This window comes from Ochotona princeps, chromosome 6, assembly GCF_030435755.1.
Source record: "Ochotona princeps isolate mOchPri1 chromosome 6, mOchPri1.hap1, whole genome shotgun sequence".
In the NCBI taxonomy this organism is placed as follows: domain Eukaryota; kingdom Metazoa; phylum Chordata; class Mammalia; order Lagomorpha; family Ochotonidae; genus Ochotona; species Ochotona princeps.
In genome coordinates, this window is record NC_080837.1 from 10,677,950 (window position 1) to 10,730,982 (window position 53,033).

Genomic DNA, 53,033 nt, shown 5'->3' on the forward strand with positions numbered 1-53,033 from the left:
GCAACAGTTGAGCATGCATACCAGGTGAGCTCTGTGGTCGTCAGCCTTCCACTTTGGACTGACAGATGCGGAAATTGAGGTCCATAGAAGTCAGAAACCAGCCAGGTGAGACCAGAGTATGGACACAGGGTATATCTGGGAAGGGGACACACACACACACACACACACACACACTCTCTTCCACTCCCCTGCTGAGCTTGAGACCTGGCCCAAGCTTCACCTTCCACAGTATCGCAGAAGTGGGTGTTTGTTCTTAGTTTGGGGAACCCTCCAGCCCCCGCATGTGCTGATGGGTGAAGCCGGAACCAGAGAACCAAGGCCCAAGATTCCTGGTCAGCATCCTAGGCACCCAGGAGGCAAGGCATGGCAGAAGGGGGCAGACAGGTGCTGGCTGGTCTCCTGGGGAGTGCACAGCCAAGCATCAAGAACTGCTGTGCTGTTCACCTACCAAGTACTACTTAAAGACAAACTCTGAAGATGGGGGCAGGGAAGGCAGAGCAAAGGGAGGATGCCCAGCAGAGCCCCCTCTCTTCACCCCTGCTTCCTCGTGTCCAAGGCTCTGGCTGAATGAGGGGAAAGTGCCAGGTTCGTTCAGGCTCAGATGTCGGCTGTGTCCTGGCCTCCTAGTCCAGCAGGCAGAGGCGGGGAGAGAGGCCCCAGCACCCAGGGCTTACAGTCAAGGTTGCCCAGAGGGTATGGGGGCTGGGAGAGTTCTAGAACATGGCAGATGAGTGCCAAGAAGAGGAACTGGCACTTTGGGGTAATGGGATAAGCTTCTGCTTGCAGCACCAGCATCTCATATGGGTGCTGGTTCAAGTCCCATCTGATCCAGCTTTCTGCCACTGAACCTGGATAAGCAGCAGAGGATGGCCCCTAAACCCACATGGGAGACCCAGGAGAAATTCTTGGTCCCTAGTTTGACATGGTCTAGTCCCAACTGTAGTGAACATTTGGAAAGTGAACTAGTAGATGGAAGATCTCTCTCTCTCTCTCTCTCTGGAACTCTGTCTTTCAAATAAGTAAATAAATCTTTTGTTTTTTTATTCTATTGGAAAGGCGGAACTAGCGCCCATATGGGATCCCGGCGCGTTCAAGGCAAAGACCTTAACCATTACGCTATCGCGCCGGGCCCAATAAATCTTTTTTTAAAGATTTATTTATTTTTATTACAAAGTCAGATATACAGAGAGGAGAGACAGAAAGGAATATTTTCCGTTCGATGATTCACTCCCCAAGTGACCACAACGGCTGATGCTATGCTGATCCGAAGCCAGGAGCCAGGAGCCAGGAGCCAGGAGTTTCCTCCAGGTGTCCCATGCTGGTGCAGGTCCCAAGGCTTTGGGCCATCCTCTACTGCTTTCCCAGGCCACAAGCAGAGAGCTAGATGGGAAGTGGAGCTGCCAGGATTAGTACTAGCGCTCATATGGGATCCCAGTGCGTTCAAGGCAAGGACTTTAGCTGCTAGGCCATCTCACCGGGCCCATAAACAAATCTTAAAAAAAACCAAACCAAGGGCCTAGTGTGATAGCGTAGTGGTTAAGGTCCTTGCCTTGCATGCCCAGGATCCCATATGGGCGCCGGTTCTAATTCCGGCAGCCCTGCTTCCCATCCAGCTCCCTGCTTGTGGCCTGGAAAAGCAGTTGAGGATGGCCCAAAGCTTTGGGACCCTGCAGCCATATGGGAGACCCAGAAGAAGCTCCTGGCTCCTGGCTTTGGATTGGCTCAGCTGCAGTTGGGCTGAGTCAAGGATCTAGAGCTTGGCAGGGTGACCTGAGTTGTCCAGGTGGGCCCGTAGTCCTCATAAGCCTCCCAAAGAGCAGCAGGAGGATGAGCACTGTTGCTGCAGACACAGACTTCAAGAGGTTTGGAGCTGTAGCGCTGCTGGCTTTGAAGGCTTCTGGGGGCTAAAAAAGCCCAGGTGCTGGGACTAAACTCCAGGCTCTGGCCCCACATTGTGCCTCAGTGTCGTTCAGTATAAGCCGGGAAGTGTGTGCAAGTGTGAATGACATGCTTTCTACAGAAATGCAGAGGGCTGGAACTGTGGCTCATCCCAGTGGAAGGAAGGAAGGAAGGAAGGAAGGAAGGAAGGAAGGAAGGAAGGAAGGGAGGAAGGAAGGAAGGAAGGAAGGAAGGAAGGAAGGAAGGAAGGAAGGAAAAGAAAAGAAAGAAAAGAAAGAAAGAAAGAGAGAGAGAAAGGAAGGGCAGGAGGGAAAGAGGGAAGAAAGAACACAGCACAAGTCCCAGTTGGAACAGGTGTCTTCCTATTTCCTTGTCCCAATAGTCATGCACAATTTCACCCATCCTATGACCTTGGCCATGGAGACAGGTGTGTGTTGGATTAGAAGGACACTGTGGACTTCGGGTTGGAGTCCCAGCAGGGGTCCCCTCTTCACTGAGTGTGGACTGGGGAAAGTTCCCTAACCTCTCTGAGCCTGAGCCTCAGTCTCCCCATGGATGAAGTGGGGGTGGTGGGAAAAACACCTGCCCACCTCACTGTCAGGTCTGCGGAACTTCCCGCTGTTGTCCTGCAGCTTCCACCATTCCTGCCGCATCCCCCTACTGGGGCCAGGCCAGAGAACTCTTTGGAGCAAACTGATCATGGATTGATTCGCACTGAAACAAAGTAGGGGGAGCAGGGGAGCCCCCAGAAGATGCAGCTCCATCCTGTGCAGTCTCAAGCCTGGCTTAGGGGAACTGAGGGCTGATCTTGTTGTGGGTCCTGGGAGGTGAGGGTCCGGGAGGCATCCAGGGTAGAGGGACTGCCTGGGCACCTGGAAAGGCATGGACAGATATCCCCGTGTGTCCCTGTAGCACCTAGGGGAGGACCTGACGGTAGACTGCAGGAAAGTCTCCAGGAGCAGAAACAGTGCTCAGCTCTGGACCCCATGTTGTGAGGGTTTGGACGAAGAGATGGTGGCGTGGCTGGAGGGTAAAGTGAGACTCAGGGGAGACTCCAGTAGCCTGAGCGCTCTTTTTTTTTTCCAGCCCAGTGGGCTCCCTGGCCTTCCCTGGAGACCTGTGCTTGACTCTACCCCAGAGAATCCAAATTTGCTTCTTTTCAATCATTTCTTCTTCTATTTCTACAGTGGGCGAGGGGACATGAAAAATATTCATGCGAAGTGAATTTGCTAGGGACAGCATTGGGATGCAGTGGACTAGGCGGCTACTTGCAACACCAGCATCCTTGGCGGAGGGCTGAACGATCACAGCTGCTAAGCATTCCCGTTTGCATGGGGTGTAAGAGCAGGCAAACTCAATCTTTGGTGACAGAGCTCTGAGCAAGCAAGACAGCTCTGGGAGGGAGAGGGGTATCTTCTATCTTATCTGAACCAGGAGGTGGTCCTATGGGTGTGCAACTGTGTGAAGGTACTGAGCAGGGGGCCTGGCATCTAGTGCCTAAAGTCCTTGCCTTGCATGTGCTGGGATCCCATTTGGACACCAGTTCTAATACTGGCTGCCCCGTTTCCCACCCAGCATACTGTCTATGGCTTGGGTACTGGCTTGGGAAACCCAGAACAGGCTCTGGGCTCCTGGCATTGGATTGGCACAGCTCCGGCCATTGTGGTCATTTGGGGAGTGAATCAATGGATGAAAGATTTTCCTCTGTGTCTCTCCTCCTCTCTGTATATCTGAGTTTCCAATACAAAAAAAAAAAAAAGGTAGGAGGTGGCAGAACAATGCTTTAGCTCCAGATAGCTGACCGACGGCCTGAGTTTGGAATCATGTCCAACAGTGTAGCAGGGATGGCAGAGGCCTGTGGGATCCTGTTGAGAAGAGGCTCCAGGAAAGAGGAGGCAGAGGGCCTCTCACCCAAAGCGCATTCTTACCTGCAGTGAGTCCTTGGTGTACTTGCGTACTTCCCTGATACATGGTGAACATCTGTGCTATAGTTAGCCAATTATCTTAGATCAAAGTAGTGCTCCTTATCAATATCTCACAACAATGGCCCCCAAAGATATGTCCATGGCAACTCATTTATCTTCCGTGACTTTACACCAACTGCAAGCACAAGACATAATACTACTTTGAGAATTTTGCTATGCTTCCAAAGAACAAAATGTCTTCAAATCAAAATGCAGCAAGAGATGTTTTACAGTCCATGTCACCAAAAATAGAACACAAAGCACACAAAGATGCTATTTATAACAGAGAGATCTCGCTGAATTGAACTAAAGGAAAATTTATTAAATGAATGCACAAGTAGATTTCAAACAAGTTACACAAAATGGAACTAAAAGATGTTTATTTGAGTGCAAAAAACATTTTCAAATTCACACAGTTTTTTTTTTCCATAATATACTTTCTCATGAACTTATGAGAATTCATGAGGGCCCAGTGCAACAGCCTAGTGGCTAAATTCTTACCTTGCAACCACTGGGATCCTGTATGGGTACCAGTTCATGTCCCGGCTGGTCCACTTCCTTTCCACTTCTCTGCTTGTGACCTGGGAAAGCAGTGGAAAATGGCCCAAAGCCTTGGGACCCTGCGCCCATGTGGGAGACCCAGAAGAATCTCCTGACTCCTGACTTCAGATTGGCTAAGCTCTGGCCTTTGCAGCTATTTGGGGAGTGAACCAGCGGACACAAGATCTATCTCCTCTGTAAATCTAGCTTTCCAATAAAAATAAATAAAGCTTTTTAAACAATTGAAAAGCAGAGAGATAGAACACTCCCACCCACTGGTTTATTCCCCAAATGTCCATAACAGCACAACAGCAGAGCTGGGCCAGGGCCAAAGCTGGGAACTCGCAGCACGTGTCCAACGTTGGATGGCAGGAGGCCCCTCACTTGAATCATCACCTGCTCTCTCTCCAGGTCTGCATTAACAGGAAACTGGAGTCAGAGACCAGAATTAGGACCTATAGAGTGGGACATAGCTACATTAACCATGAGCTAGATTTATTTTTATTGGAGTGTCAGAGGTATAGAGAGGAGGAGAGATAGAAAGGAAGATCTTCCGTCCAATGATTCACTCCTCAAGTGAGTGCAACGGCCGGTGCTATGCCCATCTGCAGCCAGGAGCCAGGAACTTCTTCCAGGTCTCCCACATGGGTGCAGGGTGCCAAAGCTTTGGGCTGTCCTCGACTGCTTTTCCAGGCCACAAGCAGGGAGCTGGATGGGAAGTGGAGCCGCCAAGATTAGAACTGGTGCCCATATGGGAGCTGGATGGGAAGTGGAGCTTCCGGGGTTAGAACCGGCGTCCATATGGGATCCCAGTGGGTTCAAGGCAAGGACTTAAGCCACTAGGCCACGCCGCCAGGCCCGTTATGACTCTTTTGAAGATCTCTTGGTTAACTTAAATTAATTTAATTGATCTCACCCTTGCTTAAGAACCTCTCAAGGCTTCTCACCACCCCAGGACTCAAATGCATGTCTGCTGTAAGGCCCACATTTTATTTTATTTGAAAGGTATCTGTGACAGGGATCAATTTATCCATTACTCTTGTCTCCTCCCCCCATACCAGTCACCTCTCCCTCTTCTAAATAAAACGCTGCATTGTTTCCTGTGACTGAAAAACCAAAGGCACCTGCAGTAAAGGTTGCAAGAAAAAAAGGGTAGCACGGAAAATAAACATAATCTGACAGATACCCAGGTAAAGTTACAAATCCTCTCACGTAAAATTCTTGGAAATATTCCACGAGCTCATCAAGAAGTCTTAATCAGGGCCCGGCGGCCGTGGCCTAGCAGCTAAAGTCCTCGCCTTGAAAGCCCCGGGATCCCATATGGGCGCCGGTTCTAATCCCGGCAGCTCCACTTCCCATCCAGCTCCCTGCTTGTGGCCTGGGAAAGCAGTCGAGGACGGCCCAATGCATTGGGACCCTGCACCCGCGTGGGAGACCTGGAAGAGGTTCCTGGTTCCCGGCATCGGATCGGCGTGCACCGGCCCGTTGCGGCTCACTTGGGGAGTGAATCATCGGACGGAAGATCTTCCTCTCTGTCTCTCCTCCTCTGTGTATATCTGGCTGTAATAAAACGAATAAATCTTAAAAAAAAAAAAAAAAAAGTCTTAATCAAGGTTATACAAAACCAGGCACTAGTTAAGTCAGTGAGGGCATTTTGAAATCATCATGGCAACATGGGATGCAACTGCAGCCTGAACTGCACATCATTTTTTAAAAGGTTATTTTTTAATTGGAAAGTATAGAGAGGAGGAGAGACACAGAGAAAAGATCTTCCGTCCATCGACTCACTCCCCAAGCAGCTGCAATAGTTAGAGCAGAGCTGAGCAGCTGCAATAGTTGGAGCAGAGCTGATCCGAAGCCAGGAGCCTCTTCGGGTTTCCCCTGAGGGTGCAAGGTCCCAAGGCTTTGGGTCGTCCTCCACTGCTTTCCCAGGCCACAAGCAGGGAGCTGGATGGGAAGCAGGGCAGCCGGGATCAGAACCGGTACCCATATGGGATCCTGGTACTTTCAATACGAGAACTTTCACCCCTAGGCTACTGTGTCAGTCCCTGTACATCACTTTTGTTTGTATCAAAGTAACTGGGCAAGTTCAAAGAAGGCAGGTGGAGTGGGGAGGCAGCAGAGGGACTTAAGGTTACAAAGGGTAGGACAGCTCTTTCCTGAGACCAGCTGGATGTACCAGCTGGCCATGGTCAAACCTGGGGTTCCATGGAGACGGGGAGACTAAAGCACTGTTTTCAGGCCTTAGGTGTTGGCTGGAACAAACAGCAGACTGTTTTTGGCAGCCTTGTGGGTTCCCAGGCAAGTCGGGCGGAAGCCGTCCTAGGGAGGAGGGCTGGCCTTGCAACATCAGGAATAACATTAGCATCTGTTCACAGATCTCAGTTAAGACCTAGTCCAAGAATAGGGCTTAAGGGAGTCTGGTTAGAATGTGGTCAATACTGTGCAGGACCCTGTTCTGGCAACCACACACAAGAATCAGGTCTGGGATCACCTCAGATGAAGTTTCTTTGAGGATCCCTGCCGGAGTCCAGCTCCAGCCTGGGTTTCGGAACTCGGGAAGGGTGCGTGGATGAGGCGCAGAAAGAAAGAGACGGACCACTAGGATTCCATGATGATAGTGGACATGGCAATAAAGCCGTCCGCTTTATTTTTACAGAATCAGTTAAACTCTGGCTCAGACTTTCCACTTCATGGTCAAGTGGGTGTTTCTAAGAACAACCATGCCATCTGCTTTATCCAAAAACAATAGAAATTCCTGCTACAATTCTTATCCTACAACCTAATCTTGTATCACAAAGAAAAGGAGAACCTAAAGATTAAGGAAAGAATGAAACCCTAAATACAGGTCCCTTGATTAGCATAAGGTCAATGGGGACAGCCAAAACAGTAGGATAATAGAAGGCCCTTTTGTAAGACATTATTATTGACATTAATCTCCAAGCTCACATTGTGTAAAAAGCCAGTCTCACAGTAGCAAAAATGCCTGGACAGATTAGAATTCTTCCGCTGAGCTGGCATAGTAGGCACTGCGAATGTCCAAGTGAAAAGCACCGACACATGGAGACCATGGTGGTGGTAGAAGTGCTGGGAGCCCTCTGCTCCTAAGCCTCTTTCTTACATATTATCTCCTCTTCCCCCCAAGTCCATTAACAGGACAATAGGACGTCAATGAGTCTGCAAAGGCCAGGTGCTACTGCCTTAGGCCTGATTCCTGAGTGCTCAGCTAAAGCAATGTAAATCAGCTCCTCAGCCCACAACAGATCCCTCCAACTGAACTGCTGACCTCAGAACCCCAACCATGAAGAGACTATGTCAGCCAGTGGATTCCGAATAGATTTCATCGCACTTGGAATGGCGAGACTGGCAGCAATTCAGAACTGTTGAACTGTCAAAACTGCTTGAGCAGGACCCTCGGAGCGTGTCTCACATCGGGGACCTGGGATGGGAGGGAGGTTGGGTGGGTCTTTCCCTTTGTTTCTCCCCTGACCCCAGATACAGGGGAAGAAATGATATTAGTGTGGGAAAAAAAAATGTGGTCAATAAAAGGAATATTTTCAACAGAACCAAAGTAAAACAAATGTTAAGCGTTGGGCCTGGCACTGTGGCCTAGCAGCTAAAGTCCTCACCTTGAATGTGCTGGGATCCCATACGGATGCCGGTTCTACTCCCAGCAGCTCCACTTCCCATCCAGCTCCCTGCTTGTGGCCTGGGAAAGCAGTCAAGGACAGCCCAAAGCCTTGGGACCTGCACCCATGTGGTAGTCCTAGAAGAAGTTCCTGGCTCCTGCTTCGGATCAGCATAGCACCGGTCGTTGCGACTCACTTGGGGAGTGAATCATTGGATGGAAGATCTTCTTCTCTGTCTCCTCCTCTCTGTATATCTGACTTTGTAATGAAAATAAATCTTTAAAAAGAAAGAAAGAAAGAAAGAAAGAAAGAAAGAAAAGCAACATGTGTTCCCAAGGTTAGGAGGCAGGTCCTGCGCACAGCATCCTGGCTGTGATAGCACTCTGGGACCACACTGGCAGAGGAGGGTCTTCCAAAGTCTGTAGCCTGGAAGGGTTGTAGTGCATCAAGTTAAGCCACCACATGTGATTCCCATTCGGGATGAGGACTAGTTTCATTCCCAATTACTCTGATTCTGAGCTGGCTCCCTGCTAATGTGCCTGGGAAAACAACAGATGACCCAAATACTTGGGTCCCTCCACTCTTGTGGCAGATCCAGGTGAAGTTCCAGGCTCCAGGCTTTGACCATTGAGGTATTTGATGAAGCAACCTATGAGTCAGCTGTCCTGATCTCGCCCTCACTCCGTCACTCTGCCTTACAAATCAATCTTCACATTATGACATCATGACACTTTTGGCCTAGTGGCTAACAAGCTCACACCCCAGAGTGGAGTTCGATAGCTGGGGCTGGCTGCAGACTGTGGTTTCCTGCTGATACAAACCCTGGGAGGCAGCAGTGATGGCTCAAGTGGCTGGGTTCCTACCCTGCTATGGGGGAGACCCGGATGGAGTTCTGAGATCTGACACCAGTCCCTGGCCCAAAGCCTCACATTTGAGGAGATGAACTCTCTCTTTGCCTTTTACAGTTATCAATCTTTTCCTTTCCCTGTCCCTACCCCGAAGCTTGATCCCAACCCTGAGGCTCTGGAGTAGTGTAGGGTACTGCCTACACTACATAGGGACTTCTAGAAGCTTCCAGGTTTGAGGCCACTGTGCTAGCAGCCTTCACCAGAGCCTGAAAAAGGCAGGTAGTTGGCAATGACCACGTCTGGTTGAAGAAGAAACAAGCTCAGAGGAGCTAAGCACAACTATTTGGTTAGTGATTGTCTGGATAGAGTCTCCAAAATTCCTAACCTACAGCTCCAAGATCCCTAATCAGGGCACAATTCAGGTGGGGCAGGAGCCTAGCAGTGAGTAGCTTAACTTCTCTTCACTATCACAAATTATTTCTCAGGTCCACTGAAGACATGGAGAAGAGGTTAGGGGCAGAGGACCCCAAACAAGGTCAGGGCACCCCAGGCAGGTGGCCTGCTCACTGACAAAGTGAGGCAGGGGCAGAAGCCAAGGCTGGCTAGGGTGGAGGGGCCTGTGGTTCTCTGATAGCTTTCCCCACCCTGGCTTCTGGCGCAGGTCTGAGCATGCCTCCTGGGGCGCAGACCAGGAGCTGGGGGGAGGAGGGACAGTCAAGGACTATTACTGTGCTCTTCCCGACAGCTTCTAGGGTCACCCTAGCTTGTCAGGGTCCAGAATTGGAACCCTGAGATATCCACCTTCCACCTACCCCCTTGCCCCCATCCTAGCTCAGTCTGTAGTGCTAGGTGCATGGTTGGGGCCTGGAGGGGAGGGGTACCACAGCCTTTGGGAGGATCTGAGGGTTGTCCCTGCCAACATTTGGGGGAATTTAGAGCCTCCCAAGCGTAGGCAACAAGTAACCCTGGACCAGTGGAGAGCCACCGTCCACATACAGAAAGGCCTGAGGTTTTTCAGCCTTGAGAACAACCGGAGTAGGAAGGCTGCTGGCTGCTACAGAACTTAGGGAGACCTGGGAAGACTGGGGCTCCATCCCAGCACCGGACCACGGGGCCCCAAACTGCCACCAGCCCCCTCAAAAAACGCAACAATGTTGGGCGGTAACCCAACAGAGGGCGGGCACGCCCGCGGGAGAGGCAGGGTGGGGTCCGCGGGTCACAGCCCCGCGCTGCAGCAGGTTTCCCGCGCCTCTGTAGCCTCCGTGCAGCCGGCCCCACGGACCCGCGCAAGAGCAAGGGCAAGGGGGCTGCCTCGCGGCGGCGGGACGCTCCTCGGAGGGCTCTCTTCACGTCCAAGCCGCCTCTCAAGGCTCCCACCATGGCCCGGGGCGGCTCCAGTCACAACTGGAGCGCCGGCGAGGCGGAAGGGAGGCCGGAGGAAGAGAAGGCAGCCGAAGACCCGGGGTGAGCGAGCCGCGTCCCCGTCACCACAGCCACCGTTGCTGCCGCCGCCCGCCCGCTGAGTAACCCGGACGCCCGCGGCCGGAACCTCCGCGAAGGTTCTGGGCTTCTGTGGCGTCACCGGTTCCTTGCGGAACCTTCCGCCGGCGCCGAATAAAACCCGCCGCGGAGGAGCCGGCGGCTCGAGTGCGGCGGAGCCGGGCACTGAGGTCGGCCCGGCGCGGGCGGGAGGGCGGCCGAGGGAGCCCCGGGCGGCGGCCGTGAGGCGCAGGCGGGCGGCGGGGGGGCGCCAGGGCTCCGGCGGGAACCCCGGGACGCGCTGACCGGCCTCGCCCGCCCGGCCCGCAGAAACAAGATGGTGAAGGAGACCCAGTACTATGACATCCTGGGGGTGAAGCCCAGCGCCTCCCCGGAGGAGATCAAGAAGGCCTATCGCAAGCTGGCGCTCAAGTACCACCCGGACAAGAACCCGGATGAGGGCGAGAAGGTGCGGGCGGCTGCGCCCCCGGGGACTCCTTCGGGGCCGCGGGCGGCGGTGAATGACAGCCTGGGTCACCCGGGCCGCGACCCTGCGGCGGAGGCTGGAGTTTGTCGGGTGGGGTGGGGCAGGCAGAGTCCCTGTGAATCCCCATCCCTGCTGGGGATCGTTCCTCAGATGTGTTTGCCGGAGGCGGGAGAGGCACCAGGGCTGCCCCTCGGCTCCCAGGAGACGGTTTTGGACATTGCTGTGGGTAGGGCAGCCAGCAAAAGGGGAAAGCCAGGCATAGGGGGAGCAGAAGTGTCCTTGTCTGGGGACTGGTATCCCCTGTGGATGGGGAAACCCTAGGACTGAGTTTCTGAAGTCCCAGCGTGTGTACACCTGGGACCACCCCGAGGGTCCCTTGTGAGAGTGATGGGCTGAGTTGGTCCCTAGGCTGCCACCTTCTCACACATTCTCTGTTAAACGGGGATGCTTTAGGGCCACCTGACTAACCTATCCATGAATATATATTCTTGGTTACCTGTAATCCATGACCCTGCAGATGATGGATCGTAAAGACCCATTAAAGGCTTACATAGTAGACAGCTAAATTCATTTTTTTTTTCTCCCTGGTTTACAAAGTGTACATTTTTTCCCCAAGGAAATTCACACCCCCACTTGAACAGGTGACTTGAAGGTGCCTCTGTGTGCCTTTTTTCACCTGCCATTATCTTAGGGAACACTGGAGGTCCTGGATAGGCTTTGAGAGTCGGGGCACCTGCCTAGCCTGTAGGCCTGTTGGAAGTACCTTTTGGAGGTAACTACTCCCAGCTGGAGACGGCTTATCCAAGGAAGTGTGGCGAGGCGACAGCAGTGATGGAACTCTTTATATTTAGCCCCCTGTGTCGAATGTGGCTGTCACAGGTTTAAAATGCTTTCCTCTAAGCCTATGTGCCTGCTACCCACTTGTCCTTTCCCAGCTATATTTAGGTGGCTTACTGTAGCTTTTAAAAGTCCTTGGCTTTCTCCCTGGTGCTGGTGATTCATAGAGAGACTCTGCCCTCCTCCCCGGCTCCTGTAAGGAGAGCGTGGGGCGTCTCAGGGAGTGAGCAGCTGGTTCGCGGGAACATGTGGTCTGGCTTGTGACCCTGGGCTAGGGTCAGATCCTAGGATTGCCGGGAGTTAGCGCCCAGCTGTGTGCCCACGCATGGGACTGCTTTTGGTGTTCTGAAGCCCTTTTTTTTTTTTTTTTTTTTTGCCCCCTGGAATTGAACTTGGGCAAGTTGTTGGGTCTATTTAGAACTGAGAATTATTTATGGACAACCATCGCATTAGGGGTGCACAAACGGAGCTCTTAGGAGTGGAGTCTCCGTGTCCTTAGCAGCGTTTTGTTGTGGGGACAGAGAAAAGACACTGTCTTGTGCCACTCTGCCTGTCTTTAGGAAGGCGAGAAAACGTTGTAGCTTAGTAAGGGAGGCTGCCTCCTTGCATAGTGGACACTTATTTAATACCGACATTCCATGCTGAGATGAGGTCAGGGCCAGGGTGGGACTCCCAACCTGCTTCAGGGCCGGGGGTCCAGCTGCGCAGTATTGGCTAGCCAAGAGACTGGAACTGCAATGCCACCAGAGGAAGTGAAGACTATAGGTTGGGACCAGAGGGGAGAGAGCCTGGGACAGGTACAGACAAGCAGGGCAGTTATGGGAAAGGGGACTTGGGAGGAAGACCCACAGAGATGCAGATACATGGGTTGGAAATGAAAGGGACTGAGGAGACTGGGACCCTGTCTGCTCACTCACTCATACTCGCAGTTGTGCGCTGGGCAGGCCTCTGCTTTTTCATCTGGGCTTGTGTGAGTCAGTATGTGTCCTGTACTCTGTGTGTTCCAAGTGGAACCTTCAGGTGTTTTTTTCCCTCCTAAGTTTGTCACTGTATTATTCATGTCTCTTCAAAAATAGATTGCGCCAGTCCTTGTTGTGGGACAGCTGAGAAGGCCGTTGGGGTGCTGGTCTTTGTTTTCTGCCCTGTTGTTCTGGGTTGCTAAGCACTGGGCAGCCTGCACTTGTTGTCAGACGCCGTGCTAAGCCTTGAATCGCTGCTGGTCAGGTCTGCGTGCAGCTAGTTTTCCGCAAGACACATGGGTGGCCGATGACTGGTCAGCAAAATGGTCCCTGTTGAGGGGCAGCAATGGGGAGCGGGTGGGTACGTGTTTTTGGCTATGGCCCTGCTGAGATGAGTTGGTCTTTTGGTTGATTTCACTGTACCTTTAAGCCCCCATAATACACTGAAGTTCAAAGCTCTCAAAAGACAACACACAGTGCAGGCAATTTCAGAATCCCACTGCATGCACACTCCCCTACACATGTTCCATCTGTCTCAGGCTTTTTCTGAGGTGACCACGCATGGTCATCCTGTACATAAGCATCTATTGTTTTCTCTTGGCTGAATATTTAATCACAAGCCGAGACACAGTCTCTAAGTCATTTCCCCCAGCTGGAGTCTAGTTCCAGTGCTGTTCGCAGCGACTGTCACCAGCTGGGAGAAGGGGACCTGGCAGGGGATTGGGTTAGGTTTTGGAAGGCTGGGGTCCCTACTCCCAGTAAAAGGTGCCTGCCCCACTGTGGGATCTCGCCCCTGATTGAGCCCATCCGAACAGGTCCTTTCCCAGCATTGCCCACATGACTGTGTATTTGATGAACACGCCTAATGGACCCTTAGATGAAATGTTGTCAGCGTAGGCCCTCACCTACAGCAGAGACCCAAGAACATTCCAAGGACCTCCTGGTCTAGTTGCTTATAGATCTTGGAGTCCAGAGACTGCCTGAACTCCAAGTTTGATGCTGGGGAAAGGGAGCTTAGTGACTGAGACCCATATGGCCCAAGTGCTATGAGAGTGAAGAGATCCACAAAGATGGGAGCTACCTTGTGCAGGGTGCTTTCTAAGACCTGTTTGTTGAGGTGTCTCCTCTTTGCCAGCTCTGCTTATCAAATGCTTATTGGATCCCAGGCAGGGGCTGTGGGTCAGGCATGATCTGGTGTCTGTGTCAGTGTCCATGTTTTTGTCCTAGTGCCCCCTCCACCAGTGTGTTCTGTGGCTCTGGCCACTTTGTACACACATCTGGCTGACTGAGCCATAGCCCACTCCTTCATCTCAGGTCTCAGAATTGAACTAGTCATTTAGTAAATAGGTGTGATGGCCTGCCACAGGCTGTTCATAGTTCTAGGCTCAGGGCTACAGCAGCAGCAGGGCTGGCGGAGCTTGGTATAACGGGGGTGTCAGGAGACAGTGGATGCTGTGGGGAGTTAGCGGAGGGGTCTGGGAGAGGAGTGACCCAATGAACAGGGTGCAGCAGAGAGCACACTTAAAAGATGGGAGATGCAGGGTGAAGAGCAGATGCAGCAGTCCTGGCCTGGGGTGCTGGCAGCAGGGAGGGAAGAAGGTGTGTTGGCATGGTTTAGTGTGCTGGTTTTATGGTGGAAACTCCTAGACTGCTGAGAAGATGGGCATGGTACCGTGAGTACCTGCAGGCCCTCCACTCAGCTGAAGGACAAATAGCTGTATTTGCTTTGTCTCTAGAGCAGGTTGTGTACCTCAGCCCTAGATTCTGGATTTCCAGATTAGTGATGCTCTGATATTCCAAAGGGTGAAAAAGTGCCCAGTGCGGAAACACTCATGGTTCCGAGTGTTTCAGGTGGGTGATGCTCAGCTTTGGCATTGTTCTTGTCCATGGAAGCTTCTGGAAGCAGGCCGTTCATAGTAGAACTTCACAGCCCCAAACACATGTGCATGGTTTTCCTGGAAACAGCCGCCTTGTATATCACCTTTGTATGGTTGTCACATCTGAGAAGTTCAACACTGAGAAAGAAAGTCACATTTCTCCCCTTGTCGCAGTGGTGTCCTTAAGCAGCCATTGCAGATCCAGTCCGGGATCATTCCACATGGATGTAGCTTCCTTGTGCCGGTTGTCCCTCAGTTTGGACTTCCTGGCTCTTGCCTTGCAGTTGAATGGCAGACATAGAAGAGGGAGCATTACCAAGTTCATGGCAGGGGCTGGACAGGGGGTTGTGGCTTGTGTTTGGTCTAGTGGCTGGAATTCCCTTTGGGAACCCACATCCCATAGTGGAGGGCCTGGGTTCAGGTCTTGGCTCTGCTCCTGGCTCTGGCTGCCTGCAGGTACACCTCCAGGGAGGCAGCAGGGGAGGGCTCAGTTGGGTTAGTCTGGGCTATTCACGAGGAAGGCCTGCATCAGGTTGTCAGCCTCTGGCCTCTGCCTGGCACAACCCTGTCCGTTGTGGGTATTCAGGAAGTGAACTAGCCGATGAGGGATCTCTGTCTACCTTTCAAAGAAGTTAATAAATGTTTCAAGTCTATGGAAAGTTGAGTTAAAAGTTTATTTTGGTGCAAATTTTTTAATCCATGCAGTTTTTTCATAAAAGGATATTTATCTTTCCTTACATACTTTTTTGAATTTTCCCTCATACATTTGGGCAGGAACACTCTACACAGGATGTTGTATCTGTCTCAGGCACTTTAGACAGTGAGAGCCCCACAAGGCCATGCTGAGAGTGAGACTGGCCTGCCTGTCGCTGAGCTGGGAAGACACAGGACTTGGGTGGGGGCAGTGCCCGAGGCTGGGCCTGCATGCAGAATGTGGCCCACCTACAGTTAGACACTGAGGGATGCCTACAGGATAAGCCCACGCAGCAGACTAACAGAGGGATTTGCAAGGCTGCAGAGCCAAGTGCAACCCCCCCACCCCCGGCCGCCACGGCTCTGTTTGGTCTCAAACTTGGATCCTAGCAACCATCTCCCTGGGTCCTAAGTGAACTCTGTTGCCTCTTGCCAACTGCAGCTGGAGTGGGGCGGTAGCATCCCTCCAGCTGCTTTCTCACCCTGGGTCTCTCTGTGCCCCCATCCCAGGGAGGGCGTGGGAACTTCCAGTCAAGCACAGCTTGGCTGGTGGGAGGGGGTGGGTCTGTCACTGTTTGGTGTGGATGTGATGGGCTTGCTGAATGATACAGCTCACATTCCTCTGTTTGATCATCTCCCTTGTCACTCTCTTCTCTTGTGAAGTTTAAACTCATATCCCAGGCGTATGAGGTGCTTTCAGACCCAAAGAAGAGGGACATTTATGACCAGGGTGGAGAGCAAGCCATTAAAGAAGGTGGCTCCGGCAGCCCTAGCTTCTCATCACCCATGGACATCTTTGACATGTTCTTCGGCGGTGGCGGACGGATGGCCAGGGAGAGAAGAGGTAAACACACATACGTTCCGATGCATGAGCAGGTCCCGTGTGGTGGCCTCTCTGGGCATGGTCATGTCTGAGAGCCTTGTGTGGCATTCAGACACACTCCTAATGCGGTACCAGCCACTGTCCCACAGCCTCCAAACACCATGAAGTGGGGAGCGGGTGGATGAAAGAAAGGTCAGGCTCATCTCTTGATTGTGTTCATGTCCCTGACGTGGGGGCAGCCCCAAAGTGTCCCTCATGGATATCAACAGCACCCAGGGTTGTGGGTCATGCCTCCGCCAAAAGTGCTTTTCTGCCCACTTCTGCCTCCTCCCTGCAGCTTTGGGCTGCCCCTAACTGGGGCTGGGGCATGTGACCTCTTTGGTTCCAGCTGGGACTTGGCTTCCTAAATGTTACAGCTCAAATCCCCCTGTTTAATCATCTCTTTCTCCTCTTTCCTCATTTTCATAGCCTTCCACGGCAGCTTCGTGCTGCTGGTTTGCTCTTCCTGACTACACAGTAGGCTGGACGGCCCCTGATCCCAGCCAGCAGCCTCTTGCAGTCTCTGCCCTGTCTGGCTTACCCTTCGGGGCTGCGGGGGGATCCTGAAGCCAGATGGGCATCCAGCTTGTTAATTATTCTAGATCAGATTGGGGAGAGCAGCCCTGCCCAGGGCTTCAGGAAGCTGGTGTTGGCCTATGAGGGGCCTGGGTGTTCTCGCATGATGACTGCTTTCAAGCTTGAAGCAGCCGGGGTGCCAGTGCTGTGAATGTACCACGTAGCAGGAAACAGGCCTTTCCTGGCCCCCTGGGTCTGTGGCCCGTGCCTGTTGTAGACTGTGCGGACATGAGAAAACAGGGAGTGTCCTTGTATGCTGCTCGCTTGCTGATTTGAGCAGAAAACCTTCTCTCCCTTGATGGAGTCACCTCTCAAAGCTTAGACCCCATAATGGAGGACACCTTGTCTCAGTGGCCCATGAGGCTGTGAGGAAGGCTTGGATGCCATTGGCCTGGCAGGTGGGCCAGGCCTGGAGCAGACAAATGCCCACCCGAGGACAGACACCTACTATCCTGAGCACAGAAACTGGAGCTTGGCAGTGGAAAGCATTTCTACTTGGCCACGAGTGACAAAAGGGCTCAGGGGCAGAGCCTGTAACAACCAAGGAAGAGGTTCCATGCAAGCTCAGGGGTGCTGGCATGTCACCCTTGTCATCTTGGTGGGACAGGACCCTTCCTTAGGAACTCTTGGGTAGCTGACCCAACCCCTCTGTCCTCAGATTTGCTCCCAGAATATAAATGGGATCATCTTTGTGGCCCCCATAAATAATTTGAGTCATTGGCCCATAGTACAAGAAGGTGTGTGCTCTGGCTGCTGGTGCAGGGCCCAGGAACAGGTGGCTTCCTACAGGGAGGTCATGGGATACCCAGCCCCCCATTGCAGGGCTCTGATGGCTCCAGCAACAGGGCCATGCAGGTGGTAATTAATACAGTATTTGTTACAGAAATACTAACCGGTTCTTCTTTCCCTTGGGAAGGCAAGAATGTTGTGCACCAGTTGTCTGTAACTCTTGAAGATTTATATAATGGAGTCACGAAGAAGCTGGCCCTTCAGAAAAATGTAATCTGTGAGAAGTGTGAAGGTAAAAAATAATTTTTAAGCAGCTCTCAATGGACCCAGAAACATGCTTTCATAGAAAAAAATATTTCTCTTTTCACACGTGAGCAACAGGCCAAGCCTACAAAGGCCCAGGGCCAGAGCTGTCCATCCAGATACGCGCTCCACTTGGGCTGAACACACCTAGTCAATATGCTGATGGTTATTAGGCAAATGTAAAACTCAAACAGTCCTTCTGGCTCTGGTACCCCACGTTCCACTCACTTTTGCTCTCACAAGGTGTGAAAGAAGCATCAGACCTGTGTCCCAGGCAGTCTGGCCACGGTGGATTGTGCCGCCCGGGAGTTATCAGGAAAACTTGAATCAGACCCCAGGGTCCCAGAGAAATGGCTGAGCCCTGGTACATCCCCGGGAGATAGGGTGTGAGTGTTTTCACCCGTGGGAGCAGAATAAAGCAGTGGGATGTAGCTGACATGTGCGATGGGCACAGCCCAAGCTACCCATGTTTGAGAGCACAAAGCAACCCCTGGATATGAGCCGCCAGGCTGGGCTTTTCCAGATGCTTCATGATCGTGCCCAGTGTCCAGGGTCAGGTGCTACCCTGTGCTCAGTGCTGTCTGGAAGCGTGGCAGAGAAGCCACAACTTCCATTCCTGTCACCCCATGCAGGCATTGGGGGCAAGAAGGGGTCGGTGGAGAAGTGCCCGCTGTGCAAGGGCCGGGGCATGCAGGTGCACATCCAGCAGATCGGGCCAGGCATGGTGCAGCAGATCCAGACTGTGTGCATCGAGTGCAAAGGCCAGGGCGAGCGCATCAACCCCAAGGATCGCTGCGAGAGCTGCAGTGGTGCCAAGGTGGTCCGCGAGAAGAAGATTATCGAAGTCCACGTGGAGAAAGGTAAGGCCATGTGGACTCCCTCACCAGCCAACCTGCTGCAGAGGCCCTCCTGGGCACATCGCTTGGAGCACCGGGAGCTGTATCCCGGTGTGGACAGTGTGGACAGTGTGCCCCTATCACAAGGCAGCTTCCTGCCCCTGCACCCCCACTTTTCTGTTCTGTCACCTACCAGGGTTCCCTTGCCATCTTACGGCACAGCCCTAGTTAAGTTCTTCCAGGGCCCTGCAAGTCTCGCTGCCCATCTCCTTAGAATCCGCTGGAGGACTCTGCCCAAAGGCTGTCATTGGCCCTTGGCCGCCCTGTGTGAGAGCTTGGTCTCTGCCAGCCTGTGTAGCCATTGCAGCCCCGGCCCTCCTGCATGGGCCCTGCCCCTCCACAGGGCCTTTCCTGGTCTCAGCTCTCCCCCAGGTCTGCCCTGGGTGATCTGAGCTGGCAAACAGATCCTGAGTAAGATGGCCAAAGTGGGCTATCCCACAGCAGTCCCCAGAGGGCCCCTGAAGGTGGGTGGTGACATAAGGCCACGTCAGGTCTGGGGCAGGGCATGCGTGTGGGGCTGTGCTGTGGACCTTCACATCCCCCATCCTCAGCATGGTGGCCTGGGACCCAATATTCTGGGGCAGATGGGGACTCTGACGTCTCTTAGTGGTGGCTATCATGGCTGCCTCATCCTCCCCAGCTCCAGTGAGCTTGGGGGAGGAGGAACTTTCAGAACTGGAGGCCTTGGTGTGCCTCGTGAGCAGCATGGGCAGTGGGGTTCCCTGCAAGGTGCTAACCAGAGGGGCTGATGTTCCGTAGGTATGAAGGATGGGCAAAAGATTCTGTTTCATGGAGAAGGCGACCAGGAGCCTGAGCTGGAGCCTGGCGATGTCATAATTGTGCTTGATCAGAAGGATCATAGTGTCTTTCAGAGGCGAGGCCATGACTTGATCATGAAAATGAAAATTCAGCTCTCTGAAGCTCTCTGTGGCTTCAAGAAGACGATAAAGACATTGGACGATCGGGTCCTGGTCATTACATCCAAGTCAGGTAGGCTTCGGGGCGTGCTGGGTGGTGACCCTGGTCACTGACGTGCAGCACATATTTCTTTTCTCCCAGAACAGCACAGTCAGGGTTTGGGACAGGGGCCTCAGGGGAGCTGGGGGCAATCTCTAATTCTCCCTGGAATCTGCCAGTTAAAGGTTTTAAACATTCAATTTTGTAGCAAACTTAGCTGACCACAGGTGGGATCTGCCAAGTGGTGTGGTGTGCTCATACATCCCTGTGTGCGCCTAGCTTTCCTGTTGCCATTTCCACTGCAGGTGTTTTAAAATGGAATCTTCCCAAGTGAAAGCATTGCCTGGCAGCTCTTCTTGTAGCCCACTGGCAATGACCCAGGGCTCTTACCCCTGAGAGGGCTCGAGTGGGAGCTCAAAAGGCAAAGAGGGCAGGCTGGGGACCTTGCTTGCACCTGCTTGAGGGACAGCACTAAAGGTCAGCTGTGACGTGGGGGTGGCCAGCCCCCAGGCATCCTGGCCCTGAGCAGTGCACTGCTGAGCTCTTCTCACTGGCCACAGGGACTGGGAGTGGTCATCTGTGGATACAAGTTCAGGGGCAGGTTCAGGAGGGGCCTGCAGCATGGTGACTGGTGATAAGGCTCTGCAGGCCGGGTGCTGGCACCCTGAGCCAACCTGCCTCCCTGGCCAGCCACCAGAGCTGCCCCCTCTCCTTATCGCCCAGGGCCCTCTCTCTTCTGTCATCTTCCTCTTTAGTTCTTCCTTTTCCCTCCAGAGGATAATATGAAATGACACTTCAGATCCAGGCCTTGTACCTTTGAGTTGGGGGAGTCGGGGGATTGGAAAAATTATTTGGAAACAATGATTTTACAGCACTTGCTGAGTGCAGGCACGTACAAATATGTGCATACACGGACTGAAAGAGTAGGGTAAGGCAGGGTGGAGTGTGCAGTTTGCATGAGCATTCGAAACTAACACCCATGGGCTCCACTACCTGGCCTCCCACCGCATCCATTTTCTTCCTTGTTTGAGGATGACTGAGGGCCCAGGGTTCCTGCAGAGCCCAGCCATAGGCCGCCTGCCCACACCAGGTGCTGGGTCAGGTCCCCTTTGTGTTGCAGCAGGGCTGTAGCCTGGTGGTCGGCCCTATTGATGCAGCACCTTTGGGAAGGCCCATCTTGGACGAGCTGAAATCTTAGGTCCACCTCGCAGATGTCCCTACTGCCTTGGCCAGAAGTGTGGGTGCTGGAGGAAGGAGCAAGAGGGAAGGAAGTGGGTGCCCTGGGGACGGGGCAGAAAGGAGGACAGAGTCTGGGGGACCCTACCTACCGCAGTACCCCTCCTGGGGTGGTCTTTTGCAGGTTCATGCCTGGCCATTCCTTCTGCACCCCGCCCCCAGCCTTCCACTTGTTTGTACTCCTTCCTTTCCGTGTTCTGCTAGGGCCACCTTCAAGGCTGAGCCCCTGCAGGCACAGGCGTCATCCGTTCCTCTGGTTTTCCCTGCCCCAGGCTTCTCCCTCAGCAGTAGCAGGTGGCATCTCCCAGCCGGGACAAACACAGCCCTGCAGCCCAGGGCTTGCCCCTGTGTGGATCCCAGTTCTCTGGGAGCAGAGCAGCTGCTCCCCACTCCTCCCCAGCCCCTAGGACCGTTTCTTTAGGGGGCAGCAGGCTTAGACCTGGGAGAGGCCCAGGGAGTCTGCAGGTGCCGCTGCCTCCCAGGAAGCTGTCAGCAGCAGGGGTGGGCTCTGAGGAGGGTTCCCTTGCACCGGGATCTGGGTCCCACATGTTAGCATCATGTCTCACAGACTTAGGTCTTTATCTGTTATGGGATGGAGGCTGCGCCCTCACACCCTGACAGGGTGGCAGGTGGCACCCCTGCTGTCTGACACCTTGCCCTTCTCCGTGTCAGGGGAGGTGGTGAAGCACGGGGACCTGAAGTGCGTGCGCAACGAGGGCATGCCCATCTACAAGGCGCCCCTGGAGAAGGGCATGCTCATCATCCAGTTCCTCGTAAGTCTGCCTCCATCCCCCAGCCCGCTGCCGTGCGCCTCCATGGGCACGGACAGCAGCATGCTCTCCCCTGCAGGTGGTCTTTCCCGAGAAACAGTGGCTTCCTCTGGAGAAGCTGCCCCAGCTGGAGGCTCTGCTTCCCCCACGGCAGGAGGTCAGGGTCACGGATGACATGGACCAGGTGGAGCTGAAGGAGTTCAATCCCAGTGAGCAGAACTGGCGCCAGCACCGGGAGGCCTATGATGAGGACGACGACGGGCCACGGGCCGGAGTGCAGTGCCAGACGGCGTGATGGCACCAGGGGTGTGGCGTAGCCGGCCCGTGACGAATGTAACATTGGCACAATGAAAATGGCCTCGTGTTTGGGGTGTCCTGTGTATGTGTTCAGCATCCTCAACTGCTGAGTGTCCTTTCAGGGTTTCTTTTTTGGTTGTAACTTAAGTTATAGCTTAATTTATATTTAAATGTTTCAAGTGTCAATCACCTGTAGTCTGCATATGGAATCTGTTCATTTACATCTTCAGGGTCTGCTGTACTGAGAAGCCAGCAACCGCACTGGGAAGCACACACAGACAGCAGTGGACAGCCCCAGCAAGCCTGTCTCCGGGTCGGCAGGTTCTCCCTCCTCCCACCTCGGCAGGGATGCCAAGGGTGTGGGACACTGGGAACCTCCTCCTAGGGGACCCTCTTGAGAACCAAAGCACACGTGGGGCTGGATCTGGCTTCGCTTGGACCTGGTTCCCACTGCCAGGGCCCTGCACCCAGAGTTGCAGGCAACTTAGTCCCTGCTGTCCGGGGCCCTGGGTGGAACTGGCTGTGTGTGTGACCGTCTAAGCAGCATGGGAACCTGCAGGGTCCTGCAGTGAAGACAGTGTGTGGGGTGGCAGCCCATAGAGCCATCTGCCTTGTTCCTCATGGCTTTATGGCTTTGTTGATGCTCCCCCACCCAAGTGCTTCTTGTAAGGAACACAACACCTGCCCCTGTGCCCAGCAACTTGAGCGCAGCAGCAGATGCCACGAGAGCTGGTTAGGGTAGGGCCCATGGTGGCACAGGCATGGGACTTTTGGGGTTTGCCACCTCCTCCCCACCTGCTCCAATTCTCCCTTTCCATGGATCATTGCTTATGGTACAGCCTGTTCACAAGGTGCTGTGCACTGTGGCCGTCACTGTCACTTAGAGCTTGTTGGGGGAAAGGGATTCATCCCAGGCAGACAGGTGAGTTTGCATTAGGGCCACTTAGCCTGTGGTCCTCACTGCTCATTTCAAACCACCTGCTGGGCAGAGGTAGAGGCCATCTGTCAGGTCGGCCTGGTGCCTGGGCTGGACTCAGACCCAGGGAGAGTCAAAAGGGCAGCTGACTTGGGGTGGCCAAAGCGAGTTGGCTGCATGGACCACTGCTAGCTGGTGGGTGATGTTTGCTCCAAGCATGGCAAGAGCTCCTTGTGCCCACTTGGCCCCGGGTCAGCACAGACAGAACCAACTCTGCCGAGCCTGGGTGAAGAGGAGCGCTCCATGGCCCACTGCTCTGGGTGGTGTCTGTGCTAGGACTTCCAGCACGTTGCACTGCAGAACACTGACTGGCAGTGAAGCAAAGCCACCCTTGGTTCCTTCCTGTCCCAGGATGGGACCTGGAGGGTGCTGCTTGCTACCTTACCCCCTGTCCATCTGTCAGTCAGAAATTAAAATGGAGCTGGATGAGACAGGCGGCTTTGCCTTTTCTCCCCCTGGCGTTCAGCACCAGCTATCTCACCCAGACTAAGGGAGTAAGGCTTCCAGCTTCAGGGTGCTCACATACAGGGGTGGGATGACTGCAAAGAGCAGGCAGTAACTCCTGAAAGAGTGAGAGAAGCTGTGGCGGTGGGAGGGTTTGGAAGGGAAAAAGGAGCCAGGCCACAGACCTGAGGGACACCTGTGAAAAGCAACCCACTGCAGCGTGCCAGCCTCCCAGCTCCCTGTCCATGCGAGGCTAACAGTGGCCTCCTGGCTGGTCACGGAGAGGAGGGGAGGGCATGGCAGGGGATCTACAGGTTACACGGCTGCCTAGAGGCAGAGGACAGTGGACTGTTCCCACAAGTCACACCCCACTTTCCTTCCTGACCCTGTTCTACAGCACAGCAGCTGCTGTCACACACCCCGCCAAACAGGCCTCCCTGAGAGGAGGGCACTGTGTTTCCCAGCCGGTAGGTTCTGCCAGGGGTTGGATCTCTTCATCTCTGGGACAGACACTTGCTGACCCATGACACTGCCAGCTCCCCTTGCTGCTCCAGCAGCAGCAGGCAAGATGAAAAAGAGCATTTTCTGCAACCCGATGTTTGCATCAAGAATGCTTTATTTATGCTCAAGTGTGAGCAAGCAAGCATTCCCAACACAATGGAGAGATTTATACGGTTATCTACAAAATTTCTGTATCTGCTATAAACGTTGCATGTCTGTAAGCCTGAAGAGGAAAGGAATGTCACGATGCAGCCGTGCCTCCTGGGTAGAGCCTGGGCGTGGGGACCAGGGTTCACACTGGGCAGTCATACACATGGATTTCCTGGTCATCGCCAACAGACACAACCTTGGAGCCATTTCCGTTGTACTTGACTCCCCAGACCTAAAGATGAAAACACAGCCCTGAAGCCTGTGTCCTCTGTGAGCAGTGCTGGGGAAGTGAACACACTTGCTCTAGTCCTTCTGGATCTCAGATGTTCTCTCATTGCTGGTGAGCATGTGGCCTGCTCTTCAACCCAGGTCACCTCGCCCCTCCCTCCCTGACACTGCCCACGAGCAAAGGCTGTGGCAAGGAAGGGAGCCACCAAGGACTGCTGCCCCTGCCCCCAGGGACCTGTGCTCTGTCATTAAAGCCTGTGGAGCCTGCTTGGGTGCTACATGCATTGTGGGCCATGCTATGTAAATAATATCATAGCTCCTTCCCAGAAAAAACTGATGGGGCTGAGGGAATTCTGGGTGGCCAGTCCTGTTAGCACTGCAATGAAAAAACATCATGGCCTCACTTCCACTCTGAAACAACCTGTTCTACTGAAACAACCACACTGGCCACAGTGCACAGCCAGGACTGTTCCAGGCAGGACTGCACCATTAAGATTCACCCCTCGGGCCCGGCAGCTAAAGTCCTCGCCTTGAACGCCCCGGGATCCCATATGGGCACTGGTTCTAATCCCGGCAGCTCCACTTCCCATCCAGCTCCCTGCTTGTGGCCTGGGAAAGCAGTTGAGGACGGCCCAAAGCTTTGGGACCCTGCACCCGCGTGGGAGACCCGGAAGAGGTTCCTGGTTCCAGGCATCGGATTGGCGCGTACTGGCCCGTTGTGGCTCACTTGGGGAGTGAAACATCGGATGGAAGATCTTCCTCTCTGTCTCTCCTCCTCTCTGTATATCCGGCTTTCTAATAACAATAAAAAAATCTAAAAAAAAAAAAGATTCACCCCTCAGTTCTACTGCTAACTTTAGGATTACACAGAAAGGCCTGGTGTTGTGGTGTGGTGGGTAACACTGCTTCCCGTAACACTCAATCCCAAATGCATGCTGATTTGAGTCCTGGCTGCTCCACTTCTGATCCAGCTTCCTGCTTGTGGTCTGGGAAAGCTGGAGGATGGCTCAAGGCCTTGGACTCCTGCACCCATGTGTGAGATCTGGAGGAGGCTCCTGGCTCCAGACCAGCCCAGCTCTAGCCATTATGGCCATTTGGGGAGTGAACCAATGGATGGAAAACTTCTATTTCCCTCTCTACCTTTCAAATAAATCTTAAATATATATAATAAATGGGAGAGAGTATGAAGTATGAAGAAGATTGCATTCTAAAGAGAAATCAAGAAGGATCATCTAAAGACATTTAGAAATACAAGGCCACTCCCTCTGAAGGTAGACAAAGGTCAGCAGGGCCAAGGCTGCCAACCTAACCAAGATCCAGCACCTGCGAGGGTGGCCGGCCACAGCAGAGCACCCCGAGGCCCCCAAGGGCTGGCACCTGCAGCAGCAGCGTCCCTGGAAGACACTTAAAGGCTGTGGCCCTGAGGGACACCATGTCACTAGGGGCACATCCCAGCCACCATGTGAGCACACAGCAGCAGACAGAACAGTCCTTGGGGTCTGCTGGGTGGGACAAACGGAAGCTGCTGGCACCAAGGCTGAATGTGCCAGCTGTCCAAAGAGAAAGGAATTCAGTAGTGCTGGTGTCATACCTGGTCCTGGTGATCAAAGAAGGTGTGGACACAAGTCCTCGTCCCCACGTCCCACACCTTCACACTCTTGTCGGATGAGCTGGGGAATGAAGGGAATGAGAGTGTTAGGAAGCCGTTGCACACAGCTGTGAGGGGGAATTGTGACGCCAAGTCCCACAGGCTCACCCCGACCTGTACTCCTCTGCTTTCACAAGGGCCCTGCTGGGGCAGACAGCCCTGCCAGGAATGGCTGGGGGTTCTCCCTGCTTCCAGGACAGCCACTTGCCTGACCTGACACTGCCTACCAAGCCCTGCCCATGCAGACTCCCCAGACTCACTCACCTGGTGGAAGCCCCAGCGCAGTGGGAAACCACTGCCTAACACTTTTTTTTTTTTTTTTAATTATTTATTTGAAAGGCAGAGCAAGAGAGAAGGAAACAGAGAAAAGATTTTTGATCCACTGGTTCACTGCCCCAGTGACCACAAAAGCCAGGCCTGAACCAGATTGACACCAAGAGCCTGGAACTCCACCCAGGTCTCCCACATGGGCTGCAGGAATCCAGGCACTTGGGCAATCTTCCATTGCCTTCCCAGGCATAACAGCAGGGGCTGGATCCAAAGCGAAGCAGTCAGGACTTGAACTGATGCTGATATAAGATGCTGGGGTTACACACAGCAGCTTAATCTGGTTCCTGAGCAATACCGTAAGTGGTATTCTTCCTGTTTTCTAAATGTCATGACCTCCCTAGGCCTGAGCAACAATGAACACCAGGGCTACTGGCGTGAGCGATGTGGTGAAGTGGGTTAAACTGCCATTACAATACCCACATTGCATATCAGAGGACCTGGCGTCAGGACCCACATCTCCTTCTGATGCACCTGCCTGCTAATGTGCCTGGGAGGCACAAATGGTGGCTCATGTGTTTCAGCTCCTGCACGCACATAGGAGACCCTTATGGAGTTTCTGGCTCCTGGTTTCAGCCTGACCCTGCCCTGCTGCTGTGGGCATTTGGGCAGTGAACCGGTGGATGGAGATCTCAACCCTGTCTCTCCTGCCCTCTCTGTTGCTTTGCCTTTCAAATAAATACAATTTTTAAAACAGTGGGGTCATCCACATGCAGAGTATTTTACAAAGAGATGTGTGTACTGTTGTTGGGACCTGGGTACATCTTAGCATGTTTGTAGGTAAGAGAAACAGAGTTTGTTCAAAAGACCTGGCCTGTTCCAATCATGGTAACCAACCAGAGTGCTGTGGCTGTGGCGACAAAGGCTGCCTGGGTTTTAAGAGGAGCCACAGCTCTGGGAGTGCAGGGCAATTGAAGAATAGTTGAGCCCCTCACATACCTGGAAACAAAGTGTGTGTCGTCAGGACAGAAGGCGACGTTCAGCACCCACGAGGCGTGGCCGCTCAGTGTGCCGGCCAGGCTGGCGTGCTGTCTGAAATGGGAGAGATGCCCAGAAAGGGGACATGAGCGTGCGCAACCCAGTCCCCACATGCACTGCTAACCACCTGCACAACCAGACCTGCCTGCCATCCTCCTGACACATCACCAAAAAGTGCCCTCCCAGTGCAGGGGTGTGTGCCTGACAGGGACCAAGCTTCCTGCAGTGCCACCCTGGGTCTTGCTGATGTTGCCCAGGGGTAGGCCCAGGCAAAGTTGGGCTCACATGCCCCAGAGCCCCTGAGGTGGGGATAGAGGCAGCAGCGGGAATGTGGGGGATACATCCTATGAGGTCAGCACCACGAGCCCTGGGGCCACTGCCTGGCATCAAGATATCCTCCTGACAGCACACCTGGCCTGGCAGGTCCCACAGCCATAGTGAGCGGGAGTACAGCCCTGGGGCCTAGCTGAGGCCAGCAGTTCTGCCTGTGAAGAGCCTCAATGAGAGGCCAAGAGAAGGCGCGAGGGAGGGCAGCAGTGCACATCTTTCACTGGGCCCTCCTCACATATGGAGTCAGCTCACTGGCTGCTGGGAGAAGCAAGAGCACAGTGGCAGTAAATGTGTAGGAACTGGCTCCCCTACAAGCATGCAGGCACAACCCAGAGACGCTGTCCCTCGGGCCCAGCACCCTCCTCAGCTCCCGCTGCAAAAGCCCTGGATCTAACATCCTGCCAACTGGACAGTGTCCTGCCTGTGGTGGTCAGGGTGGAGACATGCAAGGGGGAAATGAAGGCTGGAGAAGTGGGAGCCCCCCCCACAGGGCACTACAGTGCCGTCATCAGGGGCACAGAGCCAAAGAGACAGATGCTGGCAGGGGCAGCTGACTACTGCATAGGCATCGCTGTATCTGGGATTCATCCTAGATATTCCTCAGCGCCAAATGCAGTGTGTACGGACAGTAAGAATAGGAAGGGGCTGCACGGAGTTTAGGGAGACACTGTGACCCCACCCAACGCCACTTACACGTCATAGATCTTGATGTAGCCATCATCTGAGGCAGTGACGAGCAGTTGCGAGTCCGGGGAAAAGGTTAAGGACCGGATGGGCATGGCATGGCCTGGAAGGGAGAGGCCCCCGTTAGTCATCATCTCTTTGAACAACTCCCAGCCAGACTGCTTCCCGGGGTCCCAAGTCGCTGAGCTGGGCCTGCTAGGTCTTCAGAAAGAAAAGGAGGTGCATGGATTGGGCCCTTCTTTCTAAAGCTCTTTCTAGAAACTGCAGCTCTCTCAGTCCCCTTCCAGGGGCTGACAGGCTCCACAGAGACCACCTTCAAAGAGACTGCTGCACCTGCAGCCACTGTGGGAAGCTGCATGGTTTTGGACGGAGGAGGCCAAGCAGGACGTGCTGTTCCCACCAAATACTCTGGTGGTCACGGGGTAACAGCCACCTGGCTGAAATTCAGAACAGCGGCACCCAAGACAGCCCCTTCTCCCTAGGCCTGAGGTTCCCCGGAATGGTAAGGGGAACAACACAGCTGCTTTCAAGTTCTTGGCAAAGAGGATGGTTTTCCGGCCACGAGTTCTTCCGAAGCAAAAATGACAATCAGACACACCCTGGCGGCTGAGAAATGGTAGCATATCACTTAAGAACGAGCAATTCATGAAGTCATTTGACAATGTTAGAACAACTCATGTACCACGCAGTGCAGACAAAACCACCACGTGGGGGGCCTCGTAGGTTTCTGGCCAAGACTGCCGAAAAGCCATGGAATCTCAGGCCACGTGACAGTACCGAGCCAGAGCACACGCTCCCGTCCCCGGGCGGTCCAGGCTGCAATACCTTCCAGCGTGTGCAGCAGTTTCCCGGTTGCGATATCAAAAATATTGATGATGCCGTCTATGGCCCCGCTGGCCAGGTACTTCCCATCAGGACTCTATGAGAGAACATGGGGAAACGCTGAAATGCCCCGTGTGGCTAAGTTTTCCCCAGCAGACCCGTGGAGTATCCTGTGGGTAGCAGGCCCAGGTGGCTGGCAGGGGGACAGCTGCTGCCCAACGAGCCCCCTGTGGGACTCTGTCTGGGCCGGCGGCTGACCAGGCAGCAGGATTTTCTTACATATGCAATACTGAGAATGAACTTTCCTCTTGTGTCCAGAGAATACTCCTTTTTCCCACTTTCTACACCAAAAATGTTCACTTTCCCCACGTGCGTTCCTGTAGCCAGATACTGGGAATCAGGAGAGAAGGCCAAAGTCCAGGCATCCACTACACAGAAAAAAGACGGGAGAAAACATGGTTAAGATCTCACCTGACACGAAAACAAAAGTTTTACTAAAACATGCGTTGTTTTTAAACTGCGGGAATGATGTCTTGATATAGAAAATGGTGTGGTGAAGATGTTAGTTTCTCAGTAGCTTTAGATTTAGCATAACTGTAGTTTCAATTCTGTTAAATTTATAACAGAAACAGGAAAATGACTGGCAACAAGAATACAGACACGGGCGTCAGCATGTAGTTCAGCAGGTAAAGTCAATCCCTGCACACATCATCATTACATGAGGTCTACTTCAGCTGTGACCAATTAACCAACAGGACCTGCAGATAACTTACCCACATGTCAGGGAGCTGCTTTACATAAATATTTATTTATATTTACATATTTATTTATTTAAAAATTCATTTATTCTGGGCCTGGTGCAGTAACTTAGTGGTTAAAGTCCTTGCCTTGCACACACCTGGATCCCATATGGGTATCAGTTAATGTCCCAGCTGCTCCACTTCCCATCCAGCTCCTTGCTTGTGACCTGGGAAAGCAGTGGAGGTTGGCCCAAAGCCTTGGGACCCTGCACCCGTGTGGGAGACCCATAAGAAGCTTCTGGCTCCTGGCTTTAGATTGGCTCAGCCCCAGCCATTGCGGCCACTTGAGGAGCAAACCAGATGGAAGATCTTATTCTCTGTCTCTCCTTCTCTCTGTAAATCTGACTTTCCAATAAAAAAAAATCTTTAAACACTTTTATGTATCTAATTGACAGAATTACAGAGAAGGAATGACAGAAAGAGAGATGACTTGCATCTACTGGTTTACTCCCCAGAGCCAAACCAGTCCCAAGCCAGGATCTCTCTGCTAGTCTCCCATGTGGGTGCAGCGTCCCAAGGCCTTGGACCATCCTTGACTGTTTTCCCAGGCCACAAGCAGGGAGCTGGATGGAAAGTGGAACAGCTGGGACATGAACCAGCACCCATATGGGATCCAGTGCATGAAGGTGGAGGATCAGCTTGCTGAGCCACAGAAGCAGTCCCAAGAGCTGCTTTTTAGTATTTATACTTATCCCCAAATGTCAGGAGCATTTATGCTAACAGGAATATCTTTTGTTAATTATTCATTTACAGAATCAGTTTTTGTTCCTTAAAGTTAAAAAAAAAAACACAAATTATTTTTACATTTCTTTACTGTTTGACAAAACAGAACTTTTAATACCAAATGTTCATATGCTGAAAATAGGAGGAACAAACTTTATCAATCAATCAAGTTGCACTCTATGATTTTATTTAAAATGTGCATGATAAATGCATTTTTTTTATTTGAGAGGCAGAGAGAGAAAGACAGAGACAGGGCTTCAATCTACTGGTTCATTCCACAAATGTCCACAACAGCTTCAAGTGGGCTGGGCTGAGGCCAGGAACTAGAACTCAACTCAGGTCCCCCATGACCTGCCGCCTTCCAAGGTCTGCATTAGCAGGAAGCTGAAACTGGGAGCTGGAGCGAGGACCTGAACCCAAGCACTCTGCTCAAGTATGCAGGCATCTCTGCCAGCTGCACCACGCAGCGGGTGGTCTGAGCCCCCAGTTCCAGTTTACAAAGAAGCGCTGCCTGGCTTTGCCCTGGCTCACAGGCTCTCTCGCCCCACCACTGCTCCTCAGGTTCAGTTGTTGAGAGGCGCCAACCTGACCAGGAGCCAGGGCACAGTCTCCCTCAGCCTTAGGCTCAAGGACATCAGTCTTCTGTTCGTCTAGCTCTCACCCTCCCTGTGTGTTTCCAGGCCTGCTGTAAGCTAAGGGTCGTTTCACCACTTTGACTGGACCCGGAATCCTCCAAAGGACCTGTGTGTCAAGGGAATGCAGGGGGCTGCAGTATCCACACAAGGACACACGTCACTGGGTCTGGAGTGGGCACAGGGCTGCTGTCTCCTCTTGTCTTGTGAAGACACCCCTTAGTACACAGAGCCTGCGCAGGGTAGCATGGGGCCAGGGCCCCCAGGAGGCATCAGCAGGACAGGACACAGGAAACAACCATGAGTCTCCAGCAAGGCAGTGCTGGCATGCTTTTGCAAACACCCAATCAGGCTAACACTCGGAAAAGTAGGGCTCAGCGCACCCAAAACAGGGCCTGGGAGGATGTATTCTTGAAAGGAAAGGAAAGGAAAGGAACAGAAAGGAACAGAACGGAAAGGAAAGGAAAAGGAGCCTCCAGGGAGGAAGTCACAGATGAGGCCCTGAGACAGAGCCGCATGCTCCGCCCTGACACAGCCCATGGACGCTGTTCACACCCAAGCAGCCCAGGTGACATTTCCCAAGGCTGATGGACAGTATTAGGTCACCTCACAGCACCTAACAGTGCATTTGTTTCTGACAAAGTGCCCTGTACCACTGATATGGAAAGTCTGGAACAGCCAGGAAAAAGACCAACTAGCCGATAATCGCTCAGCCTGTACTTATTGGTCAGGCTCCCTATTTGCTTCTCCTGGACTTTATTAGGTAGGATGTAGAGTTAACTTCTTCCTCACTTACTAGGTTTTTGGGGATTTCCCTGCTCACTTGCCTAAAACTTTTCTATTCCTCAATTGTTAAAATGCAAAGTTCTGTAAAATGGTGCTTAATCACTATATACTGCAAAGCTTTTTAAGATTCTCCCCAGAGGCCAAGCACCGTGGCCTAGCAGAAAAAGTCCTTGCCTTGAATGTGCCCAGGATCCCATAAGGGCGCTGGTACTAATCCCAGCAGCTCCATTTCCCATCCAGCTCCCTGCTTGTGGCCTGGGAAAGCACTCGAGGATGGCCCAATGCCTTGGGACGCTGCACCCGCGAGGGAGACCCGGAAGAGCTCCTGGTTCCTGGATTCGGATCAGTGCTGCACCGGCCACTGCAATCACTTGGGGAGTGAATCATCGGATGGAAAATATTTCTGTCTCTCCTCCTCCTCTCTCTATATATATCTGACTTTGTAATAAAAATAAATAAATCTAAAATAAAAAAGATTCTCCCCAAAACACTTTATCAATTTATGACTGCTAATGCTAAACAAGATGTAACTGCATAGAAACTTTGATGTTAAGTTTGTACTCAGCTGTTATATATGATGGATGTTAATGTTGATCCTTCCACTCTTCCTGTGCCACTCTGATTTAGGTTAAACTCAAAAACGTTAGCTTGGGAGGGAAAAAAGAGTTTATAGCAGCCAGTTGTGTGTATACTAAAATTGAGATGCCAAAGAAGTAGTTACAGGATGTGGTTAAGAATTTGCATTTTCGGGCCTGGCAGCGTGGCCTAGCGGCTAAAGTCCTCGCCTTGAACGCGCCAGGATCCCATATGGGCGCTGGTTCTAATCCCGGCAGCTCCACTTCCCATCCAGCTCCCTGCTTGTGGCCTGGGAAAACAGTCGAGGACGGCCCAAAGCTTTGGGACCCTGCACCCGTGTGGGAGACGTGGAAGGGGTTCCTGGTTCCCGGTATCGGATCGGCACGCACCGGCCCATTGTGGCTCACTTGGGGAGTGAATCATCGGACGGAAGATCTTCCTCTCTGTCTCTCCTCCTCTCTCTGTATATCTGACTTTGTAATAAAAATAAATAAATCTTTAAAAAAAAAAAAGAATTTGCATTTTCGGGCCCAGTGGCATGGCCTAGCAGCTAAAGTCCTCGCCGTGAATGCCCCAGGATCCCATATGGGCGCCGGATCTAATCCCGGCAGCTCCACTTCCCATCCAGCTCCCTGCTTGTGGCCTGGGAAAGCAGTCGAGGACGGCCCAAAGCTTTGGGACTCTGCACCCATGTGGGAGACCCGTAAGAGGTTCCTGGTTCCCGGCTTTGGATTGGCGCAGCACCGGCCGTTGTGGCTCACTTGAGGAGTGAGTCATCGGACGGATCTTCCTCTCTGTCTCTCCTCCTCTCTGTATATCTGACTTTGTAATAAAAAAATAATAATAAATAAATCTTTAAAAAAAAATTTGCATTTTCTGGGCCCGTTGGTGTGGCCTAGCGGCTAAAGTCCTCACCTTGAATGTGCCGGGATCCCATATGGGTGCCGGTTCTAATCCCGGCAGCTCCGCTTCCCATCCAGCTCCCTGCTTGTGGTCTGGGAAAGCAGTCGAGGACGGCCCAAAGCCTTGGGACCCTGCACCCGCGTGGGAGACCTAGAAGAAGTTCCTGGATCCTGACTCAGGATTCGTGCAGCACCGGCCGTTGAGGCTCACTTGGGGAGTGAATCATCGGATGGAAGATCTTCCTCTGTGTCTCTCCTCCTCTCTGTATATCTGACTTTGTAATAAAAATAAATCTTAAAAAAAAAAAAAAGAATTTGCATTTTCTAACATATTGGTCACTCAATACCATGTTAATTAACGTCATGATGTTGCTAATTTTGATGTTTCTTCCTGTTGTTGAAGTTGTGTAGTGACATCTCATTGGAGGGGATGATATTCTGCCAGCTCTACTTTCAGACCAAGGATGGTCTCCCAATGAAACTGTTAAATTTATCTGGACAATAGGATGCTGGACTCTCCACATGGTCCATGCCCGCAATGAAGGAATCATGACTGGTTATGAACTGTACTACTGTAATTATATGGAGGAATTCAATATGGGGGAAGGGTCTGGAGAGGGTCTGGGAGAAGCCCAGAGCCTATGAAACTGTGTTATAAAATGATATAAAAAGGGCCTGGCGCGAGAGCGTAGTGGTTAAAGTCCTTGCCATGAACACATCGGGATCCCATATGGGCGCCGGTTCTAATCCTGGTGGCCCTGCTTCCCATCCAGCTCCCTGCTTGTGGCCTGAGAAAGCAGTCAAGGACAGCCTAAAGCCTTGGGACCCTACACCTGCATGGGAGACCCAGAAGAAGTTTCTGGCTCCTGGTGGATAAGCTCAGCTCCAGCCATTGCAGCCACTTGGGGAGTGAACCATAAGATGGAAGAACTTCCTTTCTGTCTTTCCTCCTCTCTCTGTATATCTGGCTTTCCAATAAAAATAAATAAGCTTTTTAAAAATGTAAAAGTTGGGCCCGGCGGCGTAGCCTAGTGGCTAAAGTCCTCGCCTTGAACGCGCCAGGATCCCATATGGGCGCTGGTTCTAATCCCAGCAGCTCCACTTCCCATCCAGCTCCCTGCTTGTGGCCTGGGAAAGCAGTCGAGGACGGCCCAAGGCATTGGGACCCTGCACCCGCGTGGGAGACGTGGAAGGGGTTCCTGGTTCCCGGTATCGGATCGGCGCGCACCAGCTGTTGTGGCTCACTTGGGGAGTGAATCATCGGAAGGAAGATCTCTCTCTGTCTCTCCTCCTCTCTGTATATCTGACTTTCCAATAAAAATAAAATAAATCTTTATTTAAAAAAATGTAAAAGTGTTAACCTTAAAAATTCTTTTAAAATATTTTAATTAATTAATCAATTTTTTTTAAAGTGCCTTGTCCCTCACACCCCAGAAATCGGGAATCTGAACTTGCGCTTGGCAGTGAGGAGCAGGGCAACATCTTAGAGGAGGCAGTGTTCCTATTCCAGCTCCTGTGAGCGGTGACCACACAATCAGAGCCGCAAGCGGGGCAGGCTCTTAGCGCATGCTTACAGTGCCACTTGGGGTGCTCATACCAGAGTGCCCCTGGCTTTAGTTTTGGCTCCAGCTAATGCGTACACCTGGGAGGCAGCATTCAACGGCTCAGCTGATTGGGTCCCAACCACCCCTGTGAGGGACCTGGATGGACGACCCAGCTTCTGGTGTTGCCCTGGCCCACCCCCACTACTGTGGCCATTTGGGGAGAATCTCTAATAACAAAAAACAAAAACAAAAAGGAATATGACCAGTGTTGTGGTACATAGTGGATAAAAGGTGCCGTCGGTGATGCTGGCATCCTGTACGGGAGCTACTTCATGTCCTGGCTGATCCACTCCTTATCCATCTCCCTGCTCATGTGCCTGGGAAGACAGCAAAGGACGGTCCCAACACCCTCAGGGGAGACCCAGATGGAGTTCCAGGCTCCTGGCTTTGGCGTGGCCCAGAGCCATCTTGTGGCCACCTGGAGAATCAGAAGATGCAAGATTCTCTCCCTTTCTCCCTCTTGCTCCCTCTCTGAATTTCTGACTTTCAAATAAATAAATAAATCTTAAACAGAAAAAGACCTTGACAACTGGAGACCTGTATCATCCAAATACAGGTTTACAATCCCAAACCGACAGTTCTGAAATGCTAAAACCCTTTAGGGCTTGGCGTAGTGGCTCAATTAACTAATCCTCCCCCTTCACCCACCAGGATCCCATATAAGCACCAATTTGCATCCCAGCTGCTCCACTTCTCTTCCAGCTCCCTTCCAATGGCCTAGAAAAGCAGTCGAGTTGGGACCCTGCACCCACATGGGAGACCCAGAAGAAGCTTCTAGCACCTGGCTGCAGACTGGCTCAGTTCCGGCCATTGCAACCACTTAGGGAGTGAACCAGTGCACAGAAAATCTTTCTCTCTATATCTCTTTCTCTGTAAATTTCCCTTTCCAACAAGAATAAACAATAAACTACAATGCCTAAGGTTAATACCAATTTCCTTTTTGCAGCAGAACTGGATCTGAAGTGCCAGAAGGCAATCTATAGCCTGCGCTTATCTCAGTGCTGTAAAGGAGCATGTCCCTGTGCCAGCGCAGATACCAGTATGTGAGCCCAGCACTGTGTCCAGCCCTGAAGGTGGGGACGCCCACATCATACACCTGCAGCATCCCACTCCAACTCCTCAGGCTTTTGGAAAAGGGACCAAGAATCTCTTTTATGGCCCCTAAAAGCAAAATTCTTACCAGGTCCCGCGTCTATAGATTTGATCTGTTTGCCATTTTCTAGGTCCCAGAGCCGTATATGAGCATCAAGGGAACTGGACGCAGCGATGGGCAGCGTATGGCTGATGTCCACGGACACCACGCCCAGCTGATGTCCCTCCAGGCTCCACTGCAGATCCAGTCGTTCGTCATTCCTTCAACAGGACAGGTGAACACACATCACAAATGTCACTGACCCCGGCACTTGCCACTATAGGTCCTTGTAAAACTGCTTTTCCACAGCAGTCTATGAAACAGGGAACTGGAGAACTGAAGAGCCACGGAACGCTGGCCGCAGCCAAGTTTCTACTTGCGACTTTCATTTCACTCTTGGACCACAAAGCCGACAGACAGGGAGACAACTGAGAAGAAACCACACCGCTGCTGTGCACACACCCCTCCCTCCACTGCTTCTAAGCCAAGCAAAGGCGATGCTTCCCTGGCTGCAACCTGAGAGCACGGACCAGGGTCATCTTCCAAGGCCATGGGGCTGGGGAGGGCGGGAAAGCTGGCAGGGGTGGAGGGGTCCTGCCCACGCGGAGTCATCTTCCAAGGCCGCCTGTAGTGAGGGAGCTGATAGTGGCAGGTGGGTACTTACCACTTCCAGACCTTGACCAGGTCATCCAGAGAACCTGTCACCACCGTCTCCGTATTTTCCTTCTTGTTTGTCCCCCAGGCAACCGACCAAATGGCATCATCGTGGGCTAGGATGGAAAGTGCTTTGCTGATCCAGTCACTAGCATCAACCATGAAGGTCACTGGGACAAAACACTGCCTCTGCGATATTCCAAGGCCCCCGTGTCTGCTTCCCTGCCCTGTCCACAGGACTCACATTGGGTTGTAGGGCACACAGGAAAGCCGCAGGTTCCCACATGGTCCCTGGCTCTGAGTCACACGGTCACCAGCTGGGCAGGCAGACACAGAGCAAGCCTGTGAACTGCAAACCCCACATCCCTGCCCTTCTCGTGCTGTCTGACCTGTAGCAGATAGTGATGGAAATTGCTTGGCTAAAGTAGGGAAGACCAGCAAGGAACACCCATGCCCACTCCCTCCCCCAAACCCTAAACTTGATAAGAAATATATCCTGAGGATCCTCAGAAACCAATAGGCATTCAAATGGGAAAAGTACCGTGTCTGAAAATAAACATCCCAACGCGGCCTCCACACACGGGCTGCCTTTTACACTTTCTTGTGGTCAATGCATCAGTGAGGGCATTAATCATCCTTGCACAAATGTTACCACAACTAATCACAACAATGTGGAATGGTGCCATCCATATCACCAGGCTACAAACAACAATGTGTAGGCCCAAGGAAGCCCAGAAGCCCACCCAACATCACAAACTCCAGCCCCTACTAACGAAGTCCACCTTCAGCGCCCATCAACAGGCCATGTGGTGGAGGTCAGTCCGCTGGGAACTGGTGTGAACACATACTCGCGTGTGCACGCGAATAATACAACAAGCACACAGCAGGGGGGGGGCTCTCCCCACGCCAGACAGCCATCCTCTAGGGCCGCCTTCCGAAGAAAGGAGAACAAAGGCACAGAAACAGACAGCTACATATCAGACAGTAGCCAGCATGTGGACTTGTCACTGCAGCTAGCTGGGAAGAGTGCTTTGGCTTAAATGTCACACCATCTAGATGCCACCTCACCTAGTAGAAAGGTGTTACCAGATACTCCCCAAGTGGTGGGTTCTCCCTAACTCCAGGATTAGAAACAACATGTAGGAGGGCATCCCCCACACAACGCTGCCCTCCTTGGAGTGAGCGGCAGACCACACTGACCTGCTTCCTGCTCCCTTTCCTGCCCCTGCCCTCCCAGGCACCTGGCCCTGACAGAAGCCCACCTCACTCTCATGAACTCTGTTTTCACTACAGTGTGGAGCTCTTGGGCACTGGGGGGAGCTGCTCCATACCATGGGGTCCTGAGGTCAAGCCCACCCCAATCTCCACCCCACCCCGGTGCAGCAGGCTCAGTGTTTTCCTCTTCTGCCTGGGCAGATGCTACATCTTCCTCACTTGGGGAAGCCCCCTGAGCCCAAAGCTCCCCAGTCCACCCGCTGACGCCTGCCTTTCCTGCTTAGTTCCGGTCATGTGTGTGTGTGTGCATGCATGTGTGTGAGTCTCTTTGTTTCTGGCTGCCTCTGCCACCTGGGAAGCACCTGGGAACTGCCCCGTGTGGTCAACAGGATAAAACCTTCCAGAAAGCAGGGATGAAGGCACAGTTGCTCAGGGTGAATTTGCTCGAGCCGATGGGCTACTCACCTTGCTCCTGTTTGAAGAGAATACTGTACTGGAAAAGAACAGAAGCCATGTCAGCCGCTGGTCAGGTCACAGCTCAACGCCCCCTCCCCTGCAGGTACAGTCCCCACAGTGTTAGCCACTTCCTCTGCTATCAGCCCGTCTGCCCTCAGGCTTCTGGACTGTGCCCAGTCGGACCAGAGAAAAAAAACTGGGAAACAAAGGGAGACTCTCCCTTCTGCTCCCATCATCCCTGAGGCCACAGGGTGCTGACAGACTGTGCTTCCCTTCTCTGCTCTGGTCACTGGGAAGCTCATGGCCCAGCACGAGGGAAGTGGAACCCTGCAGCTGTGCCAGCCAGCACAGCCCACTAGCTTTGCCCTTAATCCCATCTTGAAGAAACATTGCTCCAGCATTATCTCCCATCCCGATCGCCGCCTGGGTTTTCTGTACCTGTTCTCTTAAGCTTTCTCAGTCCTTCTCTAAACTGTGGCTTACATAACCAGCACTCCCTAACCCATCACCAGCACTCCCTAGTCCTGGCTGAGTGACTAGCAGCCCAAGGCGCCGGGCTCTTCAGGAGCAGAGCAGACTTAGGTGCTAGCTTTGTGACTACACTAACCTGGCCCGCATCCAGCCGTCAGGCGGCCACATCATTGGATGTACTTGTCTGCAACGCAGGCCTTACCTGGTTGGTCATCTCCTTTACAAGGACGCAGGGCGAGAGACCGACAGCTCTGTGGAAACAATACCGGACCTTCAGTCAGGGGTGTTATCGTAACAGACGAGTGACGGGGACACCCCTTGGCCAAGAACGAAAAGCAGCCCTGTGTTGATCACTAAGGATCACTTGCTGGGACTCCCTTCACCAACCCTGCCAAGTGGCATGATCTCTCCACCCCGAAATTCAGGATTCAAACAAGTCTTGTAGAATAGATTAAGAGGGTCTGGCAACAGTAGCCTAGTGGCTAAAGTCATCGCCTAGCACGTGCTCGGATCCCATATAGGTGCCGATCCTCGTTACTCCGCTTCCCTTCCAGCTCCCTGCTTGTGGCCTGGAAAAGTAGTGAAGGACAGCCCAAAGCCTTGGGATCCTGTACCAACATTGGAGACCCAGAAGAAGCTCCTGGCTCCTGGCTTTGGATCAGCTTAGTTGAGGTCACTTGGATGCAAGATGTTTCTTTCTGTCTCTCCTTCTCTCTATAACTCCGACTTTCCAATTAAAAAACACAAAGAAATCTTGAAAAAAAACAAAAAAAAAGATTTAAAGGGCCACTGCTCCGAGAAGGAGGAAGGCTAAGCTCTTGATAGCTGTGAGTCAGGTGACCAAATATCTGATAGAAGGTCAATAATCCCAAACTTGTCTGGAGCAAATGGAATGTGCATCCTCTCCAGAGGACACACTGAGCCCTCCTGTGCTTAGGGGCATCTGACCTGGCTTCTACACCGCATTAGGGGGGCTGATTAACAAGCGCAATCACTGACAGATGGACAGACAGCTTCAATGTGCCAAAACCACACTCCACAGAGACGATGCCTGCCCACAGCATGGGAGCTCAAACAGGAAGATGGGATGTCACCTGCTCAGGTGACGCCAGTTTCCCACCACCCTACACTTGTCACCAAGGACTGGACTTTAGGGCTACACATAAACTTTAGCAACTAGGGAAATTCACAGATACAGACCTCGCAAATGGCAAGAATAAACAGGCTGTGGAAAAACCGATTTTACCAAAATACACACCATTCCTCTATTTTTATTAACTCATTACACAGCAAGATCAAGCAGCAAGGGCCTGGTGTGGTGGCTTAGAGGCTAAAGTCCTTGTCTTGAACGTGCTGGGATCCCACATGGGTATTGGTTCTAATGCCGGCAGCCAAGCTTCCCTTATATCTCTCTGCTTGTGGCCTGGGAAAGCAGCTGAGGACAGCCCAAAGCCTTGGGATCCTGCACCACATGGGAGACCCAGAAGAGCTCCTGGCTTTGGATCGGCGTAGCACCTGCCGTTGCAGTCACTTGCTGTGACTCATCAGATAGAAGATCTTCCTGTCTCTCCTCCTCTCTGTATATCTGACTTTGCAATAAAAATAAATAAATCTTAAAAAAAAAAAGATCAAGTAGCAAGTGCAAAAAGTAGCATCACTTGCAAACTGTGATGAACAGAACCAATATCCCGAGAAAATGCTATCACAAACTCTGTGATCACACGACTATGAAAATTAGCTGCTCAAGCTGGGGTTTCTTCAAGCTGTGGTCTACCACTCATGAAAACACTGGATTTCGGTTACATGTTGAGAAAATCCAAGGATGCTGTTTTTCTCCTCCTCCTAGAAAACTGGTGTCCCTACTTCTACCTCAGGAATAGCTGAAGAGGGCATCCTGAGTCTGATTACTTTTTTTGTTGTTTTTTAAGATTTGTTTATATTGAAAAGGCAGATTTTACAGACAGGAGAAAGAGAGAAAGATTTTCCTTTCATTGGTTCACTCCCCAAATGGCCCCACCAGCTAGAGCTGAGCCAATCTGAAGCCAGGAGCCAGGAACCTCCAGGTCTCCCATACAGGTGCGGGATCCCAAGGCCTTGGGTCCCCCTTGACTGCTTTCCCAGGCCACAAGCAGGGAGCTGGATGGGAAACAGGGTTACCAGGATACAAACTAGCATGTGTTTGAGGTCCCAGTGTGTGCAAAGCAAGGATTTAACCACTGAGCCATCATGCTGGGACCCTGTTTACCTGTTTTTAACATGCAAACCAAAAAAGGTGCAATGCTTTCCAGAAACAACAGGAAATCCAAATGACTTCTAATTCTCTTTCCCTCTGCCGATCTCAGTCCCTCTGGTAGTATTGCATCAATGTTCTGCCCAGGATAGTTAGGAGCCCAGGCCCAGGTGCTGACCCCTCCTCCACCAAGTAAAGCACAGGCTTCCCATCCAGCTCCCTGCCTGTGGCCTGGGAAAGCAGTGGAGGACCCACATGGGAGACCTGGAAAGAATTTCTTGCCTCCTGGCTTCGGATCTTGGGGAGTGAATCATCAGATGGAAGATCTTCTTTTCTGTTTCTCCTCCTCTCTGTACATCTGCCTTTCCAATAAAATAAATCTTTTTTTTAAAAAATGTTTTTTTTAAAAAGAGTGAGGCTGGCGAAGCCTTGCTGGTCTGACACCGGGAGGTGCACACAGCTGCAGTGTCAAGCTATGTCACTCTTCAGCTCTCACCCCCTAACAGGGGACTGCAGAGCTGAGACCCTCCCGCCACTGGACTCTTGCCACTCCATCTCTTTAGGAACCATCTCCCTAAATTTTCTCAGGCAGAACTCATTGTTCACGCGCTCCCCCCAACTCCAAAACAGTCCACGTGCTGTAAACTAACAGCACAAAGCATCAGGCCAAGCGAAGCGAGCGTGGCCCCCACTCGTGTACAAGCTGGGCTAAGACAAGCTCTCCATCAGGGAGCCCCATCTCGGGGCTGCGAGCGGAGGCGACAGACGCTCCGCCAGCCCCGTACGCCCAGTGCCCCGAGGCAGCCAGCCCCTCCAGCCTCGCGGCCTGCTCGGAGGCAGCCCCGAGTCCACCCTGCCTCACCCACCCTGCGGCCCGGGCCCTCAGCGACCCCACAACCGTCCCTGAGAACCGCCAAGCAGACCAGCCACTCACCGCCGCGCTGACGCCAGAGAGACGCGACCGCGACGCGCAGCGGTGTGCTCACGAGGGGGCGGGGCGCCGGCGAGGCGGAGGGAGGGCGGGGAGATGCTGGAAGCCCCGCCCCGTGACGTCGGCCGAGCAGGGCGGGGCCTGGGAGTGCAGTTGTCAGCGTCTGGCCAGGGCGGGTGGGACCTGGACCTTCCCACACAGAAACTGACCCTGCCAGAGCCGCGACCATGGTTCCTGAAGAGCAGAAACCCTTTCACGTCAACTCCTCAAGTTGTCTGACGTGGGATGTCAGTGTCCCAGCCGATGGCCCGCTTTCTGTTAGCTGTGGAATACAAAGAAACTTCTTGGAAAGACGCCCGCTTAAAAACAACGAAAACTTGGCTGTCCAAAGTGCTCCCAACTACGTGATTGAGTTTTCGTGTGTGAGATTTGGGTGTATGCAGGTTTTTTTTTCTTTCCTCTATGTTACCTGTAGAATGCCATCTCCACATTATTTTAAAAGCACACTGGTCATTTTTATTCTTTTGCATTTGCTCTGTGATTCCCAGACTAAGGCACTGGCATGTCTATTTACTCACTCTCAAGAATTATTTATACTGCAACAATGTGGAGGAATCCAACATGGGGGAAGGGTGGGGAAATCCAAGTGCCGATGAAACTGTGTCATAAATTTTTTTTAAAGATTTATTTTATTTTTATTACAAAGTCAGATATACTGAGAGGAGGAGAGATAGAGAGGAAGTGGAGCTGCTGGGATTAGAACCAGCGGCCATATGGGATCAAGGCAAAGACCTTAGCCACTAGGCCACGCTGCCGAGCCCCTGTGTCATAAATTTTTAAAAATTATTGAAGAATTACAATAAACCCAGCAGTAGGCAACTGCTTCCTGCCCGAGTCCAGCTCCAGCTGAGTTCAAAACTCACGAAGGGTGCGTGGAATAGGCATAGAGAAAATAGACGGACCACTACAATTTCAGGATCATAATGGACAATGCGAGAAAGCTGTCCGCTTTAATTATACAGAAACAGTCACAAGCTCTGACACAGAGATTTTTCATCACAGTCAAGTGGGTGTTTCTAAGGATAATTCTGCCGTTTGTTTTGCCTTGAGGCAGGATGTTATTCATCCTGACCCTGTGGTCAGGAAGTTCTCAATAGACGGAGCATATCAATCAGTAACACATTCCTATGACAATCCTCATTCTACAACTTAGTCTTGAATCAGTTAAGGGAGGAAGTGCATCACAGAGGGCGGATCCGAAAGATCAAGGAAAGAGGGAAAGAATAGATTCCCACTACATGTGGAGACTTAACACCCTTGGTTAGCATATGGTCAATGGGGGAGGAAAACCCTAAACACAAGTTCCTGCTACATTTAGGGTCTTCCACCCACCACATGGACCCCAGCAGCCAGTACCTGGTGAGCATTCTGGGCCTGGTTAATGCCAAATTTGTGTTGACTATACCAATATAACAGCATACTTACATTTTCTCTTCCTCTTTTTCTTTCTTTTTAAAAAAGATTTATTTTTACGGAAAAAAATTTTTTTTTACTGAAAGAGCAGATTTACAGGAAGGAGGATAGCGAGATCTTATCTACTGATTCACTCACCAAAGGGTTGCAACACCCAGGGCTGAGCCAATCCAAAGCCAGAAGCTTCTCCCACATGGGCGCAGGGTCCCAAGGCTTTGGGCCACCCTCCGCTGTTTCCCAGGGCACAAGTAGGAAACTGGATGGGAAGCTTCTGGGATCCGTACTGTGGATGTGGAAGACGCAAAGGTGTGAAGAGTATTGTTTCATTGCAGGCAGGGCCGCAAGGAATTTCCTGCTGCATGGCAGGATCCGGTGGATGTCTGCATCCACCTGAAGGCATTTCCACCTCCCTTTGCTTGGACACCAGACAATCCCACTGAGATTTCTGTAATCTATTTAGCCATTGTTGGCCTCTGGAGTTGGTCTTTACTATCAATGTGAGCTTGGAAGTTGATGTTGCTGATAACGTCTTAGCAAAAGGGCCTTTTACAATTCATGTTGTCTCTGTCTCTGCAGCCCCCATTGGCCATCCTTATTTCCTCTTTTATTTCCTACTGATGCTCACACACACTGGGGCAAAGAAAGTTTATTTGGGGGCTTTTGGGGATTTGGTGGGAACTGCACCTAGTATTAACGGAGAGGCAGAAAATCTAGACATCAGTGGGCTATGCAGGGGTAGGGCAAGGGTTCCAGAACTTGACCTGGCATCTCCAGGCAACACCCTGTTGCTAACAAAGGGCCCATTGTGAGTTGGCACATAAACCCCGGAGTATGCTGACTTGGCAACACTTCCAAGGACTGCCCAACTATGCTGGATGCTTGTTCTGAGTGGTCCAAACCAGTTCAGTGACCCATAGCCATAGCTCCAGCTCAGACCTTTCCCTGGGGCAGGTAAAATACATTATGGCTTTTCTTGGTGTCCATTCTTCACACATGACCAAAGGTGTGCTGAGGAAGGGCGTCAAAGAGTGTGAGATGAGAAGCTGACAGACAAGTCTCCCCAGAGACTTGGAACGACAGAATCGGGCATCGGAGCTCAAGCACAACCAGCAAACTGAACCAGCAACATACTTTACAGCACAAAAAGGATTACATCAGGATTGATTCTGATCATTCCTGGACCCCCCACGGACTGGGCCCATATTGACAAAGAGGGCATAACCAGCACCAGAAAGAATGAAAAGGAATTCATACAAATCCTGGAAACCCTGGGACAGCTTTCTGCTTACCAAAGAAGATCTGAAACAGGTTAAAGTTGTACTAAGATCTCCTAAAACAGATTGAAGTCCTCCAATAACCTCACCTCTCCAGGGGTAAGGCAATCTCTTGCCTTCACTGAGATTCCTAAATGTCTCAGAGAATGAGAAACTGCCAACATTATTAACAGCAAAAGATGCCACAATTAAGCTCCTCTAGAAAGAAATGCAAAGACTATCTCATTCCATAACTGAGACTGCAAAACTTGAGACAGAACACCATAAAATACCTTCAGAAATCAAGGAACTCAAGAATTAGATGTTCTACATAAGTTGGTGAAAGGGAAAGGGATTTTTCTGAAAGCTAAAAGCAACTAGCTATGTTTGCTGAAAAACCATCTTAGAAAAACAATGAAAATAAGACTCTGAGTAAACCCATCAGAAAACCCAGAGTTAGTGTAGCTTCAAAATGAATTTGGGCACACTTATACCCAGTTCATACACGACAGCCAATGTTAGCCCAGACTTGGATGACAGCGACTTAGCCCAAAATGACAAAGACAAGAACAGAACCAAAAAGTTTGGGAAAGGATTTGTCCAACTCCTGGAATCTCTTAGGCAGTATTCTACAAAACAAGATCTCGTAAGACAGCTCAGTTTTATTACAGTCCTCCAATACAAGATCATTTGAAGACTCTCCAGAAGAGAGGAAACCTGTTACCTTGAGTGAGACTCTTAAATTCCTCCATGAAGAAATGGAAAGGCTAAAAACAACACTGGTGGCAAAAGATGCAACAATTAGGTTCCTCCAGGAGGAGAAGCAGAGACCATCTCAATTCCATTTCTGAGACTATGAAACTTGAGACAAAATGACACCGGAAGTGTATAAATCAAGGAACTCATGAAGAAACATAATATTTTACAGAAGTTGGTGAAAGGAATAGATTTTCTGAAAGCCAAAACCAAGCAGTTACATACTCTAGAGGACCAACTTCAAAAGAAAAAAGTTTGAAGGAATCAGTGAGACGATTAGTGGAGACAGAATGTCAACTCTAGAAATGGATATCCATCAACTAAAAGGGGAAAATGAGATCACAGTGGCAGCAGCTAAGGAAATGACGACCACCGCCACCATAAGCAGCGAGGCTGTGCCCCAGCAGGTGCCCACCGGGCCAAGCCCCCACCACAGGCACCAGCCTCACTGGGTTGGTCCAAGCAGGGACAAGAAGATCATGGTGACCAAAGTTCTAGGAACTGTAAAATGGGTCAATGTGAAACACCAATACGAATTCATCACTCGAAACAACAGCAAGGAAGACATTTTGTCCAGCACTCTGCCGTTAAGAAAGTACTCCCAGGAAGTACCAACACAGTGTGGAAAACAGCGAGACTGTGGAGTTCGACGTGGTGGAGGATGAGAAGGGTATGGAGGCCAAGAATGTCACACAACCTGATGGAGGTGCAGTGCAGGGCTGTGACCTGCGCTACCCTCAACGGAGGGCTCCTCAACACCATTCCCAGCAGTCACCTCACCAGTGACAGTTCAGACAGCACTTCTGAAGGCCAGGCCCAACCTGGATGGTCCCAAAGTAGCTGAAGGCTCCTGCCCTGACCCTGCAGAGAACCTACTGGTGCACACAGTATTTCTGTGATCCAGTGCAGGACCAAGAGATGGAAGGTACTGACAGCCAGGCTGCACTCGAGATCAGCTGGTGTGCAGGACAGACAGTGTGTCAGTGTGACAGGGCTCCTCATCACTACAGCCAGCCTGAAGAGGACAGCGACAAAGCAGACAAGGAAGACCAAGGAGAGGCACCCCAAGGCCAGCAGCAGGCTCTCTGGTGCTCCCTGCATAGCTGCCCAGAGAGCCCTAAACCCAAGACCACAAGGAGAGCAGGGCTGCGGAGCCCACTGCTGCAAATCCAGCCGCTCCTGACAAGTGAAGCTGGCTTTGCATCCCCACCAGTGAAATCAACTGAGAACACAAAATTGGAGCTGATAAACCTCATTACTTGCCTATTTATTGTTTTTCTTTCACTTAACCAGACTGATTATTATTTACCACTAAACATAACTAATTGATATTTTTGTCTCTTAACCAGACCAAAATAACTGCTTACATTCTACATGCAGCTTATTTTTACATAAAAATGTCCCTTTTTTGTTCTTGAGAATTTTTTTTTGCTTAGTAAACCTTTTAAGCTTTACCTGTTTTATACTGTTCAAGTCGAAAATTTTTAAGAAACTGTGATCTGTCAATTTGAACCTACAACTTTTTCATGAAAATCAACAAGCTAAAAAAATATGTACTAGCTCAAGTTGCAAAGTTCTCATATAAAAGAGAAAGTTAGTTTCAGCTGCTAAAAAATGCAAAAGAAAGCATCCACCAGGAAGTTGCCTCACATAACCACATAGACAAAATGGAAGATGAGCTCCAAGCAGAGATAAAAGGGCATTACTGCTCTGTGCCTCCAAAGAGGAAAGGAATCAGCATGCTGAGGGAGAAGAAAAAGTTACAATTTCAAGAGAAGATGTGAACAAAACAGATACCGAAACAAGAGTAAACTGAAGTAACACAGCAAAGCAAGTCCTCACAGCGAGTGCCACAGCTTTCTAGAAGCTCATGGCATTGGTAAACTGTCCACAAGACTATATGGACCAATTCCTAATAAACGCTGTCAACCTTCCCAAAACTGGTTAGAGGAATTTCTGTAGAACACCACAGGGTTCACTCATAGGACCCACAACAAGCACATTCCTGCATGAGGGTGTGGCTGGGATGAGATGAGGAGAGGGGTTCTTGCAGAACACCTGATTTCCCCCCACAGCCCTGATGAAGATTCCCACTGGCTCCAGCCTGTGGATGGAGATGGGTTCTGCCTGCAGGAAAGACTCCACCTTGCCACAAGCCAACATCCTAGTGTCCTCACCCTGTTGCCAGTTCCCTGGGAATCCCAGTGCCCACAGAAGCCACCAGTGAGCCCTGACGCTGCTGCCGCCCCACTCCAGCACCTTGACTGTGGACTGCACTTGGAGCAATTCTTAGTTGCTGCCCCAGCCCTGTGAACACCACCTCGCTGGGACATGCCACTTCCCTCCTCCATCACTGGCTCTTTACTGCACCAGGCACAAAGCTGGCCTGGCCTTGGCTGCCAAGCCAGGACCCTGAGATTCTCCTCATGCTGTGCTGGGCTTTTGTTCAGAAGTCAGAGTCTCCCACCCTGCTCCAAGGAGAGACCCAGATGAGTGGGCAGAGGGGCTGTTTCCCAAGGAGCCAGCCTCCTCCAGCCTCTGGCTCTAGCCAGATCCTGTCTGAAAAGTACAAAGACCCTGGCCACCCCTCATGATGGGAATGGGTAGGGACTTCCTGGCTTGGAGAACCCTGTGGTAGGACAGCTGTGCACTGGGGTGGGAGGCAGTGAGCATCCCTGCCAGCCTGCTGGAGATGGACTGGGTGCTTTGGGCTTCCCTGTCCCTTTCCACAGTCCAGGGAGCAGTGGGGCCCAGCATAGCTCTGAGAGTAGAAGAGGCTGCCAGAGTTCTGTCCAAGACACCCAGCTCATCACACCTTTGTTTGACAGTGATGTTAAGGTTTATGAGCTGCCATGGAGGAAATGCTTGCCAATCCGCAAATGCCTGAGCTCCAAGGGGGTGGGGGTAGGAATGGGCAGGAGAGGGTGCTGTGGAGGGGCACAAGTTTGAAGGAAAAGGGGTGAAGTGAGGTCAGACTTGAGGAGACTGACTGGTTCCTGCTCAAGTTCAAGATACATGTTGCTTGCACACCCTCCGTCTTTGCACTTCCATTGCAATGGAGGTGAGATGGTGGGCACTGCATTTGGCTTTGGTGATCAGGAAGACCTCAGGGGTAAAGGTAGGTGGGGCTTCCAGAACCATCCCCTGCTGCACTCGCTCTCCATGTGCCCTGTACCCCTTGTCTCACCAGGATGTCCTGAGGGCACTGCAAAGGATTCTGACCCCAATGTAATTAACAGTTATTGAAGGGCCACTACCCACCAGCAGGGCAGTTTGGCGTTTAAAGGGAGGAATGAACAACAAGGCACAGGTCACTTGACTTTGCTTGGCTTTGGCATTAGCAGCACAGAACTGAGATGGGGGTGGGGCAGGGGAAGTGGCAGATTGAGTTTTTTGTTTCTGTTGACTCCGCTGCTGCCTAAAACAGCCAAGTGATGGCTGACAAGCCTGTGGCCACTGTCCTTTTCCAGCATAGCCAAGGTGGCTGCTGTTAAAATCATCATTGAGTCAGGGCAGCAAGGGCGAAGGTGCAGAACATCAAATGCAATGCTGGCAGGTGGGAGGATGATCACAAGGTGCTTGTCTGAGGAGGTGACCTCCCTGTGTGGAGAGAAGGCAGAGGAAGGCCTGGGATGGGGAGAGGCTGGGAATTTCTACTGAGATGGGGAGATAAGCCTCTGCAACAGGAAGCAGGACCCAGGTCCACAAAGAAAACACCTGCGCTTCTCTGTTCCTGACAGACTCCTGTGCACGGCAGGGAGGCGAGTAGGGACTAGCTGTGTGTGTGTGTGTGTGTGTGTGTACGCACGCATGCAGGTAGCCTGGCCCTAATTCCAGGTGCAAATTCAACACAGGTGTGTATGTTTGTGTGCGTGTCTAGGAATGTCCACTTGATAACGCTGCCTTTGGATAGGTTCAGAGCTCACTTGGGGAGAACAGTGGGAATGCGAGTGAGGACCCAGGAGCTCCTCGGACCCTGGGGTGAGCTGAGGCTTAGGAGCTGACAGCTTCAGTAAGGAAGAGGTGAGATAAGAGCACTTCAAGTACCAAAGGTGGGGAGCTTGGAGATTCTTCCAGTTTAAAAAATAATGAAATCCATGTATAATATTTTCAAAACACGTTTGCATGAACTTTTTGAAGGCCTCTTGTATGTGTGGATTTCAAAAAAGTTTTGAACTGGGAGATTTCCCTGTGGTATAGTGGGTAAAGTTGCCACTAGTGGCATTGGCATCCCATATGGATGCCGGTTTCAATAGAGGCCACTGCATTTCCAATCCAGTCCCGTTAATTCACCTGGGGAAGCAGGAGCAAACAGGCCAAGTGTTTGAGCCCCTGCAACCACATGGGAAGCTCAGAACAAACTCCTGGCTCCCGGCTTCGTGTTGACCATCGTAGCCATTTGGGGAGTCGATCAGCAGGTGAAGACCTCTCTCTCCTTTCCCTCTTTTCAAATAAGTAAATACATCTTTCAAAAATGACCCCACCCCCAAATCTAAACAAGCTTATCTGGTTTAAAGGTGAGCACCTTTTCACCTGGCGCGGTGGCTTAGTGGCTGAAGGTGAGCACCCTTTTCATGTGTCAGTTTATCATTTGTATTACATCCTTTGAAAAATATCTCTTCACATTCCTTGCCTGTTTCTCAACTGGACTGCTTCTTTTGTTGTTGAGTTTCTTGAGCTCTTTATAGATTCTGGATATTAATCTTTTATCAGTTGGACAGTTTATCAACATTTTCTCCATTTCTGTTGACTGCCTCTTCACTATACTGATGACTTCCTTTGCAGTGCAGAACTTCTGAGCTTGATGTCATCCTATTTATTTTTACTTTTATCACTAGTGCTTTTGCGGTGTTTTCTAAGAAGTCTTGGCCTATATCAGTGTCTTCAGTTTCCTCAAATCAATTAATTTCATGGTATCATGTTGTATATTTAGATCCTTGATCAATTTTGAATTTTTGTGTAAGGTGTATGGTAGGGGTTTTTATATTTTTGTATACATAGTTCCAATCTTCTCAACACCATTTGTTGGAGAGATGGTCTTTTCTCCAGGAATTCATTTTAGCTCATTTGTCAAATATTAGTTGGTTGTAGTTATGTGGACTACTGTCTGGATTTCCATTCTGCTCTGTTGGCCCACATTACTTTTTCTGCCAGTGCCAGGCTGAAGTATCTCTTGCTATCCTATTATAATGCATCCAGATTTGTTTTTCTCATGTGAGGTTGCTTCAGCTATTAGGGGTCTCCTGTGATTACATATGAAGTTTTAATTTTTCTAGATTTGAGAATGTCCTTGGTATTTTGATTGGGATAGCACTGAGTCTGTGAATTGCTTGTGGTGGTATAGACGTTTTGAAGAGAGTGATTCTTCTGATCCATGTACATGGAAAGTGTTTTAATTTCCTTCTGTCTTCCATATCTTTCCTCCATGTTTTGCAATTTCCATCATACAGACTTTTCACATCCTGGGCTAAATGTATTCCAATGTATTAAAATTTTTTGTAACTATAATGAATGGTACCATTCTTGCAAGTTATTTCCCAGCCATGACATTATGTATTTAAAGGTGTTTCTCCTTACATGTTGATTTTATATCCTGCAACTTGACCAAACTACTAAGTTTCAATACTCTTAGTGGAGGCTTTTGGCTTCCCCAATATATAGGATCATGTCATCTGCAAAAAGAAGTCAACTGATTTCCTCTTTTCAAATTTGTATCCTTGTGATTTCTTTTTCTTGCCTAATGTCTCTGGCTACAACTTCCAGAAGTTTTTGGAATAAAAATAGTGAAACTGGACATCAGTGTCTTGTTCCAGATCTTAGTGGAAATGCTTCTAATCACTCCTCATTCAATAGGATCCTGGCTGTGGGTATATGCCTTGTGTTGAGGAATGTTCCTTCTATACCCAATTTGATTAAGGTTTGTGTTTATCATTGAAAAGATGTTGTATTTTATTAAGTGCTTTCTCTGCATTTATCGAGATAAGCACATAGAGTTTTCTATTTTTTTTAGACCTATTTTATTAGAATGGTAGTCGTATAGAGAGACAACAGATTTTCCATTCGCTGGTTCACCCCCCAAATGGCTACAACGGCCAGACCAGAGCTGAACCAATCCAAAGCCAGTAGCTTCTCTTCCAGGTATCCCATGTGAGTGCAGGGTTCCAAGACATTGGATCATTCTCTCCTGCTTTCCCAGCCCATAAGCAGGTAGTTGGATTAGAAGTGGAACAGCCAGGATAAGATCCGGGGCCCATATGGGATGCTGGCACAGGCAGGTGTAGGATTAGCCAGTTGAGCCAACGTGCCGGCCCGAGTTTTCAATTTGTACATTTTTAGTTTTTTTTTCCAAGTTTATTTCTTCTCTAATTTTATTTATTTCCTGTAGTTTTTGGTAGGATTTATTCTTGGATTTCTAGGTCCCTGCGATGTATTGCTAGATCATTACTTGATGCCTTTCCAATTTCTTGATGTGGGCACAAATTGCTATAAAAACTCCCATTAATACCAGGAATTTTTTTTTATCTCTGTGAATTTTTTATGTGAATCACTGTTCATCCAGGAATATTTTATTCAGTCTCCATGTGTTTGCATATTTTCTAGCATTGCTTAAATTTTAATTTCCAGCTTCATTCCACTGTAGTCAGAAGAGATGATAGAAGTACATTTTTAAAAATTTGTTCAGACTTCTTTTATGGTCTAGCATATTGCCTATCCTATAGAAGGTTGCATGTACTAATGAAAAGAAATTGCATTCTGCAGTTGTGGGCTTGAATCTTTTACAGATATCAATTAGATTCATTTTGTGCATGGCATAGATGAGCTGAGTTGTTGATTTCTTTTTTTGTGGATCTGTCCATTGATGACAATAGTCCACCATTATTGTATTGAAGCTTATGTCTCTTTACATCCACTATAAACATTTGTTTAAAATATGCAGGTACTATTTTAATACACATTGTGTGCACATACATGTACTATAATCACACCTTCCTGGTGAACTGATCCCTTAATTATTATCTAATGCCTTTCTCTGTCTCTTAGCAGTTGTGGTGTTAAAGTCTATGTCTGACCTGCTCATTTTGCTTCCCATTTGCACAGAATACACTTGTCCATCCTTTTACTTTCAACCTGTGTGCATCTTTTTTTGGCGAGTTGTGTTTTGTAGGTAGCAAATAGATGGGCTTTGTTTTTTAATCCAGCCAGCCAGTCAGCTACCATCATACTTAATGCCGAGAGACTAAAACTTTCTTCTCTAAGATCCAGAAGAAGCCTAGGACAGCTGTTTCCATCAGTTGTATTCACCATATTATTGCCAGTTGGAGCTACAGCGAATAAGTGAGAAGAAATAAAAAAGGAGGGCAAGTGTGTGGCATAGCTGATAAGACTGCCCCCTGTGATGTTGGCATCCTATCACTGCTGGCTCAAGTTCATGCATAGACTCCCTGCTTCCATAAACCTTTAAACTCAAATGTCGAAAGGACCTGAGAAACACAGATCCCTTTCTCTTCACTTA

At 51.0% G+C, this 53,033-nt stretch overlaps 2 protein-coding genes across 4 annotated transcripts; one reads left to right on the forward strand and one right to left on the reverse strand.

Annotated features, from left to right (window-relative positions):
* The first annotated feature begins 10,086 nt into the window (after window positions 1-10,086).
* On the forward strand, window positions 10,087-22,024 carry DNAJA4 (DnaJ heat shock protein family (Hsp40) member A4). 2 transcript variants are annotated; one of them, XM_004577908.3, is made up of 8 exons: window positions 10,087-10,344; window positions 10,690-10,828; window positions 15,876-16,056; window positions 17,567-17,671; window positions 18,315-18,542; window positions 19,338-19,568; window positions 21,444-21,544; window positions 21,621-22,024. In XM_004577908.3, exons 1-8 carry the CDS (start codon window positions 10,259-10,261, stop codon window positions 21,834-21,836), a joined length of 1,287 nt encoding a protein of 428 aa, XP_004577965.2. In that variant the 5' UTR covers window positions 10,087-10,258; the 3' UTR covers window positions 21,837-22,024. The 2 variants fall into 2 exon arrangements, with proteins under 2 accessions (XP_004577965.2, XP_058521550.1); XM_058665567.1 differs by lacking the exon at window positions 10,087-10,344 and adding an exon at window positions 10,412-10,550.
* A 1,832-nt stretch (window positions 22,025-23,856) lies between these two features.
* On the reverse strand, window positions 23,857-42,065 carry SKIC8 (SKI8 subunit of superkiller complex). Of its 2 annotated transcripts, none has more exons than XM_004577909.3 (11): window positions 42,042-42,065; window positions 39,080-39,128; window positions 38,416-38,443; window positions 36,746-36,851; window positions 36,130-36,302; window positions 29,206-29,354; window positions 28,930-29,023; window positions 28,114-28,207; window positions 27,052-27,144; window positions 25,729-25,807; window positions 23,857-24,141 (listed from the first exon to the last, which is right to left on the reverse strand). In XM_004577909.3, the coding sequence occupies exons 2-11, from the start codon at window positions 39,089-39,091 to the stop codon at window positions 24,052-24,054; spliced, it is 918 nt and encodes a 305-aa protein (XP_004577966.1). In that variant the 5' UTR covers window positions 39,092-39,128; window positions 42,042-42,065; the 3' UTR covers window positions 23,857-24,051. The 2 variants fall into 2 exon arrangements, with proteins under 2 accessions (XP_004577966.1, XP_012783881.1); XM_012928427.2 differs by having other exon boundaries at window positions 41,974-42,051.
* Between the last annotated feature and the right edge of the window lie 10,968 nt (window positions 42,066-53,033).

Bases quoted from the DNA above. Each gene is read 5' to 3' on its own strand.
- DNAJA4 (XM_004577908.3), top strand. From the start codon at position 10,259: ATGGCCCGGGGCGGCTCCAGTCACAACTGGAGCGCCGGCGAGGCGGAA. The intron at 10,345-10,689 runs GTGAGCGAGCCG...CCCGGCCCGCAG, and splicing joins AAGGCAGCCGAAGACCCGGG to AAACAAGATGGTGAAGGAGA. The intron at 21,545-21,620 runs GTAAGTCTGCCT...TCTCCCCTGCAG, and splicing joins TGCTCATCATCCAGTTCCTC to GTGGTCTTTCCCGAGAAACA.
- SKIC8 (XM_004577909.3), bottom strand. The intron at 29,024-29,205 runs GTAAGAAAATCC...GTTCTCTCATAG, and splicing joins TCATTCTCAGTATTGCATAT to AGTCCTGATGGGAAGTACCT. The intron at 25,808-27,051 runs GTATGTGAGGGG...TTCATTCCCCAG, and splicing joins GACACACACTTTGTTTCCAG to CTCATCCGACAAGAGTGTGA.